This window comes from Salminus brasiliensis, chromosome 20 (genome assembly GCF_030463535.1).
Source record: "Salminus brasiliensis chromosome 20, fSalBra1.hap2, whole genome shotgun sequence".
NCBI lineage: Eukaryota > Metazoa > Chordata > Actinopteri > Characiformes > Bryconidae > Salminus > Salminus brasiliensis.
Genome location: NC_132897.1, coordinates 15,830,191 through 15,902,279, shown reverse-complemented (window position 1 = coordinate 15,902,279; position 72,089 = coordinate 15,830,191). Strand labels below are relative to the sequence as shown.

Below are 72,089 nucleotides of genomic sequence, written 5' to 3'. Positions count from 1 at the left end.
TGAAATATTATGAACAAAAGTTTTCTGACTTTACTTACTTGGTGCTCTGCTAATTCCTGTAACTGGCCACACTACTGCAGCAGATGTTTCTGACAATAACTGCCCAAACTGTTGCTACTTAAACTTTCTGAAAGCTTACTATGAATTGAGGTCATTCACAGCTCCTCCCCTGTAATATCACAATGTGACATCACAATAGTGGATTCTTCTAGATTCCATTTAGAGGGGCACTTCACACTTACAGGAAGGCACTCACAGACATATTTGCACTAATCCATAAAGAAACATAAGACAAATCTTTGGTTGCTTGAGTCACTTAAAACTACCCCAACAAATAGCACATACGAAATACTACTCAAAGGTCAGCACTATTGTTAAAGTATCAAGTGTGACATTGGTTTGATCAAACACTTTCTCTGATAGTGGAACCTTCAAGTTCCACCTGAAATATTAAGATTACATTTCCTCAGGATTTCACACACCTGGTACTATCAGGTTGAGTAAAACTTGAGTTCATTCTAGAACTGATTCTACAATGCTAATTCCAAAACACTGTATTAAATGTTTTAATTTGAAATATTCTGAGATATGTCTATACATAGAAGGTATTAACATATCCTCCCCATTTACAATCCCATTGTGCCACTGGAACTGAAGCATCTTCACCATTCTAGCAATAGGAAAGACTGCTTTGTACCTAGACATAATGTAACTGCTAGATTCTAATATGCTTGATTCTATAGACAGATATCTTTCTTCATAATGTCGTTTCACTGAATCAAATATCGCGAGGAGACAGTTTCAATGTAAACTAGCTAAATTATCCAGTCTTCGCTCAATATGAATTAATTTCTGTGAGCTTTAAGATAATGGGACAAGCATACCATTTAGACTACCCCAAAGAGAAGCACTTACTCTTTGTATGAAATAATTAATGTTCCACTTTGGGATGGTCTCCATGGATATTCAAAGAAGTAAGTACTGACAAATAAGTTCACCAAGCATTGTTACTCTGATCTAAAGCATACACCAACTTTCCACAAACATCTTAACCCTTTTATGTGAATTAAATGCTACAGTTGTAGCAGATTTTTTCAAGATGTGAAACTAAACATTTTCAAGGATTGGGCAACTTTCAGACATTCATCCTGCACTTTTTGACGTTAGACTTCAAGTGATGCCCCAACTTGTTAGCACTTACATTGCAATGTAGGTAAGATTGCTACAGTTAGAGTGGCACTCAGAAATAAAACTGTGCATAGATCTATTATCCAAATGTCTGTTGTTGCTAGAGTCACTTCAAACTACCCCAACAAATAGCACTTACTAGTTACTATGCAAAGGTCAGTGCAATTGTTAGAGTATCAATTGTGACAGTCATTTTACCAGACATTTTGTGTAATTGGAATTTCATTTGAAATATTATGAACAAAAGTTTTCTGACTTTACTTACTTGGTGCTCTGCTAATTCCTGTAACTGGCCACACTACTGCAGCAGATGTTTCTGAAAAAACTGCCCAAACTGTTGCTACTTAAACTTTCTGAAAGCTTACTATGAATTGAAGTCATTCACAGCTCCTCCCCTGTAATATCACAACGTGAAATCACAATAGTGGATTCTTCTGAATTCCAATTAGAGGGGCACTTCACACTTACAGGAAGGCACTCATACACATATTTGCACTAATCCATAAAGAAACATAAGATAAATCTTTGGTTGCTTGAGTCACTTAAAACTACCCCAACAAATAGCACTTACCAAATACTACTCAAAGGTCAGCACTATTGTTAAAGTATCAAGTGTGACATTGGTTTGATCAAACACTTTCTCTGATAGTGGAACCTTCAAGTTCCACCTGAAATATTAAGATTACATTTCCTCAGGGTTTCACACACCTGGTACTATCAGGTTGAGTAAAACTGGAGTTCATTCTAGAATCGATTCTTCAATGATAATTCCAAAACACAGTATTAAAGGATTTAATTTGAAATATTCTGAGATATGTGTATACATAGAAGGTATTAACATATTCTCCCCATTTACAATCCCATTGTGCCATTGGAACTGAAGCATCTTCACCATTCTAGCAATAGGAAAGACTGCTTAGTACCTAGACATAATGTAACTGCTAGATTCCAATATGCTTGATTCTATAGACAGATATCTTTCCTCATAATGTCGTTTCACTGAATCAAATATCGCGAGGAGACAGTTTCAATGTAAACTAGCTAAATTCTCCAGTCTTCGCTCAATATGAATTAATTTCTGTGAGCTTTAAGATAATAGGAAAAGCACACCATTTAGACTACCCCAAAGAGAAGCACTTACTCTTTGTATGAAATAATTAATGTTCCACTTTGGGATGGTCTCCATGGCTATTCAAAGAAGTAAGTACTGACAAATAAGTTCACCAAGCATTGTTACTCTGATCTAAATCATACACCAACTTTCCATAAACATCTTAACCCTTTTGTGTGGATTAAATGCTACAGTTGTAGCAGATGTTTTCAAGATGTGAAACTAAACATTTTCAAGGATTGGGCAACTTTCAGACATTCATCCTGCACTTTTTGACGTTAGACTTCAAGTGATGCCCCAACTTGTTAGCACTTACATTGCAATGTAGGTAAGATTACTACAGTTAGAGTGGCACTCAGAAATAAAACTGTGCATAGATCTATTATCCAAATGTCTGTTGTTGCTAGAGTCACTTCAAACTACCCCAACAAATAGCACTTACTAGTTACTATGCAAAGGTCAGTGCAATTGTTAGAGTATCAATTGTGACAGTCATTTTACCAGACATTTAGTGTAATTGGAATTTCATTTCAAATATTATGAACAAAAGTTTTCTGACTTTACTTACTTGGTGCTCTGCTAATTCCTGTAACTGGCCACACTACTGAAGCAGATGTTTCTGACAATAACTGCCCAAACTGTTGCTACTTAAACTTTCTGAAAGCTTACTATGAATTGAAGTCATTCACTGCTCCTCCCCTGTAATATCACAATGTGACATCACAATAGTGGATTCTTCTAGATTCCATTTAGAGGGGGACTTCACACTTACAGGAAGGCACTCACAGACATATTTGCACTAATCCATAAAGAAACATAAGACAAATCTTTGGTTGCTTGAGTCACTTAAAACTACCCCAACAAATAGCACTTACCAAATACTACTCAAAGGTCAGCACTATTGTTAAAGTATCAAGTGTGACATTGGTTTGATCAAACACTTTCTCTGATAGTGGAACCTTCAAGTTCCACCTGAAATATTAAGATTACATTTCCTCAGGGTTTCACACACCTGGTACTATCAGGTTGAGTAAAACTGAAGTTCATTCTAGAACCGATTCTACAATGCTAATTCCAGAACACTGTATTAAATGTTTTAATTTGAAATATTCTGAGATATGTCTATACATAGAAGGTATTAACATATCCTCCCCATTTACAATCCCATTGTGCCACTGGAACTGAAGCATCTTCACCATTCTAGCAATAGGAAAGACTGCTTTGTACCTAGACATAATGTAACTGCTAGATTCTAATATGCTTGATTCTATAGACAGATATCTTTCTTCATAATGTCGTTTCACTGAATCAAATATCGCGAGGAGACAGTTTCAATGTAAACTAGCTAAATTATCCAGTCTTCGCTCAATATGAATTAATTTCTGTGAGCTTTAAGATAATGGGACAAGCATACCATTTAGACTACCCCAAAGAGAAGCACTTACTCTTTGTATGAAATAATTAATGTTCCACTTTGGGATGGTCTCCATGGATATTCAAAGAAGTAAGTACTGACAAATAAGTTCACCAAGCATTGTTACTCTGATCTAAAGCATACACCAACTTTCCACAAACATCTTAACCCTTTTATGTGAATTAAATGCTACAGTTGTAGCAGATTTTTTCAAGATGTGAAACTAAACATTTTCAAGGATTGGGCAACTTTCAGACATTCATCCTGCACTTTTTGACGTTAGACTTCAAGTGATGCCCCAACTTGTTAGCACTTACATTGCAATGTAGGTAAGATTGCTACAGTTAGAGTGGCACTCAGAAATAAAACTGTGCATAGATCTATTATCCAAATGTCTGTTGTTGCTAGAGTCACTTCAAACTACCCCAACAAATAGCACTTACTAGTTACTATGCAAAGGTCAGTGCAATTGTTAGAGTATCAATTGTGACAGTCATTTTACCAGACATTTTGTGTAATTGGAATTTCATTTGAAATATTATGAACAAAAGTTTTCTGACTTTACTTACTTGGTGCTCTGCTAATTCCTGTAACTGGCCACACTACTGCAGCAGATGTTTCTGAAAAAACTGCCCAAACTGTTGCTACTTAAACTTTCTGAAAGCTTACTATGAATTGAAGTCATTCACAGCTCCTCCCCTGTAATATCACAACGTGAAATCACAATAGTGGATTCTTCTGAATTCCAATTAGAGGGGCACTTCACACTTACAGGAAGGCACTCATACACATATTTGCACTAATCCATAAAGAAACATAAGATAAATCTTTGGTTGCTTGAGTCACTTAAAACTACCCCAACAAATAGCACTTACCAAATACTACTCAAAGGTCAGCACTATTGTTAAAGTATCAAGTGTGACATTGGTTTGATCAAACACTTTCTCTGATAGTGGAACCTTCAAGTTCCACCTGAAATATTAAGATTACATTTCCTCAGGGTTTCACACACCTGGTACTATCAGGTTGAGTAAAACTGGAGTTCATTCTAGAATCGATTCTTCAATGATAATTCCAAAACACAGTATTAAAGGATTTAATTTGAAATATTCTGAGATATGTGTATACATAGAAGGTATTAACATATTCTCCCCATTTACAATCCCATTGTGCCATTGGAACTGAAGCATCTTCACCATTCTAGCAATAGGAAAGACTGCTTAGTACCTAGACATAATGTAACTGCTAGATTCCAATATGCTTGATTCTATAGACAGATATCTTTCCTCATAATGTCGTTTCACTGAATCAAATATCGCGAGGAGACAGTTTCAATGTAAACTAGCTAAATTCTCCAGTCTTCGCTCAATATGAATTAATTTCTGTGAGCTTTAAGATAATAGGAAAAGCACACCATTTAGACTACCCCAAAGAGAAGCACTTACTCTTTGTATGAAATAATTAATGTTCCACTTTGGGATGGTCTCCATGGCTATTCAAAGAAGTAAGTACTGACAAATAAGTTCACCAAGCATTGTTACTCTGATCTAAATCATACACCAACTTTCCATAAACATCTTAACCCTTTTGTGTGGATTAAATGCTACAGTTGTAGCAGATGTTTTCAAGATGTGAAACTAAACATTTTCAAGGATTGGGCAACTTTCAGACATTCATCCTGCACTTTTTGACGTTAGACTTCAAGTGATGCCCCAACTTGTTAGCACTTACATTGCAATGTAGGTAAGATTGCTACAGTTAGAGTGGCACTCAGAAATAAAACTGTGCATAGATCTATTATCCAAATGTCTGTTGTTGCTAGAGTCACTTCAAACTACCCCAACAAATAGCACTTACTAGTTACTATGCAAAGGTCAGTGCAATTGTTAGAGTATCAATTGTGACAGTCATTTTACCAGACATTTAGTGTAATTGGAATTTCATTTCAAATATTATGAACAAAAGTTTTCTGACTTTACTTACTTGGTGCTCTGCTAATTCCTGTAACTGGCCACACTACTGAAGCAGATGTTTCTGACAATAACTGCCCAAACTGTTGCTACTTAAACTTTCTGAAAGCTTACTATGAATTGAAGTCATTCACTGCTCCTCCCCTGTAATATCACAATGTGACATCACAATAGTGGATTCTTCTAGATTCCATTTAGAGGGGGACTTCACACTTACAGGAAGGCACTCACAGACATATTTGCACTAATCCATAAAGAAACATAAGACAAATCTTTGGTTGCTTGAGTCACTTAAAACTACCCCAACAAATAGCACTTACCAAATACTACTCAAAGGTCAGCACTATTGTTAAAGTATCAAGTGTGACATTGGTTTGATCAAACACTTTCTCTGATAGTGGAACCTTCAAGTTCCACCTGAAATATTAAGATTACATTTCCTCAGGGTTTCACACACCTGGTACTATCAGGTTGAGTAAAACTGAAGTTCATTCTAGAACCGATTCTACAATGCTAATTCCAGAACACTGTATTAAATGTTTTAATTTGAAATATTCTGAGATATGTCTATACATAGAAGGTATTAACATATCCTCCCCATTTACAATCCCATTGTGCCACTGGAACTGAAGCATCTTCACCATTCTAGCAATAGGAAAGACTGCTTTGTACCTAGACATAATGTAACTGCTAGATTCTAATATGCTTGATTCTATAGACAGATATCTTTCCTCATAATGTCGTTTCACTGAATCAAATATCGCGAGGAGACAGTTTCAATGTAAACTAGCTAAATTATCCAGTCTTCGCTCCATATGAATTAATTTCTGTGAGCTTTAAGATAATGGGACAAGCATACCATTTAGACTACCCCAAAGAGAAGCACTTACTCTTTGTATGAAATAATTAATGTTCCACTTTGGGATGGTCTCCATGGCTATTCAAAGAAGTAAGTACTGACAAATAAGTTCACCAAGCATTGTTACTCTGATCTAAATCATACACCAACTTTCCATAAACATCTTAACCCTTTTGTGTGGATTAAATGCTACAGTTGTAGCAGATGTTTTCAAGATGTGAAACTAAACATTTTCAAGGATTGGGCAACTTTCAGACATTCATCCTGCACTTTTTGACGTTAGACTTCAAGTGATGCCCCAACTTGTTAGCACTTACATTGCAATGTAGGTAAGATTGCTACAGTTAGAGTGGCACTCAGAGATAAAACTGTGCATAGATCTATTATCCAAATGTCTGTTGTTGCTAGAGTCACTTCAAACTACCCCAACAAATAGCACTTACTAGTTACTATGCAAAGGTCAGTGCAATTGTTAGAGTATCAATTGTGACAGTCATTTTACCAGACATTTTGTGTAATTGGAATTTCATTTGAAATATTATGAACAAAAGTTTTCTGACTTTACTTACTTGGTGCTCTGCTAATTCCTGTAACTGGCCACACTACTGCAGCAGATGTTTCTGACAATAACTGCCCAAACTGTTGCTACTTAAACTTTCTGAACGGTTACTATAACTTGAAGTCATTCATAGCTCCTCCCCTGTAATATCACAATGTTTCATCACAATAGTGGATTCTTCTGAATTCCAATTAGAGGGGCACTTCACACTTACAGGAAGGCACTCACACACATATTTGCACTAATCCATAAAGAAACATAAGATAAATCTTTGGTTGCTTGAGTCACTTAAAACTACCCCAACAAATAGCACTTACCAAATACTACTCAAAGGTCAGCACTATTGTTAAAGTATCAAGTGTGACATTGGTTTGATCAAACACTTTCTCTGATAGTGGAACCTTCAAGTTCCACCTGAAATATTAAGATTACATTTCCTCAGGGTTTCACACACCTGGTACTATCAGGTTGAGTAAAACTGGAGTTCATTCTAGAATCGATTCTTCATTGATAATTCCAAAACACAGTATTAAAGGATTTAATTTGAAATATTCTGAGATATGTGTATACATAGAAGGTATTAACATATTCTCCCCATTTACAATCCCATTGTGCCACTGGAACTGAAGCATCTTCACCATTCTAGCAATAGGAAAGACTGCTTTGTACCTAGACATAATGTAACTGCTAGATTCTAATATGCTTGTTTCTATAGACAGATATCTTTCCTCATAATGTCGTTTCACTGAATCAAATATCGCGAGGAGACAGTTTCAATGTAAACTAGCTAAATTCTCCAGTCTTCGCTCAATATGAATTAATTTCTGTGAGCTTTAAGATAATGGGACAAGCATACCATTTAGACTACCCCAAAGAGAAGCACTTACTCTTTGTATGAAATAATTAATGTTCCACTTTGGGATGGTCTCCATGGCTATTCAAAGAAGTAAGTACTGACAAATAAGTTCACCAAGCATTGTTACTCTGATCTAAATCATACACCAACTTTCCATAAACATCTTAACCCTTTTGTGTGGATTAAATGCTACAGTTGTAGCAGATGTTTTCAAGATGTGAAACTAAACATTTTCAAGGATTGGGCAACTTTCAGACATTCATCCTGCACTTTTTGACGTTAGACTTCAAGTGATGCCCCAACTTGTTAGCACTTACATTGCAATGTAGGTAAGATTGCTACAGTTAGAGTGGCACTCAGAAATAAAACTGTGCATAGATCTATTATCCAAATGTCTGTTGTTGCTAGAGTCACTTCAAACTACCCCAACAAATAGCACTTACTAGTTACTATGCAAAGGTCAGTGCAATTGTTAGAGTATCAATTGTGACAGTCATTTTACCAGACATTTTGTGTAATTGGAATTTCATTTGAAATATTATGAACAAAAGTTTTCTGACTTTACTTACTTGGTGCTCTGCTAATTCCTGTAACTGGCCACACTACTGCAGCAGATGTTTCTGAAAAAACTGCCCAAACTGTTGCTACTTAAACTTTCTGAAAGCTTACTATGAATTGAAGTCATTCACAGCTCCTCCCCTGTAATATCACAACGTGAAATCACAATAGTGGATTCTTCTGAATTCCAATTAGAGGGGCACTTCACACTTACAGGAAGGCACTCATACACATATTTGCACTAATCCATAAAGAAACATAAGATAAATCTTTGGTTGCTTGAGTCACTTAAAACTACCCCAACAAATAGCACTTACCAAATACTACTCAAAGGTCAGCACTATTGTTAAAGTATCAAGTGTGACATTGGTTTGATCAAACACTTTCTCTGATAGTGGAACCTTCAAGTTCCACCTGAAATATTAAGATTACATTTCCTCAGGGTTTCACACACCTGGTACTATCAGGTTGAGTAAAACTGGAGTTCATTCTAGAATCGATTCTTCAATGATAATTCCAAAACACAGTATTAAAGGATTTAATTTGAAATATTCTGAGATATGTGTATACATAGAAGGTATTAACATATTCTCCCCATTTACAATCCCATTGTGCCACTGGAACTGAAGCATCTTCACCATTCTAGCAATAGGAAAGACTGCTTTGTACCTAGACATAATGTAACTGCTAGATTCTAATATGCTTGTTTCTATAGACAGATATCTTTCCTCATAATGTCGTTTCACTGAATCAAATATCGCGAGGAGACAGTTTCAATGTAAACTAGCTAAATTCTCCAGTCTTCGCTCAATATGAGTTAATTTCTGTGAGCTTTAAGATAATGGGACAAGCATACCATTTAGACTACCCCAAAGAGAAGCACTTACTCTTTGTATGAAATAATTAATGTTCCACTTTGGGATGGTCTCCATGGCTATTCAAAGAAGTAAGTACTGACAAATAAGTTCACCAAGCATTGTTACTCTGATCTAAATCATACACCAACTTTCCATAAACATCTTAACCCTTTTGTGTGGATTAAATGCTACAGTTGTAGCAGATGTTTTCAAGATGTGAAACTAAACATTTTCAAGGATTGGGCAACTTTCAGACATTCATCCTGCACTTTTTGACGTTAGACTTCAAGTGATGCCCCAACTTGTTAGCACTTACATTGCAATGTAGGTAAGATTGCTACAGTTAGAGTGGCACTCAGAAATAAAACTGTGCATAGATCTATTATCCAAATGTCTGTTGTTGCTAGAGTCACTTCAAACTACCCCAACAAATAGCACTTACTAGTTACTATGCAAAGGTCAGTGCAATTGTTAGAGTATCAATTGTGACAGTCATTTTACCAGACATTTTGTGTAATTGGAATTTCATTTGAAATATTATGAACAAAAGTTTTCTGACTTTACTTACTTGGTGCTCTGCTAATTCCTGTAACTGGCCACACTACTGCAGCAGATGTTTCTGAAAAAACTGCCCAAACTGTTGCTACTTAAACTTTCTGAAAGCTTACTATGAATTGAAGTCATTCACAGCTCCTCCCCTGTAATATCACAACGTGAAATCACAATAGTGGATTCTTCTGAATTCCAATTAGAGGGGCACTTCACACTTACAGGAAGGCACTCATACACATATTTGCACTAATCCATAAAGAAACATAAGATAAATCTTTGGTTGCTTGAGTCACTTAAAACTACCCCAACAAATAGCACTTACCAAATACTACTCAAAGGTCAGCACTATTGTTAAAGTATCAAGTGTGACATTGGTTTGATCAAACACTTTCTCTGATAGTGGAACCTTCAAGTTCCACCTGAAATATTAAGATTACATTTCCTCAGGGTTTCACACACCTGGTACTATCAGGTTGAGTAAAACTGGAGTTCATTCTAGAATCGATTCTTCAATGATAATTCCAAAACACAGTATTAAAGGATTTAATTTGAAATATTCTGAGATATGTGTATACATAGAAGGTATTAACATATTCTCCCCATTTACAATCCCATTGTGCCACTGGAACTGAAGCATCTTCACCATTCTAGCAATAGGAAAGACTGCTTTGTACCTAGACATAATGTAACTGCTAGATTCTAATATGCTTGATTCTATAGACAGATATCTTTCCTCATAATGTCGTTTCACTGAATCAAATATCGCGAGGAGACAGTTTCAATGTAAACTAGCTAAATTCTCCAGTCTTCGCTCAATATGAATTAATTTCTGTGAGCTTTAAGATAATGGGACAAGCATACCATTTAGACTACCCCAAAGAGAAGCACTTACTCTTTGTATGAAATAATTAATGTTCCACTTTGGGATGGTCTCCATGGCTATTCAAAGAAGTAAGTACTGACAAATAAGTTCACCAAGCATTGTTACTCTGATCTAAATCATACACCAACTTTCCATAAACATCTTAACCCTTTTGTGTGGATTAAATGCTACAGTTGTAGCAGATGTTTTCAAGATGTGAAACTAAACATTTTCAAGGATTGGGCAACTTTCAGACATTCATCCTGCACTTTTTGACGTTAGACTTCAAGTGATGCCCCAACTTGTTAGCACTTACATTGCAATGTAGGTAAGATTGCTACAGTTAGAGTGGCACTCAGAGATAAAACTGTGCATAGATCTATTATCCAAATGTCTGTTGTTGCTAGAGTCACTTCAAACTACCCCAACAAATAGCACTTACTAGTTACTATGCAAAGGTCAGTGCAATTGTTAGAGTATCAATTGTGACAGTCATTTTACCAGACATTTTGTGTAATTGGAATTTCATTTGAAATATTATAAACAAAAGTTTTCTGACTTTACTTACTTGGTGCTCTGCTAATTCCTGTAACTGGCCACACTACTGCAGCAGATGTTTCTGACAATAACTGCCCAAACTGTTGCTACTTAAACTTTCTGAAAGCTTACTATGAATTGAGGTCATTCACAGCTCCTCCCCTGTAATATCACAATGTGACATCACAATAGTGGATTCTTCTAGATTCCATTTAGAGGGGCACTTCACACTTACAGGAAGGCACTCACAGACATATTTGCACTAATCCATAAAGAAACATAAGACAAATCTTTGGTTGCTTGAGTCACTTAAAACTACCCCAACAAATAGCACATACGAAATACTACTCAAAGGTCAGCACTTTTGTTAAAGTATCAAGTGTGACATTGGTTTGATCAAACACTTTCTCTGATAGTGGAACCTTCAAGTTCCACCTGAAATATTAAGATTACATTTCCTCAGGATTTCACACACCTGGTACTATCAGGTTGAGTAAAACTTGAGTTCATTCTAGAACTGATTTTACAATGCTAATTCCAAAACACTGTATTAAATGTTTTAATTTGAAATATTCTGAGATATGTCTATACATAGAAGGTATTAACATATCCTCCCCATTTACAATCCCATTGTGCCACTGGAACTGAAGCATCTTCACCATTCTAGCAATAGGAAAGACTGCTTTGTACCTAGACATAATGTAACTGCTAGATTCTAATATGCTTGATTCTATAGACAGATATCTTTCTTCATAATGTCGTTTCACTGAATCAAATATCGCGAGGAGACAGTTTCAATGTAAACTAACTAAATTATCCAGTCTTCGCTCAATATGAATTAATTTCTGTGAGCTTTAAGATAATGGGACAAGCATACCATTTAGACTACCCCAAAGAGAAGCACTTACTCTTTGTATGAAATAATTAATGTTCCACTTTGGGATGGTCTCCATGGATATTCAAAGAAGTAAGTACTGACAAATAAGTTCACCAAGCATTGTTACTCTGATCTAAAGCATACACCAACTTTCCACAAACATCTTAACCCTTTTATGTGAATTAAATGCTACAGTTGTAGCAGATTTTTTCAAGATGTGAAACTAAACATTTTCAAGGATTGGGCAACTTTCAGACATTCATCCTGCACTTTTTGACGTTAGACTTCAAGTGATGCCCCAACTTGTTAGCACTTACATTGCAATGTAGGTAAGATTGCTACAGTTAGAGTGGCACTCAGAAATAAAACTGTGCATAGATCTATTATCCAAATGTCTGTTGTTGCTAGAGTCACTTCAAACTACCCCAACAAATAGCACTTACTAGTTACTATGCAAAGGTCAGTGCAATTGTTAGAGTATCAATTGTGACAGTCATTTTACCAGACATTTTGTGTAATTGGAATTTCATTTGAAATATTATGAACAAAAGTTTTCTGACTTTACTTACTTGGTGCTCTGCTAATTCCTGTAACTGGCCACACTACTGCAGCAGATGTTTCTGAAAAAACTGCCCAAACTGTTGCTACTTAAACTTTCTGAAAGCTTACTATGAATTGAAGTCATTCACAGCTCCTCCCCTGTAATATCACAACGTGAAATCACAATAGTGGATTCTTCTGAATTCCAATTAGAGGGGCACTTCACACTTACAGGAAGGCACTCATACACATATTTGCACTAATCCATAAAGAAACATAAGATAAATCTTTGGTTGCTTGAGTCACTTAAAACTACCCCAACAAATAGCACTTACCAAATACTACTCAAAGGTCAGCACTATTGTTAAAGTATCAAGTGTGACATTGGTTTGATCAAACACTTTCTCTGATAGTGGAACCTTCAAGTTCCACCTGAAATATTAAGATTACATTTCCTCAGGGTTTCACACACCTGGTACTATCAGGTTGAGTAAAACTGGAGTTCATTCTAGAATCGATTCTTCAATGATAATTCCAAAACACAGTATTAAAGGATTTAATTTGAAATATTCTGAGATATGTGTATACATAGAAGGTATTAACATATTCTCCCCATTTACAATCCCATTGTGCCACTGGAACTGAAGCATCTTCACCATTCTAGCAATAGGAAAGACTGCTTTGTACCTAGACATAATGTAACTGCTAGATTCTAATATGCTTGATTCTATAGACAGATATCTTTCCTCATAATGTCGTTTCACTGAATCAAATATCGCGAGGAGACAGTTTCAATGTAAACTAGCTAAATTCTCCAGTCTTCGCTCAATATGAATTAATTTCTGTGAGCTTTAAGATAATGGGACAAGCATACCATTTAGACTACCCCAAAGAGAAGCACTTACTCTTTGTATGAAATAATTAATGTTCCACTTTGGGATGGTCTCCATGGCTATTCAAAGAAGTAAGTACTGACAAATAAGTTCACCAAGCATTGTTACTCTGATCTAAATCATACACCAACTTTCCATAAACATCTTAACCCTTTTGTGTGGATTAAATGCTACAGTTGTAGCAGATGTTTTCAAGATGTGAAACTAAACATTTTCAAGGATTGGGCAACTTTCAGACATTCATCCTGCACTTTTTGACGTTAGACTTCAAGTGATGCCCCAACTTGTTAGCACTTACATTGCAATGTAGGTAAGATTGCTACAGTTAGAGTGGCACTCAGAGATAAAACTGTGCATAGATCTATTATCCAAATGTCTGTTGTTGCTAGAGTCACTTCAAACTACCCCAACAAATAGCACTTACTAGTTACTATGCAAAGGTCAGTGCAATTGTTAGAGTATCAATTGTGACAGTCATTTTACCAGACATTTTGTGTAATTGGAATTTCATTTGAAATATTATGAACAAAAGTTTTCTGACTTTACTTACTTGGTGCTCTGCTAATTCCTGTAACTGGCCACACTACTGCAGCAGATGTTTCTGACAATAACTGCCCAAACTGTTGCTACTTAAACTTTCTGAAAGCTTACTATGAATTGAGGTCATTCACAGCTCCTCCCCTGTAATATCACAATGTGACATCACAATAGTGGATTCTTCTAGATTCCATTTAGAGGGGCACTTCACACTTACAGGAAGGCACTCACAGACATATTTGCACTAATCCATAAAGAAACATAAGACAAATCTTTGGTTGCTTGAGTCACTTAAAACTACCCCAACAAATAGCACATACGAAATACTACTCAAAGGTCAGCACTATTGTTAAAGTATCAAGTGTGACATTGGTTTGATCAAACACTTTCTCTGATAGTGGAACCTTCAAGTTCCACCTGAAATATTAAGATTACATTTCCTCAGGATTTCACACACCTGGTACTATCAGGTTGAGTAAAACTTGAGTTCATTCTAGAACTGATTCTACAATGCTAATTCCAAAACACTGTATTAAATGTTTTAATTTGAAATATTCTGAGATATGTCTATACATAGAAGGTATTAACATATCCTCCCCATTTACAATCCCATTGTGCCACTGGAACTGAAGCATCTTCACCATTCTAGCAATAGGAAAGACTGCTTTGTACCTAGACATAATGTAACTGCTAGATTCTAATATGCTTGATTCTATAGACAGATATCTTTCTTCATAATGTCGTTTCACTGAATCAAATATCGCGAGGAGACAGTTTCAATGTAAACTAGCTAAATTATCCAGTCTTCGCTCAATATGAATTAATTTCTGTGAGCTTTAAGATAATGGGACAAGCATACCATTTAGACTACCCCAAAGAGAAGCACTTACTCTTTGTATGAAATAATTAATGTTCCACTTTGGGATGGTCTCCATGGATATTCAAAGAAGTAAGTACTGACAAATAAGTTCACCAAGCATTGTTACTCTGATCTAAAGCATACACCAACTTTCCACAAACATCTTAACCCTTTTATGTGAATTAAATGCTACAGTTGTAGCAGATTTTTTCAAGATGTGAAACTAAACATTTTCAAGGATTAGGCAACTTTCAGACATTCATCCTGCACTTTTTGACGTTAGACTTCAAGTGATGCCCCAACTTGTTAGCACTTACATTGCAATGTAGGTAAGATTGCTACAGTTAGAGTGGCACTCAGAAATAAAACTGTGCATAGATCTATTATCCAAATGTCTGTTGTTGCTAGAGTCACTTCAAACTACCCCAACAAATAGCACTTACTAGTTACTATGCAAAGGTCAGTGCAATTGTTAGAGTATCAATTGTGACAGTCATTTTACCAGACATTTTGTGTAATTGGAATTTCATTTGAAATATTATGAACAAAAGTTTTCTGACTTTACTTACTTGGTGCTCTGCTAATTCCTGTAACTGGCCACACTACTGCAGCAGATGTTTCTGAAAAAACTGCCCAAACTGTTGCTACTTAAACTTTCTGAAAGCTTACTATGAATTGAAGTCATTCACAGCTCCTCCCCTGTAATATCACAACGTGAAATCACAATAGTGGATTCTTCTGAATTCCAATTAGAGGGGCACTTCACACTTACAGGAAGGCACTCATACACATATTTGCACTAATCCATAAAGAAACATAAGACAAATCTTTGGTTGCTTGAGTCACTTAAAACTACCCCAACAAATAGCACTTACCAAATACTACTCAAAGGTCAGCACTATTGTTAAAGTATCAAGTGTGACATTGGTTTGATCAAACACTTTCTCTGATAGTGGAACCTTCAAGTTCCACCTGAAATATTAAGATTACATTTCCTCAGGGTTTCACACACCTGGTACTATCAGGTTGAGTAAAACTGAAGTTCATTCTAGAACCGATTCTACAATGCTAATTCCAGAACACTGTATTAAATGTTTTAATTTGAAATATTCTGAGATATGTCTATACATAGAAGGTATTAACATATCCTCCCCATTTACAATCCCATTGTGCCACTGGAACTGAAGCATCTTCACCATTCTAGCAATAGGAAAGACTGCTTTGTACCTAGACATAATGTAACTGCTAGATTCTAATATGCTTGATTCTATAGACAGATATCTTTCTTCATAATGTCGTTTCACTGAATCAAATATCGCGAGGAGACAGTTTCAATGTAAACTAGCTAAATTATCCAGTCTTCGCTCAATATGAATTAATTTCTGTGAGCTTTAAGATAATGGGACAAGCATACCATTTAGACTACCCCAAAGAGAAGCACTTACTCTTTGTATGAAATAATTAATGTTCCACTTTGGGATGGTCTCCATGGATATTCAAAGAAGTAAGTACTGACAAATAAGTTCACCAAGCATTGTTACTCTGATCTAAAGCATACACCAACTTTCCACAAACATCTTAACCCTTTTATGTGAATTAAATGCTACAGTTGTAGCAGATTTTTTCAAGATGTGAAACTAAACATTTTCAAGGATTGGGCAACTTTCAGACATTCATCCTGCACTTTTTGACGTTAGACTTCAAGTGATGCCCCAACTTGTTAGCACTTACATTGCAATGTAGGTAAGATTGCTACAGTTAGAGTGGCACTCAGAAATAAAACTGTGCATAGATCTATTATCCAAATGTCTGTTGTTGCTAGAGTCACTTCAAACTACCCCAACAAATAGCACTTACTAGTTACTATGCAAAGGTCAGTGCAATTGTTAGAGTATCAATTGTGACAGTCATTTTACCAGACATTTTGTGTAATTGGAATTTCATTTGAAATATTATGAACAAAAGTTTTCTGACTTTACTTACTTGGTGCTCTGCTAATTCCTGTAACTGGCCACACTACTGCAGCAGATGTTTCTGAAAAAACTGCCCAAACTGTTGCTACTTAAACTTTCTGAAAGCTTACTATGAATTGAAGTCATTCACAGCTCCTCCCCTGTAATATCACAACGTGAAATCACAATAGTGGATTCTTCTGAATTCCAATTAGAGGGGCACTTCACACTTACAGGAAGGCACTCATACACATATTTGCACTAATCCATAAAGAAACATAAGATAAATCTTTGGTTGCTTGAGTCACTTAAAACTACCCCAACAAATAGCACTTACCAAATACTACTCAAAGGTCAGCACTATTGTTAAAGTATCAAGTGTGACATTGGTTTGATCAAACACTTTCTCTGATAGTGGAACCTTCAAGTTCCACCTGAAATATTAAGATTACATTTCCTCAGGGTTTCACACACCTGGTACTATCAGGTTGAGTAAAACTGGAGTTCATTCTAGAATCGATTCTTCAATGATAATTCCAAAACACAGTATTAAAGGATTTAATTTGAAATATTCTGAGATATGTGTATACATAGAAGGTATTAACATATTCTCCCCATTTACAATCCCATTGTGCCATTGGAACTGAAGCATCTTCACCATTCTAGCAATAGGAAAGACTGCTTAGTACCTAGACATAATGTAACTGCTAGATTCCAATATGCTTGATTCTATAGACAGATATCTTTCCTCATAATGTCGTTTCACTGAATCAAATATCGCGAGGAGACAGTTTCAATGTAAACTAGCTAAATTCTCCAGTCTTCGCTCAATATGAATTAATTTCTGTGAGCTTTAAGATAATAGGAAAAGCACACCATTTAGACTACCCCAAAGAGAAGCACTTACTCTTTGTATGAAATAATTAATGTTCCACTTTGGGATGGTCTCCATGGCTATTCAAAGAAGTAAGTACTGACAAATAAGTTCACCAAGCATTGTTACTCTGATCTAAATCATACACCAACTTTCCATAAACATCTTAACCCTTTTGTGTGGATTAAATGCTACAGTTGTAGCAGATGTTTTCAAGATGTGAAACTAAACATTTTCAAGGATTGGGCAACTTTCAGACATTCATCCTGCACTTTTTGACGTTAGACTTCAAGTGATGCCCCAACTTGTTAGCACTTACATTGCAATGTAGGTAAGATTACTACAGTTAGAGTGGCACTCAGAAATAAAACTGTGCATAGATCTATTATCCAAATGTCTGTTGTTGCTAGAGTCACTTCAAACTACCCCAACAAATAGCACTTACTAGTTACTATGCAAAGGTCAGTGCAATTGTTAGAGTATCAATTGTGACAGTCATTTTACCAGACATTTTGTGTAATTGGAATTTCATTTCAAATATTATGAACAAAAGTTTTCTGACTTTACTTACTTGGTGCTCTGCTAATTCCTGTAACTGGCCACACTACTGAAGCAGATGTTTCTGACAATAACTGCCCAAACTGTTGCTACTTAAACTTTCTGAAAGCTTACTATGAATTGAAGTCATTCACTGCTCCTCCCCTGTAATATCACAATGTGACATCACAATAGTGGATTCTTCTAGATTCCATTTAGAGGGGCACTTCACACTTACAGGAAGGCACTCACAGACATATTTGCACTAATCCATAAAGAAACATAAGACAAATCTTTGGTTGCTTGAGTCACTTAAAACTACCCCAACAAATAGCACTTACCAAATACTACTCAAAGGTCAGCACTATTGTTAAAGTATCAAGTGTGACATTGGTTTGATCAAACACTTTCTCTGATAGTGGAACCTTCAAGTTCCACCTGAAATATTAAGATTACATTTCCTCAGGGTTTCACACACCTGGTACTATCAGGTTGAGTAAAACTGAAGTTCATTCTAGAACCGATTCTACAATGCTAATTCCAGAACACTGTATTAAATGTTTTAATTTGAAATATTCTGAGATATGTCTATACATAGAAGGTATTAACATATCCTCCCCATTTACAATCCCATTGTGCCACTGGAACTGAAGCATCTTCACCATTCTAGCAATAGGAAAGACTGCTTTGTACCTAGACATAATGTAACTGCTAGATTCTAATATGCTTGATTCTATAGACAGATATCTTTCCTCATAATGTCGTTTCACTGAATCAAATATCGCGAGGAGACAGTTTCAATGTAAACTAGCTACATTATCCAGTCTTCGCTCCATATGAATTAATTTCTGTGAGCTTTAAGATAATGGGACAAGCATACCATTTAGACTACCCCAAAGAGAAGCACTTACTCTTTGTATGAAATAATTAATGTTCCACTTTGGGATGGTCTCCATGGCTATTCAAAGAAGTAAGTACTGACAAATAAGTTCACCAAGCATTGTTACTCTGATCTAAATCATACACCAACTTTCCATAAACATCTTAACCCTTTTGTGTGGATTAAATGCTACAGTTGTAGCAGATGTTTTCAAGATGTGAAACTAAACATTTTCAAGGATTGGGCAACTTTCAGACATTCATCCTGCACTTTTTGACGTTAGACTTCAAGTGATGCCCCAACTTGTTAGCACTTACATTGCAATGTAGGTAAGATTGCTACAGTTAGAGTGGCACTCAGAGATAAAACTGTGCATAGATCTATTATCCAAATGTCTGTTGTTGCTAGAGTCACTTCAAACTACCCCAACAAATAGCACTTACTAGTTACTATGCAAAGGTCAGTGCAATTGTTAGAGTATCAATTGTGACAGTCATTTTACCATACATTTTGTGTAATCGGAATTTCATTTGAAATATTATGAACAAAAGTTTTCTGACTTTACTTACTTGGTGCTCTGCTAATTCCTGTAACTGGCCACATTACTGCAGCAGATGTTTCTGACAAAAACTGCCCAAACTGTTGCTACTTAAACTTTCTGAAAGCTTACTATGAATTGAAGTCATTCACAGCTCCTCCCCTGTAATATCACAATGTGACATCACAATAGTGGATTCTTCTAGATTCCATTTAGAGGGGCACTTCACACTTACAGGAAGGCACTCACAGACATATTTGCACTAATCCATAAAGAAACATAAGACAAATCTTTGGTTGCTTGAGTCACTTAAAACTACCCCAACAAATAGCACATACGAAATACTACTCAAAGGTCAGCACTATTGTTAAAGTATCAAGTGTGACATTGGTTTGATCAAACACTTTCTCTGATAGTGGAACCTTCAAGTTCCACCTGAAATATTAAGATTACATTTCCTCAGGGTTTCACACACCTGGTACTATCAGGTTGAGTAAAACTGAAGTTCATTCTAGAACCGATTCTACAATGCTAATTCCAGAACACTGTATTAAATGTTTTAATTTGAAATATTCTGAGATATGTCTATACATAGAAGGTATTAACATATCCTCCCCATTTACAATCCCATTGTGCCACTGGAACTGAAGCATCTTCACCATTCTAGCAATAGGAAAGACTGCTTTGTACCTAGACATAATGTAACTGCTAGATTCTAATATGCTTGATTCTATAGACAGATATCTTTCCTCATAATGTCGTTTCACTGAATCAAATATCGTGAGGAGACAGTTTCAATGTAAACTAGCTAAATTCTCCAGTCTTCGCTCAATATGAATTAATTTCTGTGAGCTTTAAGATAATGGGACAAGCATACCATTTAGACTACCCCAAAGAGAAGCACTTACTCTTTGTATGAAATAATTAATGTTCCACTTTGGGATGGTCTCCATGGCTATTCAAAGAAGTAAGTACTGACAAATAAGTTCACCAAGCATTGTTACTCTGATCTAAATCATACACCAACTTTCCATAAACATCTTAACCCTTTTGTGTGGATTAAATGCTACAGTTGTAGCAGATGTTTTCAAGATGTGAAACTAAACATTTTCAAGGATTGGGCAACTTTCAGACATTCATCCTGCACTTTTTGACGTTAGACTTCAAGTGATGCCCCAACTTGTTAGCACTTACATTGCAATGTAGGTAAGATTGCTACAGTTAGAGTGGCACTCAGAGATAAAACTGTGCATAGATCTATTATCCAAATGTCTGTTGTTGCTAGAGTCACTTCAAACTACCCCAACAAATAGCACTTACTAGTTACTATGCAAAGGTCAGTGCAATTGTTAGAGTATCAATTGTGACAGTCATTTTACCAGACATTTTGTGTAATTGGAATTTCATTTGAAATATTATGAACAAAAGTTTTCTGACTTTACTTACTTGGTGCTCTGCTAATTCCTGTAACTGGCCACACTACTGCAGCAGATGTTTCTGACAATAACTGCCCAAACTGTTGCTACTTAAACTTTCTGAACGGTTACTATAACTTGAAGTCATTCATAGCTCCTCCCCTGTAATATCACAATGTTTCATCACAATAGTGGATTCTTCTGAATTCCAATTAGAGGGGCACTTCACACTTACAGGAAGGCACTCACACACATATTTGCACTAATCCATAAAGAAACATAAGATAAATCTTTGGTTGCTTGAGTCACTTAAAACTACCCCAACAAATAGCACTTACCAAATACTACTCAAAGGTCAGCACTATTGTTAAAGTATCAAGTGTGACATTGGTTTGATCAAACACTTTCTCTGATAGTGGAACCTTCAAGTTCCATGTGAAATATTAAGATTACATTTCCTCAGGGTTTCACACACCTGGTACTATCAGGTTGAGTAAAACTGGAGTTCATTCTAGAACCAATTCTTCAATGATAATTCCAAAACACAGTATTAACTGTTTTAATTTGAAATATTCTGAGATATGTGTATACATAGAAGGTATTAACATATCCTCCCCATTTACAATCCCATTGTGCCACTGGAACTGAAGCATCTTCACCATTCTAGCAATAGGAAAGACTGCTTTGTACCTAGACATAATGTAACTGCTAGATTCTAATATGCTTGATTCTATAGACAGATATCTTTCCTCATAATGTCGTTTCACTGAATCAAATATCGTGAGGAGACAGTTTCAATGTAAACTAGCTAAATTCTCCAGTCTTCGCTCAATATGAATTAATTTCTGTGAGCTTTAAGATAATGGGACAAGCATACCATTTAGACTACCCCAAAGAGAAGCACTTACTCTTTGTATGAAATAATTAATGTTCCACTTTGGGATGGTCTCCATGGCTATTCAAAGAAGTAAGTACTGACAAATAAGTTCACCAAGCATTGTTACTCTGATCTAAATCATACACCAACTTTCCATAAACATCTTAACCCTTTTGTGTGGATTAAATGCTACAGTTGTAGCAGATGTTTTCAAGATGTGAAACTAAACATTTTCAAGGATTGGGCAACTTTCAGACATTCATCCTGCACTTTTTGACGTTAGACTTCAAGTGATGCCCCAACTTGTTAGCACTTACATTGCAATGTAGGTAAGATTGCTACAGTTAGAGTGGCACTCAGAGATAAAACTGTGCATAGATCTATTATCCAAATGTCTGTTGTTGCTAGAGTCACTTCAAACTACCCCAACAAATAGCACTTACTAGTTACTATGCAAAGGTCAGTGCAATTGTTAGAGTATCAATTGTGACAGTCATTTTACCATACATTTTGTGTAATCGGAATTTCATTTGAAATATTATGAACAAAAGTTTTCTGACTTTACTTACTTGGTGCTCTGCTAATTCCTGTAACTGGCCACATTACTGCAGCAGATGTTTCTGACAAAAACTGCCCAAACTGTTGCTACTTAAACTTTCTGAAAGCTTACTATGAATTGAAGTCATTCACAGCTCCTCCCCTGTAATATCACAATGTGACATCACAATAGTGGATTCTTCTAGATTCCATTTAGAGGGGCACTTCACACTTACAGGAAGGCACTCACAGACATATTTGCACTAATCCATAAAGAAACATAAGACAAATCTTTGGTTGCTTGAGTCACTTAAAACTACCCCAACAAATAGCACATACGAAATACTACTCAAAGGTCAGCACTATTGTTAAAGTATCAAGTGTGACATTGGTTTGATCAAACACTTTCTCTGATAGTGGAACCTTCAAGTTCCACCTGAAATATTAAGATTACATTTCCTCAGGGTTTCACACACCTGGTACTATCAGGTTGAGTAAAACTGAAGTTCATTCTAGAACCGATTCTACAATGCTAATTCCAGAACACTGTATTAAATGTTTTAATTTGAAATATTCTGAGATATGTCTATACATAGAAGGTATTAACATATCCTCCCCATTTACAATCCCATTGTGCCACTGGAACTGAAGCATCTTCACCATTCTAGCAATAGGAAAGACTGCTTTGTACCTAGACATAATGTAACTGCTAGATTCTAATATGCTTGATTCTATAGACAGATATCTTTCCTCATAATGTCGTTTCACTGAATCAAATATCGTGAGGAGACAGTTTCAATGTAAACTAGCTAAATTCTCCAGTCTTCGCTCAATATGAATTAATTTCTGTGAGCTTTAAGATAATGGGACAAGCATACCATTTAGACTACCCCAAAGAGAAGCACTTACTCTTTGTATGAAATAATTAATGTTCCACTTTGGGATGGTCTCCATGGCTATTCAAAGAAGTAAGTACTGACAAATAAGTTCACCAAGCATTGTTACTCTGATCTAAATCATACACCAACTTTCCATAAACATCTTAACCCTTTTGTGTGGATTAAATGCTACAGTTGTAGCAGATGTTTTCAAGATGTGAAACTAAACATTTTCAAGGATTGGGCAACTTTCAGACATTCATCCTGCACTTTTTGACGTTAGACTTCAAGTGATGCCCCAACTTGTTAGCACTTACATTGCAATGTAGGTAAGATTGCTACAGTTAGAGTGGCACTCAGAGATAAAACTGTGCATAGATCTATTATCCAAATGTCTGTTGTTGCTAGAGTCACTTCAAACTACCCCAACAAATAGCACTTACTAGTTACTATGCAAAGGTCAGTGCAATTGTTAGAGTATCAATTGTGACAGTCATTTTACCAGACATTTAGTGTAATTGGAATTTCATTTCAAATATTATGAACAAAAGTTTTCTGACTTTACTTACTTGGTGCTCTGCTAATTCCTGTAACTGGCCACACTACTGCAGCAGATGTTTCTGACAATAACTGCACTGTTGCTACTTAAACTTAGCAACTGTTGCTACTTAAACTTTCTGAAAGCTTACTATGAATTGAAGTCATTCACAGCTCCTCCCCTGTAATATCACAATGTGACATCACAATAGTGGATTCTTCTAGATTCCACTTAGACGGGCACTTCAGACTTACAGGAAGGCACTCACAGACATATTTGCACTAATCCATAAAGAAACATAAGACAAATCTTTGGTTGCTTGAGTCACTTAAAACTACCCCAACAAATAGCACTTACCAAATACTACTCAAAGGTCAGCACTATTGTTAAAGTATCAAGTGTGACATTGGTTTGATCAAACACTTTCTCTGACAGTGGAACCTTCGAGTTCCACCTGAAATATTAAGATTACATTTCCTTAGGGTTTCACACACCTGGTACTATCAGGTCGAGTAAATCTGGAGTTCATTCTAGAATCGATTCTTCAATGATAATTCCAAAACACAGTATTAAAGGATTTAATTTGAAATATTCTGAGATATGTGTATACATAGAAGGTATTAACATATTCTCCCCATTTACAATCCCATTGTGCCATTGGAACTGAAGCATCTTCACCATTCTAGCAATAGGAAAGACTGCTTTGTACCTAGACATAATGTAACTGCTAGATTCCAATATGCTTGATTCTATAGACAGATATCTTTCCTCATAATGTCGTTTCACTGAATCAAATATCGTGAGGAGACAGTTTCAATGTAAACTAGCTAAATTCTCCAGTCTTCGCTCAATATGAATTAATTTCTGTGAGCTTTAAGATAATGGGACAAGCATACCATTTAGACTACCCCAAAGAGAAGCACTTACTCTTTGTATGAAATAATTAATGTTCCACTTTGGGATGGTCTCCATGGATATTCAAAGAAGTAAGTACTGACAAATAAGTTCACCAAGCATTGTTACTCTGATCTAAAGCATACACCAACTTTCCATAAACATCGTAACCCTTTTGTGTGGATTAAAAGCTACAGTTGTAAAAACTTAAGAAGTGAAACTAAACAATTTCAAGGATTGGGCAACTTTCAGACATTCTTCCTGCACTTTTTGACGTTTGACTTCAAGTGATGCCCCAACTTGTTAGCACTTACTGTAAGGGGTAGCTCTAGGGCAAGGCCTCCTCCTGCCACCAGGGGGAGGCCCCGAGTCACCCCAGCCAGTGATTGATCCCAATTCCCTACACCTGGGCAGTAGGCTATATAGGCACACAGATCCTGTTGCCCCACTGCTGGATCTTTTGATTCTGGTGGTGTGTGTATCTGTGTGCCTGTGTAGTCTCGAGGTGAAGGCTGAGTGTGTGTCGCTCCCCTTCGTGTGTGTTCCTCCCGAGTCTGTTTCCCGGTGTCTGTGCAGTGTGTGTGTGTGTGTGTGCGCGTAGCACTCATACACTCGTGTACCAGAGGAAGGCAGGAGTGTCTGTCTTCCCTGGTGTGTGTGTCTGTGTGTGTGTGTGCGTGTAGCACACATACACTAGTGTTACAGAGGAAGGCAGGTGTCTGTCTGCAGGTGTTTACCTGCTCTAAGATTGAAAGACTCTGCACTTGGGCCCGTTGGTTACGTGATCGTGGTAGCTCACTCAGTAGCGCGTCGGCCCTCCAACACGACGGCCTGGGTTCAAACCCCGCTGTAAGTGAGCACCACATTACAGAAAGATCCAGCAGAGATGTTCAATCTAGAGCAGGTAAAAGTCACTCTATCTAGTCAGGGGGTGACTGTGGGGAGGCATGAGCAGGCCCTGCAGCAGATTCTTTCTCAGCTGCAGGGTCTGACAAATCTAGTAGCCCAGCACACTCCTGAACCTCTCCAGGAGGAGGCTTCCTCTGCCCAAGCAGTCGTGATTCCTTATGCTGAGCCCCCTCTACCAGCCCCAGAGCGCTATGCTGGTGAACCAGGAGGATGTAGAGGGTTCCTCCTTCAGTGTTTACTGGCTTTCGAGCTGCAACCATCCCACTTTTCTTCTGAGCGTGCTAAGGTGGCATACATCATCTCTCTTCTCACCGGTAGGGCATTAGCCTGGGCCACCCTGGTGTGGGAGCACCGACCCCACGTATGTGCCTCCACGGCCCAGTTTGCGGCTGCAAACCGTGGAGAAGAGGCAGGGTCCCGCCTCCTGCACCTGCGTCAGGGAAAAAGGTCGGTGGCTGAGTATGCCAACGAATTCCGCACGCTATCGACAGAGAGTGGATGGAATGCCAGCGCTCTCACCTCGGCTTTCCACCATGGTCTCGGTGAAGAGCTCAAGGATGAGCTGGCCTACCACTGACCCTCCCACCTCCCTCGATCGACTCATTGAGCTGGCCCAACGGGTTGATAACCGTCTCAAGGAGAGGCGAAGGGCGCGGAGTGCCAAAGCCCCTCGAGCTTCTCATGGCCCACCGGCTGTCTCTGGCTCTTTTAGGGGGTTAGAGGAGCCTCCCGATGGTGGTGTCCAGCCCATGCAGTTGGGGCACACTCGCCTGCCATGGCAGGAGCGTGAAGCCCGCATGCGTGAGGGCAGGTGCCTCTACTGTGGGGTCTCGGGGCATCTCCGTTCTGCTTGCCCCGAGCTCTCTGGAAAAGCCAAATGTCCGGCAGGGCAGGGGAGACCACTGACTGACCTGACGCTTCTCCCTCGGGCCCAGGGGGTATTCCTCAATGCCACACTAGCGTCAGAGATGTTTGAGGTCCGCTTGCCTGCCTTCTTGGACTCTGGATGCTGGCCTCGCCAGGAAGCTGGCCCTGCCGCTGGTCCCCTTCAGGGAGCCTATGCCCATAGCAGCTATAGATGGCCGGTCACTGGAGCCCGGGGTGGTGTCCCACCAAACCCACCCTCTTACGCTGCGAGTCGGTCCTCGCACCGAGGGGATAGTGTTTTTCATCATCAGTGCTCCCGACTTGCAGTTGGTTCTGGGTTTCCCCTGGCTCCAGCGGCACAACCCCCATGTGGACTGGCTATCTCGGTCTGTCTTGGCATGGTGGCCAGCTTGTCAGTCCTCCTGCCTCAAGGCCCCAGGGGCTACTGTGGCTACCGACACCGTTCCTGAAGGTTTTGACCCCTTGCAAGTGCCGAAAGAGTACTGGGACCTTCGGGAGGTGTTCAGCAAACGACAGGCCCAATTGTTGCCCCCCACAGACCTTTTGACATTGCCATCAACCTCCTCCCTGGCACTACCCCCCCTAGGGGTAGGCTGTTCTCGTTGTCGGCGCCAGAACGCCAGGCAATGGAGAACTATGTCCAGGAGGCCCTGGCTTTGGGGTTCATTCGGCCATCCACTTCCCCAGCCGGAGCCGGCTTTTTCTTTGTGGGGAAGAAGGATGGGGTTTGAGACCCTGTATTGACTACAGGGGTCTCAACAAAATAACCACCAAGGACCGCTACCCATTGTCCCTCATGACCTCAGCCTTTGAGGCACTGCAGCAGGCCTCCATCTTCACCAAGCTGGACCTGCGCAGTGCCTACAACTTGGTTAGGGTGATGAGTGGAAGACGGCGTTTATCACTCCGTCTGGGCACTACGAGTACCTCGTCATGCCATTCGGATTGATGAACGCACCCGCCGTCTTCCAACGCTACATCAACGAGGTCCTCAGGGAGGCATTGGACAGGTACGTGTTCGTATACTTAGATGATATCCTCATCTATAGTAGGTCTGTAGACGAACACGTCACCCACGTCCGCCGGGTTCTCCAATTGCTCCTGGAGAACCACCTGTTTGTGAAAGTAGAGAAATCTCATTTCCATGCGCAGACAATCTCCTTTCTGGGCTTTGTTGTGTCCCACAACACCCTGCGCATGGACCTGGCCAAAATCAAGGCCGTGGACAACTGGCCGCGTCCAACCTCTTTGCGACTAGTCCAAAGCTTCCTGGGGTTCGCCAATTTCTTCCGGCGGCTTGACTTTATCACTGGGTTGCCCCGGTCACGTGGCAACACAGTGATTCTAGTCATTGTGGACTGGTTCTCCAAGGCTGGCTGCTTTGTGGCTCTCCCAAAGCCGCCAGCCGCTAAGGAGACGGCCGAGCTGGTGCTCCACCAGGTGGTCCGGGTTCACGGACTCCCCTCCGACATCGTGTCAGACCGTGGGCCTCAATTTACCAGCCGGTTCTGGGGGGCCTTTTGTCGACTATTGGGGGCAGAGGCCAGCCTCTCATCTGGCTTTCACCCCCAGTCTAATGGCCAGACAGAGAGGGTCAATCAAGACCTAGAGCGCACCCTCCGCTGTCTGGCCTCCTCGTCCCCGTCTACCTGGTCTGATCAACTCATTTGGGCGGAGTATGCACATAACACCCTCTGGCACTCATCCCTGGGAATGTCCCCCTTTGAGTGCCAGTATGGATATGCTCCGCCCATGTTCCCCGGACAGGAGACGGGGACGGGGGTTCGTTCGGCAGAACTGCTAGTCAGGCGCTGCCGTAAGACCTGGCAGAAGGCCCGCAAGTCTGCGAAAGCTGCTCAGAAACGCTATGCTGACAGGAGGCGGTTACCGGCTCCCACTATTCGTCCAGGAGACCAGCTCGGCCGTCTCCTGGACGAATAGTTCTATGGTCGCCTTATTGTATTGTGTTTAGTAATGTCTAAGTTTGGAGGTATCTTTTGTATTATTAGTCTATTCTAACTAGCTAAGGCTTTTTCTTGGGTAAATAGCAAAGCACTTTGTAAGTCGCTCTGGATAAGAGCGTCTGCTAAATGCCGTAAATATAAATGTAAATGTATCGCCCTGGGCAACGGGTTTGGCTTTCAGCCAAGGATCTGCCCTTACGTGGTGCCCCTCGCAAGCTAGCTCCTCGTTACATCGGGCCATTCAATATCATTCGGCGGGTTAATCCTGTTGCCTACCGCCTTGCCCTTCCCCCTTCGATGCGCATTAACCCCACCTTCCACGTGTCCCACCTCAAGCCGGTCTTGTGTTCCGTGGGTTCCACCGATCCGCCAGGCCCGTGTACAGTTGGCGGTGCGCCAGCATACACTGTCAAGCGCCTTCTGGACGTCCGGCGGGTCACATTCTGGATCCCGGGCTCGTCTGGGCATTTCGTCGGGACCGTGCTGCTGGGTTGGGGACGTCGGGTGCCGCCCCTCGGGGGGGGGTCCTGTAAGGGGTAGCTCTAGGGCAAGGCCTCCTCCTGCCACCAGGGGGAGGCCCCGAGTCACCCCAGCCAGTGATTGATCCCAATTCCCTACACCTGGGCAGTAGGCTATATAGGCACACAGATCCAGTTGCCCCACTGCTGGATCTTTTGATTCTGGTGGTGTGTGTATCTGTGTGCCTGTGTAGTTATCGAGTGGAAGGCTGAGTGTGTGTCACTCCCCTTCATGTGTCCCTCCCGAGTCTGTTTCCCGGTGTCTGTGCAGTGTGTGTGTGTGTGTGTGTGTGTGTGTGTGTGTGTGTGTGTGTGTGTGTGTGTGTGTGCGCGTAGCACTCATACACTCGTGTACCAGAGGAAGGCAGGAGTGTCTGTCTTCCCTGGTGTGTGTGTCTGTGTGTGTGTGTGCGCGTAGCACTCATACACTCGTGTACCAGAGGAAGGCAGGAGTGTCTGTCTTCCCTGTAACTTCTCAGTTTTTTGGTTTCTTTTGGGAGATCCTTTTTGCCCTCAGTTGTATTTCCCTCTAGAGTTAAAGAGGTAGCCAGTTCTCCCCTGGCATCCTTCGTTTGTTTATTAAACCCATCTCTTTTTAAGTTTCATTTGTTGGCCGTTTTCATAACTGCCGCTTTGGTAGAGCGGCAGAGCGGCAGTCTTGCAACGCGGCGGCCTGGGTTCGAGTCCCAAGAAACTTTACTTTTCATTTCTGGTTTACCTGCTCTAAGACTAAAAGACTCTGCACTTGGGCCCATTGGTCACGTGATTGTGGTAGCTCACTCAGTAGCGCGTTGGCCCTCCAACACGGTGGCCTAGGTTCAAACCCCGCTGTAAGTGAGCACCACATTACACTTACATTGCAATGTAGGTAAGATTGCTACAGAGTGGCACTCAGAGATAAAACTGTGCATAGACCTATTATCCAAATGTCTGTTGTCACTTCAAACTACCCCAACAAATAGCACTTACTAGTTACTATGCAAAGGTCAGTGCAATTGTTGGAGTATCAATTGTGACAGTCATTTTACCAGACATTTTGTGTAATTGGAATTTCATTTGAAATATTATGAACAAAAGTTTTCTGACTTTACTTACTTGGTGCTCTGCTAATTCCTGTAACTGGCCACACTACTGCAGCAGATGTTTCTGACAAAAACTGCCCAAACTGTTGCTACTTAAACTTTCTGAAAGCTTACTATGAATTGAAGTCATTCATAGCTCCTCCCTTGTAATATCACAATGTGACATCACAATAGTGGATTCTTCTAGATTCCATTTAGAGGGGCACTTCACGCTTACAGGAAGGCACTCACAGACATATTTGCACTAATCCATAAAGAAACATAAGACAAATCTTTGGTTGCTTGAGTCACTTAAAACTACCCCAACAAATAGCACTTACCAAATACTACTCAAAGGTCAGCACTATTGTTAAAGTATCAAGTGTGACATTGGTTTGATCAAACACTTTCTCTGATAGTGGAACCTTCGAGTTCCACCTGAAATATTAAGATTACATTTCCTCAGGGTTTCACACACCTGGTACTATCAGGTCGAGTAAAACTGGAGTTCATTCTACAACCGATTCTACAATGCTAATTCCAAAACACAGTATTAACTGTTTTAATTTGAAATATTCTGAGATATGTCTATACATAGAAGATATTAACATATCCTCCCCATTTACAATCCCATTGTGCCACTGGAACTGAAGCATCTTCACCATTCTAGCAATAGGAAAGACTGCTTTGTACCTAGACATAATGTAACTGCTAGATTCTAATATGCTTGATTCTATAGACAGATATCTTTCCTCATAATGTCGTTTCACTGAATCAAATATCGTGAGGAGACAGTTTCAATGTAAACTAGCTAAATTCTCCAGTCTTCGCTCAATATGAATTAATTTCTGTGAGCTTTAAGATAATGGGACAAGCATACCATTTAGACTACCCCAAAGAGAAGCACTTACTCTTTGTATGAAATAATTAATGTTCCACTTTGGGATGGTCTCCATGGCTATTCAAAGAAGTAAGTACTGACAAATAAGTTCACCAAGCATTGTTACTCTGATCTAAATCATACACCAACTTTCCATAAACATCTTAACCCTTTTGTGTGGATTAAATGCTACAGTTGTAGCAGATGTTTTCAAGATGTGAAACTAAACATTTTCAAGGATTGGGCAACTTTCAGACATTCATCCTGCACTTTTTGACGTTAGACTTCAAGTGATGCCCCAACTTGTTAGCACTTACTGTAAGGGGTAACAAGGGGCAAGGCCTCCTCCTGCCACCAGGGGGAGGCCCCGAGTCACCCCAGCCAGTGATTGATCCCAATTCCCTACACCTGGGCAGTAAGCTATATAGGCACACAGATCCTGTTGCCCCACTGCTGGATCTTTTGATTCTGGTGGTGTGTGTATCTGTGTGCCTGTGTAGTCTCGAGGTGAAGGCTGAGTGTGTGTCACTCCCCTTCGTGTGTGTCCCTCCCGAGTCTGTTTCCCGGTGTCTGTGCAGTGTGTGTGTGTGTGTGTGTGTGTGTGTGTGTGTGTGTGTGTGTGTGTGCGCGCGCGTAGCACTCATACACTCGTGTACCAGAGGAAGGCAGGAGTGTCTGTCTTCCCTGGTGTGTGTGTCTGTGTGTGTGTGTGCGTGTAGCACACATACACTAGTGTTACAGAGGAAGGCAGGTGTCTGTCTTCCCTGTAACTTCTCAGTTTCCTGGTTTCTTTTGGGAGATCCTTTTTTCCCTCAGTTGTATTTCCCTCTAGAGTTAAAGAAGTAGCCAGTTCTCCCCTGGCGTCCTTCATTTGTTTATTAAACCCATCTCTTTTTAAGTTTCATTTGTTGGCAGTTTTCATAACTGCAGCTTCACCAAAGCGGCAGAGCGTCAGTCTGGCAACGCGGCGGCCTGGGTTCGAGTCCCAAGAAACTTTACTTTTCATTTCTGGTTTACCTGCTCTAAGATTGAAAGACTCTGCACTTGGGCCCGTTGGTCACGTGATCGTGGTAGCTCACTCAGTAGCGCGTCGGCCCTCCAACACGACGGCCTGGGTTCAAACCCCGCTGTAAGTGAGCACCACATTACAGAAAGATCCAGCAGAGATGTTAAAAGGTAAAAGCCACTCTAGCTAGTCAGGGGGTGACTGTGGGGAGGCATGAGCAGGCCCTGCAGCAGATTCTTTCTCAGCTGCAGGGTCTGACAAATCTAGTAGCCCAGCGCACTCCTGAACCTCCCCAGGAGGAGGCTTCCCCTGCCCAAGCAGCCGTGATTCCTTATGCTGAGCCCCCTCTACCAGCCCCAGAGCGCTATGCTGGTGAATCAGGAGGATGTAGAGGGTTCCTCCTTCAGTGTTCACTGGCTTTCGAGCTGCAACCATCCCACTTTTCTTCTGAGCGTGCTAAGGTGGCATACATCATCTCTCTTCTCACCGGTAGGGCATTAGCCTGGGCCACCCTGGTGTGGGAGCACCAACCCCACGTATGTGCCTCCACGGCCCAGTTTGCGGCTGCAAACCGTGGAGAAGAGGCAGGGTCCCGCCTCCTGCACCTGCGTCAGGAAAAAAGGTCGGTGGCTGAGTATGCCAACGAATTCCGCACGCTATCGACAGAGAGTGGATGGAATGCCAGCGCTCTCATCTCGGCTTTCCACCATGGTCTCTGTGAAGAGCTCAAGGATGAGCTGGCCTACCGTGACCCTCCCACCTCCCTCGATCGACTCATTGAGCTGGCCCAACGGGTTGATAACCGTCTCAAGGAGAGGCGAAGGGCGCGGAGTGCCAAAGCCCCTCGAGCTTCTCATGGCCCACCGGCTGTCTCTGGCTCTTTTAGGGGGTTAGAGGAGCCTCCCGATGGTGGTGTCCAGCCCATGCAGTTGGGGCACACTCGCCTGCCATGGCAGGAGCGTGAAGCCCGCATGCGTGAGGGCAGGTGCCTCTACTGTGGGGTCTCGGGGCATCTCCGTTCTGCTTGCCCCGAGCTCTCTGGAAAAGCCAAATGTCCGGCAGGGCAGGGGAGACCACTGACTGACCTGACGCTTCTCCCTCGGGCCCAGGGGGTATTCCTCAATGCCACACTAGCGTCAGGGATGTTTGAGGTCCGCTTGCCTGCCTTCTTGGACTCTGGATGCTGGCCTCGCCAGGAAGCTGGCCCTGCCGCTGGTCCCCTTCAGGGAGCCTATGCCCATAGCAGCTATAGATGGCCGGTCACTGGAGCCCGGGGTGGTGTCCCACCAAACCCACCCTCTTACGCTGCAAGTCGGTCCTCGCACCGAGGGGATAGTGTTTTTCATCATCAGTGCTCCCGACTTGCAGTTGGTTCTGGGTTTCCCCTGGCTCCAGCGGCACAACCCCCATGTGGACTGGCTATCTCGGTCTGTCTTGGCATGGTGGCCAGCTTGTCAGTCCACCTGCCTCAAGGCCCCAGGGGCTACTGTGGCTACCGACACCGTTCCTGAAGGTTTTGACCCCTTGCAAGTGCCGAAAGAGTACTGGGACCTTCGGGAGGTGTTCAGCAAACGATAGGCCCAATTGCTGCCCCCCCACAGACCTTTTGACATTGCCATCAACCTCCTCCCTGGCACTACCCCCCCTAGGGGTAGGCTGTTCTCGTTGTCGGCGCCAGAACGCCAGGCAATGGAGAACTATGTCCAGGAGGCCCTGGCCTTGGGGTTCATTCGGCCATCCACTTCCCCAGCCGGAGCCGGCTTCTTCTTTGTGGGGAAGAAGGATGGGGGTTTGAGACCCTGTATTGACTACAGGGGTCTCAACAAAATAACCACCAAGGACCGCTACCCATTGTCCCTCATGACCTCAGCCTTTGAGGCACTGCAGCAAGCCACCATCTTCACCAAGCTGGACCTGCGCAGTGCCTACAACTTGGTTAGGGTCAAAGAGGGTGATGAGTGGAAGACTGCGTTTATCACTCCGTCTGGGCACTACGAGTACCTCGTCATGCCATTCGGATTGATGAACGCACCCGCCGTCTTCCAACGCTACATCAACGAGGTCCTCAGGGAGGCATTGGACAGGTACGTGTTCGTATACTTAGATGATATCCTCATCTATAGTAGGTCTGTAGACGAACACGTCACCCACGTCCGCCGGGTTCTCCAATTGCTCCTGGAGAACCACCTGTTTGTGAAAGTAGAGAAATCTCATTTCCATGCGCAGACAATCTCCTTTCTGGGCTTTGTTGTGTCCCACAACACCCTGCGCATGGACCTGGCCAAAATCAAGGCCGTGGACAACTGGCCGCGTCCAACCTCTTTGCGACTAGTCCAAAGCTTCCTGGGGTTCGCCAATTTCTTCCGGCGGCTTGACTTTATCACTGGGTTGCCCCGGTCACGTGGCAACACGGTGATTCTAGTCATTGTGGACTGGTTCTCCAAGGCTGGCTGCTTTGTGGCTCTCCCAAAGCTGCCAACCGCTAAGGAGACGGCCGAGCTGGTGCTCCACCAGGTGGTCCGGGTTCACGAACTCCCCTCCGACATCGTGTCAGACCGTGGGCCTCAATTTACCAGCCGGTTCTGGGGGGCCTTTTGTCGACTATCGGGGGCAGAGGCCAGCCTCTCATCTGGCTTTCACCCCCAGTCTAATGGCCAGACAGAGAGGGTCAATCAAGACCTAGAGCGCACCCTCCGCTGTCTGGCCTCCTCGTCCCCGTCTAACTGGTCTGATCAACTCATTTGGGCGGAGTATGCACATAACACCCTCTGGCACTCATCCCTGGGAATGTTCCCCTTTGAGTGCCAGTATGGATATGCTCCGCCCATGTTCCCCGGACAGGAGACGGGGACGGGGGTTCGTTCGGCAGAACTGCTAGTCAGGCGCTGCCGTAAGACCTGGCAGAAGGCCCGCAAGTCTGCGAAAGCTGCTCAGAAACACTATGCTGACAGGAGGCGGTTGCCGGCTCCCACTTATCGCCCTGGGCAACGGGTTTGGCTTTCAGCCAAGGATCTGCCCTTACGTGGTGCCCCTCGCAAGCTAGCTCCTCGTTACATCGGGCCATTCAATATCCTTCGGCGGGTTAATCCTGTTGCCTACCGCCTTGCCCTTCCCCCTTCGATGCGCATTAACCCCACCTTCCACGTGTCCCGCCTCAAGCCGGTCTTGTGTTCCGTGGGTTCCACCGATCCGCCAGGCCCGTGTACAGTTGGCGGTGCGCCAGCATACACTGTCAAGCGCCTTCTGGACGTCCGGCGGGTCACATTCTGGATCCCGGGCTCGTCTGGGCATTTCGTCGGGACCGTGCTGCTGGGTTGGGGACGTCGGGTGCCGCCCCTCGGGGGGGGGTCCTGTAAGGGGTAGCTCTAGGGCAAAGCCTCCTCCTGCCACCAGGGGGAGGCCCCGAGTCACCCCAGCCAGTGATTGATCCCAATTCCCTACACCTGGGCAGTAGGCTATATAGGCACACAGATCCAGTTGCCCCACTGCTGGATCTTTTGATTCTGGTGGTGTGTGTATCTGTGTGCCTGTGTAGTCTCGAGTGGAAGGCTGAGTGTGTGTCACTCCCCTTCATGTGTCCCTCCCGAGTCTGTTTCCCGGTGTCTGTGCAGTGTGTGTGTGTGTGTGTGTGTGCGCGTAGCACTCATACACTCGTGTACCAGAGGAAGGCAGGAGTGTCTGTCTTCCCTGTAACTTCTCAGTTTTTTGGTTTCTTTTGGGAGATCCTTTTTGCCCTCAGTTGTATTTCCCTCTAGAGTTAAAGAGGTAGCCAGTTCTCCCCTGGCGTCCTTCGTTTGTTTATTAAACCCATCTCTTTTTAAGTTTCATTTGTTGGCCGTTTTCATAACTGCCGCTTTGGTAGAGCGGCAGTCTTGCAACGCGGCGGCCTGGGTTCGAGTCCCAAGAAACTTTACTTTTCATTTCTGGTTTACCTGCTCTAAGATTGAAAGACTCTGCACTTGGGCCCATTGGTCACGTGATTGTGGTAGCTCACTCAGTAGCGCGTTGGCCCTCCAACACGGCGGCCTAGGTTCAAACCCCGCTGTAAGTGAGCACCACATTACACTAACATTGCAATGTAGGTAAGATTGCTACAGAGTGGCACTCAGAGATAAAACTGTGCATAGACCTATTATCCAAATGTCTGTTGTCACTTCAAACTACCCCAACAAATAGCACTTACTAGTTACTATGCAAAGGTCAGTGCAATTGTTAGAGTATCAATTGTGACAGTCATTTTACCAGACATTTTGTGTAATTGGAATTTCATTTGAAATATTATGAACAAAAGTTTTCTGACTTTACTTACTTGGTGCTCTGCTAATTCCTGTAACTGGCCACACTACTGCAGCAGATGTTTCTGACAATAACTGCCCAAACTGTTGCTACTTAAACTTTCTGAAAGCTTACTATGAATTGAAGTCATTCACAGCTCCTCCCCTGTAATATCACAATGTGACATCACAATAGTGGATTCTTCTAGATTCCATTTAGAGGGGCACTTCACACTTACAGGAAGGCACTCACGGACATATTTGCACTAATCCATAAAGAAACATAAGACAAATCTTTGGTTGCTTGAGTCACTTAAAACTACCCCAACAAATAGCACTTACCAAATACTACTCAAAGGTCAGCACTATTGTTAAAGTATCAAGTGTGACATTGGTTTGATCAAACACTTTCTCTGATAGTGGGAACCTTCATGTTCCACCTGAAATATTAAGATTACATTTCCTCAGGGTTTCACACACCTGGTACTATCAGGTCGAGTAAAACTGGAGTTCATTCTACAACCGATTCTACAATGCTAATTCCAAAACTCAGTATTAACTGTTTTAATTTGAAATATTCTGAGATATGTGTATACATAGAAGATATTAACATATCCTCCCCATTTACAATCCCATTGTGCCATTGGAACTGAAGCATCTTCACCATTCTAGCAATAGGAAAGACTGCTTAGTACCTAGACATAATGTAACTGCTAGATTCCAATATGCTTGATTCTATAGACAGATATCTTTCCTCATAATGTCGTTTCACTGAATCAAATATCGCGAGCAGACAGTTTCAATGTAAACTAGCTAAATTATCCAGTCTTCGCTCAGTATGAATTAATTTCTGTGAGCTTTAAGATAATGGGACAAGCATACCATTTACACTACCCCAAAGAGAAGTAATTACTCTTTATATGAAATAATTAATGTTCCACTTTGGGATGGTCTCCATGGATATTCAAAGAAGTAAGTACTGACAAATAAGTTCACCAAGCATTGTTACTCTGATCTAAATCATACACCAACTTTCCATAAACATCTAAACCCTTTTGTGTGGATTAAATGCTACAGTTGTACAGTTGGCTCGTGTATCCCACATGAAATATGGAACTCATAAAACCTCATATATCATTTAGAAGTGCAATAGCATGTAGCATCCAAACGAGTGCGCTGTAGTGGTAAAAGAACTGGTTTCTATCGTCTCTCCTGTTTTTTTCGATAGTAGAACCGTGTGTGCATCGTGCTGCGGTAGATGGAAGCTTCCTGGCATGTAAATATTTCATAATACCCCTAAAATGTTTAATATTGTCACATACTAAGACTAATAAGCTGCTCTTATGTCAGTATTTCGGCTATAAAAGCCTGAAAGTTAGCAAAAGGAAGCAGTTCAGTCGAGTATTTAAAGTGTTTTGAGAGCTCCGGTGAGTCAGAGCAGAAATTCCTTTGCTCAGCTATCTAAGCTAGCCTCTGAACCTCACTGTATTAAAGTTAGATATTTTGCAAGAGAAATATAAATAGAAAAATAAATAACCAGTCAGAGTTATGAAAATGGTTTAGTAGTTGTGTAAATGCACTAAAAGCGATAGTTACGATGCTAATCGCTAATTAAGGCTAGTCGTTTAGTAGCGGCACTGGCCTAGTGAAACCTAGTGAAGCCTTAAAGAGACAGTACATGTATTTTGTTGACCTTTATAACATTTGTTGGTTGATTTGATGTACTTTAATGGTTTATAGTGTAAGTAATGTTATTGAATATATTCTGGATATCAGAACGTGCACTTTAAATAAGTGTAGCTATGGTTTTATTCAAACAAAAGTTAAAAAGGATAAAAATATTAGTTGCATATTAAAATAGCTAAAAACAGTAAAACAGCAGTTCATTGTCATTGATAAAATACTAATGTACTGTTGTGATGGTATGGTAATTACTTACATGATTAAATATTAATGTTGCTGTGATGTTTAAAAAGCCAGTTCATGTTTTGTAAACCACGTATAAAATTAGTTGGTTGTAACATGTTATTCTGAACTGAAAGAGAAAGGTTAAGGTTAAGGAGATCTTATGTTAGAAACAGAATAATTTACTGTTCTACACTATTGTGTAGATTTTTTTGATTTTTTTTTCGAGAGTCAGAAAATGAGTTGGGAAAATGATCTGATGGCGAATCCAGCCCAGTGAGACTGCTGATGGTGGTAGAAGCGGTGTGGCCGTACGACAGCAGATAAGACCTTAAGCATACCATGACCTACCCGGGTAGACAGGTCTTGGACGCAGTCATAACCACGTTAAGCATCATTCCTTCGTTACATCCATTGAAGATACGAACTGAACTCTATCTTGGAGCCAGAACTCCATGTAATTAAGGGACAGTGTGTTTTCATACAAGGGACTCCTCCCCCTTTCCCTATTCGAAACCATTTTTCTCATTTGTTTGAAAGAGCTCTATTTTATTTCATTATTCTTCTTTATTTTATAAAATCAGCGCTGAATGTTTTATTGCATAATTTGTGGAGCAATAAATGTGTTAATCTTTCAACTTCCCGTCAAATCGTCTATGATTTAAAGACATACCGCTGACCGAACCTAGTTAGATGTTAGTGCCTTAGTTAGATGTTAGTTATTACTCCTTTTAGTAAGCACAGGTGCTACACTCGCAACCTTCCCTGCCTTCTCATTTTTCTCTCCGTGTTTATTTTTATTATTATTTTTTTAAAGCATGTGCGTTTTCTTTCTCCTACTTCTAAGACAGCGGTCGACTCTTTTGCGTTTCATGATCTTGGTCTTTGTGACCCTGGTCTCTCCCGCAAGAGAGGAGATTGTACAGATCCCTAGGTTTTGGTGCTGAGTCTTTAACGGTAGACTCTCTCTGTCTGGCTCTAGGGCTCATTTATCAACGCGTTTAAGGTAAGTACAATCTTTTTTTCTCTGCTGGTTTTAGTGTTTTTGTCTATTTATTTGTATTTATTGTTTTAAAGGTTTTATCGGCCACCAGGTGCCTCCAATCATGTCGGCTGTTTGTGCCGGCATGCAGAGGCACCATAGCGTGCGCCTTCTTTTTAGAGAGGTAGATGGAAAGCTCCTGGGGATGTCTAGGCAGGACTTTAACAGGAGGCTAATCCAGAACACTCTTGCTTTTAAACCAACTGACTTGAACTGTCTCTTGACATTTGATGTTAGCTTCTGCTCGGCTTCCCTGTTGAAAGATTTCTGGACAAGGCTTTAAGCTGTAAAGGACCAGTTCTCCATTTTCAAGGTGGAGAAACTCTTTGATAATTAATAATAATAAATAAGGTGGTAATAATAATAATAAGTTGGTAATAATAAATAAGGTGGTAATTGTCAGAATGTTTAATGAAACTGTGACTGGAGAGGACATTGTTACATGGCTGGCCAGATTTTGCATCGTTCAAAGCCCACCTGTCAAGGTATTGGACGATTTTGATTTATTGGAGATTGCCCTTAATCTTTTGCCAACAAACTAAAAGCTAGCAAAATGGCCGCCAGGCAGCATGGCCAGGAGGGGATGGAGAAGGAGAAGGAAAGGGAGGAGGAGAGGGCGGTCCCTGGGGTTTTGGCGGGAGATCTTTTAATTTTTACCATTGCACTCTGGCTCACCCTTAACGGCGTGAAGGCCGCCCTATGGACCTCCCGCAACCTGCTGGTGGGGAAGCGAGTGACGGTGCCCCTGCACGCCCTATCTGCGCTGGTTACATCGTCGCTGCAGGGGACACCGCACGCCGACATTCGGAGGAGGGGGCCGGGGTCAGACCCAGGGGGTCCAGACCCAGGGGGTCCAGACCACCACGGTCGCTGGCTCCCGTAGATGCACCCGGCAAGACCGCCACCAAGAAAGGAGCAGCGGGCACAGGGGAGGATCTCTGCTGAGCCCCGACACTGAAGTACCGAAGTACACTGAAGTAGCTTGATAGTGGCTCACCCCAGTCCTGCACAAAGAGACTGTTTTAGCAAAGACTTTTAAACTGAACTGATTTTATTTGATGATTTTTTTATTTGTTTATTTATCTATTTATGTTTTTATTTATTGTCTTATTTATTCCATTTATTTATTTGAACGATGTATAAGCTTTTTTTGTCGTATTTCACTTTTGAAGAAAACCATATTGGACTTTTACACACACACACACATGAAAGCTTTTATTGAATGCTTTTACTGTTCTTCTCTTTTAACTGACTTTTTTTTTGGCGAGAAGACCGACCTAAAAAACTGGAGACCGATTACCCTTTTAAATTTTGATTGTAAACTTTTTAGTAAACTTTTATCTAGACGAATGTCGACTGTTTTAGAGGACGTGATCCACCCGGATCAAGCCTGCGCCGTGCCAGGAAGGAAGATCACCGACAGCCTAGTGTTGGTCAGAGACGCCATCTGTTTTGCGAGAGACAGAAACATTCGGCTCATAGTCCTAAATTTAGACTTTGAAAAAGCCTTCGATCGGGTCTCGCACCAGTACCTGCTTCAGGTACTGCAAAAAATGGGTTTCCCCGGGAGGTTTTTAAAGTGGGTGGGTCTGCTTTACACAGACATAAGCAGTCAAATTCTGGTAAACGGGCACCTCACAAAGGCGATCAGAGTCCGCTCTGGCGTCCGCCAAGGGTGTTCGTTATCTCCGCTCCTGTACGTTGCGTGCATTGAGCCACTGGCGCAGATCTTGAGAAAGGACAAATGGATCAAAGGACTGGACTTGCCAGGCGGACTGACGGCGACCTGTACTTTGTATATGGACGACGTTATGCTTTTATGTTCCGACGTTTTATCGGTCCAAAGTGCACTGGACTTGACTGACTGGTATAGAAGGGCCTCGGGCGCTAAGCTCAATAGGAGCAAGTCCGAGGCCCAGCTCTTTGGACCTTGGGTAAACATAGGCTCCGACTTGGATGTGGATTTTAAAAACAAAGATATTAAAATTTTAGGAATTAAATTTGACGAAGAGGGTGGCGGACAGGGAAACTGGACTGACGCGTTAGGGAAAGTCAGGCAACGGTTGGGTTTTTGGGGACTAAGACAGTTGACGATAGAGGGCAAAGTTTTAATTATCAAAGCTGTGATTTTACCTTTGCTTTTACTGTTGTGTTCTGTTTTTTTCTTTTAGGATTGGAGAGAGCGGTGTTTTATTTCCTGTGGGGGTCCAAGTGGGAGAGGCTGAGGAGGGCGGTGGTAAAGAAAAGGAAAGAGAACGGAGGGAAAGGGCTCCCAGACCCCCACCTGTTTTTAGGAAGCAAGTTCGCTGCTTTACACATAAAGTATGCGACGAATCCCTCCAGAGACAACAAGACCGCCGCTATGGCAAAGTTCTGGATGGGGTCGTACTTGCGGAGTTTAAAGATTTTACAACTTGATTTAAGAACACCCGTCTCTTTTAATCTTTCTAAAGAATATGATTTTATTAGAAAGTTTTTAAGAAAATATGATTTGGAAAAAGAAGATTTTACTGTTTTAACTAACGCAAAATCTCTTGTCTCTCTTGTGCAGGACCGGGAAGAGGTGAGCCCAGTTCCAGGCCTCACACTAAGTGAGGCCAAGAAAGTTTGGAGGAACGCAGCCCACCCCGCTCTCCAGAACAAGCACAAAGACCTGTCGTGGATGGCGGCTCATGAGATCCTCCCGGTCAGGGCCGTGATGCACTCCCGGGGAATGGCGTCCAACCCCACGTGCCCACGGCCTGGGTGTTGGGAACCAGAGACCGTGCGGCACGTGCTCTGGGAGTGCAGCGTGGCGAGGGACCTGTGGGCCATAACCGGCCCCCTGCAATGCCCGAGCCTGCCAGCAGGGGAGGTCCAGCCGTCAGTTTACCGGCTAGCGGTAAACGGGGTGGGCCAGGGCATAGACAGACTACCAGCGGCAGAGTTCACAGCGCTCTGGCTCACCCTTAACGGCGTAAAGGCCGCCCTGTGGACCTCCCGCAACCTGCTGGTGGGGAAGCGAGTGACTGTGCCCCTGCACGCTCTGTCTGTGATGGTTACATCATCGCTGCAGGGGACACTGCACGCCGACATTCGGAGGAGGGGGCCGGGGTCACACGCCACCACGTCCAGACCACCACGGTCGCTGGCTCCCGTAGATGCACCCGGCAAGACCGTAACCACAAAAGGAGCAGCGGGCACAGGGGAGGATCTCCGCTGAGCCCCGACACTGAAGCATCGCGACTTCTGGGGAGCGAGGTGGTGCCAGCTTGATAGTGGCTCACCCCGGTCCTGCACAAAGAGACTGTTTTAGCAACGACTTTTAAACTGAACTGATTTTACTGAATGAATATTTATTAGTTTATTTATTTATTTATTTATTTATTGATTATTTATTGTCTTATTTATTCCATTTATTTATTTGAACCATGTACAGTGAGTCCAAGAAGTATTTGATCCCTTGCTGATTTTCTTCGTTGGCCCACTAATAAAGACATGATCATTCTATACTTTTAATGGTAGATGTATTCTTACATGGAGAGACAGAATATTAAAAAGAAAATCCAGAAAATAAATCTAAGGAATATATATTAATTGATTTGTATTTCATGGAGTGAAATAAGTATTTGATCCCTTAGTATTCATTAGCAGTTCTGGCTTTTACAGACCAGTTAGACACTCCCAATCAACTTGTTACCTGACCTGAAGCCACCTGTTCTCACTAATCACTTGTGTGAAAAACACCTGTCCACAGAATCAGACAGATCACACAGATTTCAAGTCTCCAACATGGGTAAAACCAAAGAGCTGTCACAGGACCTCAGAGTCAGAATTGTTGACCTTCACAAAGCTGGAATGGGCTACAAAAAGATTAGTAAGGTGTTGGATGTGAAAGTAACAACTATTGGTGCAATTATCAGAAAGTTTAAAGAGTATAACATGACAATCAACAGACCTCGGCCCGGTGCTCCAAAGAAGATTTCGCCTCGTGGGGTGGCAATGATGCTGAGAACAGTCAGAAATCGTCCTGCAACCACTCGGCAGGAGTTAGCAAATGACCTGAAGGCAGCTGGGACCACAGTTTGCAAGGAAACAATTGGCAACACTTTGCGCAACAATGGATTCACATCCTGCAGTGCCCGAAAGGTACCCCTGCTGAAGAGAGCACATGTGGAGGCGCGCCTCAAGTATGCCAATGATCATTTGAAAGATGAACCAAGTTATTGGGAGAAGGTTTTGTGGTCAGACGAGACCAAAATTGAACTTTTTGGCCTCAACTCCACCCGCCATGTGTGGAGGAAGAAAAATGCTGCCTATGACCCCAAGAACACTGTGCCCACCGTCAAGCATGGAGGTGGAAGCATAATGTTTTGGGGGTGTTTCTCTGCCAAGGGTACAGGGCTACTTCACCGCATCACTGGGAAGATGGATGGAGCCATGTACCGCACAATCCTGAGGGACAACCTCCTCCCCTCTGCCAGGGATCTGAAAATGGGCCGTGGTTGGGTCTTCCAACATGATAACGACCCTAAACATACAGCAAAGGCAACAAAGGATTGGCTCAAGAAAAATCACATTAAGGTCATGGAGTGGCCCAGCCAGTCGCCAGACCTCAATCCGATCGAAAATCTATGGAGGGAGCTGAAGGTCAGAGTTGCCAAGCGACAGCCCACCAACCTTCATGATTTAGAGAGGATCTGCAAAGAAGAGTGGGCCAAAATTCCCCCTGGTGTGTGTGCTAAACTTGTGGTTAACTACAACAAACGTCTCACCGCTGTGCTTGCAAACAAAGGCTTTGCCACTAAGTATTGAGTGTGTTTGGCAAGAGGGATCAAATACTTATTTTCCTCATTGAAATACAAATTAATTAAAATATATTCTTTAAAATTATATTCTGGATTTTTGTCTTGATATTCTGTCTCTCCATGTTAGAATATATCTACCATTAAAAGTGCAGAAGGATAGTGTCTTTATTAGTGGGCAAACAAAGAAAATCAGCAAGGGATCAAATACTTCTTGGACTCACTGTATAAGCTTTTATTGTATTTGTATTTCACTTTTTAAAGACAACCAAACTGGACTTTTACACACACACACACATGAAAGCTTTTATTGAATGTTTTTACTGATCTTCGCTCTTAACTGACTTTTATGTGTAAAAAATGATTTTATGTGTGTATTATTTATTAAGATGAAATACGATTGTAAAAAGAAAAGCTTCAAAAATGTTGTAAAATGAATGAAATGGAAATTACTTGAAATTGTGACAAAACTTTTTTCGAAAGAAAAAATCTGTTCTTATCAGTTTAATATCTGATACGTCCTCTATATGAGGACTATATATTAAATTGATTTTTGAACCCGGGAGTCGGAAGAGGAGCTTGCTCCTTCCGCTCCACGCATCGACCTGGTATTGCAGTACCTCCAGGAACGGTGCACCTCTTTCAGGTAGATAAAGGAAAGAAAGCTGAAGAAACGTGTTTGCATGGGTGGGCGTGGTCTTTTTGGTGTGTTTTTGGTTTTCCCTCCATTTTTTTTTTTTTTTTTTTTTTTTTTTTAAAGCATTTGTGTTTCCTTTCTGCTCCTTTCAGGTAAAGCAGCACCTGGGCAGCTTTATTGAAGGAGGAGTCTACCGCACCGAACGGGAGAGGAGAGGAGAGGAGAAACAAGGAGGAGGAGTTTTACCCTGGCTCGCAACCTTCCCTGCCCTTCTCCAGCAGCCTTGGCCTTCGGTAGGGGTTCATGGGCTCGGGTGCAGGTTGATATGGCTCGGGTTTCTTTTCATTCACGTACAAATCTTTCGCCTTTTACTAAAGATTTCCGTGGAGGGGAAAGTTGGCGAGTTTTGCCTATTTTTGGAAGGCTCTGCTTTTAGCAGAGCTGCTCTTTCTCTTGATGTTTGAAAGTCAGATCTGTGTCTGTTGTTGTTGTTGTTGTTGTTGTAGTAGAAGGCTCCTCCTATTCGCCAAGCTGTGGGGTGGTGGAAGGCTTCTGGTGGCTTGCTAGTGTTTGTACGGGTGGGCGTGGTTAGCGCCGGTTCTTTTGGCGTCACCGTGTAGTAGCTAGCTACTAACGGCAGGGTGGCTTCGCACGGGGCGGCCTGTTCGGGTTATCGCTTCTCTGCCTTTTGGCTAAGACAGCGGTCGACTCTCTTGCGTCCTGAGATCTTGGTCTTTGTGACCCTGGTTCTTAACGCTAGAGAGTAAGTTTAAAATTTCCTCACCTGTAAAAAAAAAACATCCTGTCACTTTATTTGTTTTTCTAAAAAGTTTAAGATTTCCTCCATAGTTTTAGCTTGCACACTTTTCTCGTTATAGAGATCTAAATAAAAACTTTCCACTTTTTTTAAAATCCCCTCTGTCTTTATTTGTTCCTTCCCTTCTTTTATTATTTTTGTAATCCCTCCCCCCTGGATAAAATTTTCTTTAAAAAGTACTGTGTGCATTTTTCTCCTTCTTCAACCTCTTTTTCTTTACTTCTTAAAATCGTACCTTTACTTTTTATCTCGTTTAAAACTGACATTTCCCTTTTAATTTCTTTTATTTCTTCACTAAAATCAATGCCTTTATTTAAAAGGTTAAAATATCTCTAGTCTTTTTTGCAGCCCCATCATGCGTCGTCTCTCTCTATTCTTTTTTTATTAATATTCGAATGTGTTTTCCAACACATCTGAAACTGTAACTATTCCAGTAGCTTGGTTTAAGGTTGCGTTTTGTTAACCTTTCTCCTCCATGTCGCTTTTAACTATTTACACTTCATTTCCTTCTCGCTGAGTTCCCGACTCATTCTGCTTGATTTATTATATTTTATCATTTTTATACCACAGTAACACTTCACATCTGGTCAAACCGTGTTCCATCTACTATCCCAAGTATCCCCACTTGTAAATTCAATCTCTTTGACAGATAGAATGTGATTTAAACTTCCTAAATACCGACTTATCCATTATTAAGAAGCCTTTAAAAGTACAATGACCAAACGAAGCGAAAAAGCATGTAAAATACGTACTTTTTGTCCCAATTATTATAATTATGATTATTTTTTCCTTTTCGCTCAGTTCCCGCCTCATTCTGCTTGATTTATTATATTTCATCATTTTTATACCACAGTTACACTTCACATCTGGTCAAGTTGAGTTCCTACCTGACAGATCGAATGTAATTTAAACTTCCTAAATGCGGACTTATCCATTATTAAGAAGCCTATCAAAGTACGATGATCAAACGGAGCGAAAAGCATGTAAAATACGCACTTTTTGTACCAATTATTATAATTATGATTATTTTTTCATATTACTATGTGTTTTCCACCACATATGAAACTGTTCCTGTGCCAGTAGCTTGGTATTAGGTGGTGTTTTGTTAATTATTCCTTGTTTTTCTCCTCCATTTCCCTTTTAACTATTTTCACTTCACTACCTTCTCGCTTAGTTCTCGCCTCATTCTGCTTGAGTTCTTATATTTTATCATTTTTATACCACAGTTACACTTCACATCTGGTCAAGTTGTGTTCCATCTACTATCCCAAGTATCCCCACTTGTAAATTCGACCTCCCTGACAGATCGAATATAATTTAAACTTCCTAAATACCGACTTATCCATTATTAGGAAGCCTATCAAAGTACGATGACCAAACGGAGCGACAAAAGCGTATAAAAGACGCCATTTTTGTCCCAATTATTATTATTATTATGATTATTTTTGAATATAACAATGTGTTTTACACCAAATATAAAACTGTAATTATTCCAGTAACTTGGTATTAGGTGGTGTTTTGTAAATTACTCCTTGTCTTTCTGTTCCAGGTCCCTTTTAACTATTTACACTACACTACCTTCTCCTGAGTTCTCGCCTCATTCTGCCTGATTTATTATATTTTCTCATTTTTATTCCAGAGTTACACTTCACATCTGGTCAAGTCTTGTTCCATCTACATTCCCAAGTATCCCCACTTGTAAATTCGACCTCCCTGACAGATCGAATGTAATTTAAACTTACTAAATATCGACAAATCCATTATTAAAAAGCCTTTCAAAGTACAATGACCGAACGGAGCGACAAAAGCGTATAAAAGACGTCATTTTTGTCCCAATTATTATTCTAATTATTTTTTTTATTAATATTCGAATGTGCTTTCCACCACATCTGAAACTGTAACTATGCCAGTAGCTTGGTATTTGTTGGTGTTTTGTAAATTCCTCCTTGCCTTTCTACTCCAGGTCACTTTGAAATATTTACACTTTATTTCCTTCTCGCTAAGATCCCGCCTCATTCTGCTTGATTTATTATATTTTATCATTTTTATACCACAGTTACACTACACATCTGGTCAAGTTGTGTTCCATCTACTGTCCCAAGTATCCCCACTTGTAAATTCGACCTGCCTGACAGATCAAATGTAATTTAAACTTTCTAAATACCGACTTATCCATTATTACGTAGCCTATCAAAGTACTGTGACAAAACGGAGCGAAAAAGCATGTAAAAGATGCACTTTTTGTGCCAATTATTATTATTCTGATTATTTTTTCAAATTACAATGTGTTTTACAACACATCTGAAACTGTAACTATTCCAGTAGCTTGGTATTAGGTGGTGTTTTGTTAATTACTCCTTGTCTTTCTCCTCCAGGTCCCTTTCAACTATTTACACTTCACTTCCTTCTTGCTGAAATCCTGCCTCATTCTGCTTGATGTATGTATATTTTTTTTATATTTTTATACCACAGTTACACTTCACATCTGGTCAAGTCGTGTTCCATCTACAATCGCAAGTATCCTCACTTGTAAATTCGACCTCACTGACAAATCGAATGTAACTTAAACTTCCTAAATACCAAAATATCCATTATTACGATGCCTATCAATTGTACGATGACCAAACGGAGCGACAAAAGCATGTTAAAGATGTAATTTGTGTGCCAATATTGTTACTATGGTTACGTTTTTCCTATTACATTCTGTTTTACACCACATCTAATACTGTAACTTTTCCAGTAGCTTGCTTTTAGGTTGTGTTTTGTTAAGTACTCCTTGTCTTTCTCCTCCAGCTCCCTTTTAACTATTTACATTTCACAAGCATTTCACGGAGTTTCCGCCTCATTGTCCTTCATTTATGTACATTTTTTTATTTTTATACCACAGTTACACTTCACATCTTGTCAAGTCGCGTTGCATCTACAATCCCAAGTACTTGTAAATACGACCTCACTGACAGATCGAATGTAATTTAAACTTCCTAAAAACGCAATATCTATTATTAAGAAGCCTAGCAAAATGCGATGACCAACCGGAGCGAAAATGGCTTGTAAAACGTGTCATTACCCTACCTTCTTCTTATTCTGCTTGATTTATGTAACTTTTTCTCTGTTTTCTACCACAGCAACTTCACATCTGGTCAAGTCGTGTTCCATCTACAATCCCAAGTATCCCCACTTGTAAGTACCATCTCACTGACAGATCGAATGTAATTTATTCTTTTTAAAAACGACATATCCATTCATAAGAAGCCTAGCAAAGTACGATGGCAAAATGGAGCGAAAAAGGCATGTAAAAGATGCCATTGTTGTGCCAATTATTATTTTTTTAATATTTTTAATATTTAGAATTTGTTTTCCACCACATCTAAAACTAGTCCAATAGCTTGATTTCACGTGTTTGTTTTTTTTTATCCTTGTCCTTCTCGTCCTCTAGCTTTACAAACAAATCTGAGCCACAGTCTATAGCCTGATATTAGCTGTGATTTAAACACATGACACAACTAGACAACTGCAATGTTCATCAAAGCAGAAGACGATGACTATCTGTCCCCATAGTAATAACCAACCATCAGAGTTAAACCTTGCTCTAAAATAGTCAGAGATCTGAAGCTCATATGATATCAGTCTGGGTTGGATCAATTTGATTTATTCTTTAGGCAGGGGAGATTCAGAAGAGAGACTTTCTGTATGGCATGACGACTTCTTTTTCATCTGACAGAAAAAGAGTCTTGGGGCTTTCCCAAATTAACCAAACCTTGTTATCTGCCCAGCATGGGTAGGGCTGAGGGTCATATGTGGTTTACTGAGGGCACCAGGCCAAACGGAAAATGAATTGCTCAGAAAACCCACACCATCAGATCTTCTAGAATAAGGAATGGAAGAGCATGGATGATGAAGTGGAGGCTTTGCGTTAAGGGAAGAAGCTCAGCTAAATGAGTCCTCACGCTGACCTTCCAGAATGGTCTCGCAGATGAAGATCCAGAAACCCAGATCCAGCTGAAAACCAGGTTCCTGAAACAGAACTGCAGTTTTCGAATCATCAAAACTGCTGGAAAGAGTGAAGATCTCAAACACCAAGCCATTGTTCATGATCTTTGTGCTGTGATATATTGATGTAGAACATTTCAGCAGTTCTAGACACAATTCCCACTTTAATCCAAATGTGGTTATTTATATAGCACTTTATTACTGTGAACCGAGACTTTGCTGGCTTTATAGAGCCCCCCCCCCCAGTGTATTTTAATGTTGACATGTCCTTTTAGGAATTAACGTGGCTCTCAGAATCTTCACAGTTGACAGTGGAACAACATAAAAAACAGAAAAGTGTGCTGTAGCTTTGCCTATATCAAACTAATAAATTATATCAGCTAAGGGTAGCCTGTCTTAGTCTGAGGTAACAATATTAGTCGTCTGAGAATCATATGAGCAGTTTGATTGGTTGTTTGCTCATATGAGCAGTTTTATGTCACACACACACACATTTATAATAAAAGTAATAAAGTATAGCATAAGAATAATGGACATGAATAAACTTCTGGTGCAGTAGATCCATATTCCCGCATGGTTACATACTTTCAATAATGCTAATGAGCTATACTATATGGACAAAACTTATTTGGACACCTGCACATTCATTGTTTATTCTACAATCAAGGATAATGAAAAAGAGCATATCCTGCCTTTGTTGGAGTAACTGTTTCTACTGTCCAAGGAAGATGGCTTTTTGCTAGATTCTGGTGCAGGATGTTGGATTACCACCTCATCATCCTCAAATCCCCAACTCATCTGAAAAGTATTAGATGGAGAACCTTCATTCCAGAGAACACAGTTCCACTGTTCCACAGCTCAATGCTGGGGGGCTTTATACCCTTCGATGCCATTCCACAATGCTAGCATTAGATGTATAGAGTCTCCTGTTAGACAACTTATCCCAAAGCTACTTAATTGGATTAGCTATTGAGAAGTGGTGTCCACAAACTTCAAAACATATAGTGCAAATTTATCTTTAGTGTGGGTCCGGCAGTGTACAATTCCAAAAATTCAGTTTTTTTTTCTGATATTCCATATCTCAGACTCAGTGTATCTCAGTTACCGTCATTGTGAAAACTAGTCTCACAATGCACAGTCTTAACGTAATCAAGTCTAGACTAGTTAAATGTATGTTCTTGTTTTTCTATCAAATAAGGATTGCTATTCTTAACACTGATGATAATTTTCTAGGAATTAGAAGCATCTACCATGAACTGAAAGATGAGCACTGAGCTACTTATAACTTCAGAAAGCAGCAAACCTGTGAATGTGTTTTTGGGTGTGTGGTGTGGGTTGGGCTTTACACACAGAACTGACCCACATTTGAGTTATGTTAGCTAGCTGTGATTAAAACACATGAAACAATGAGATAATTATAAGAGTAGAACAGGATGCCTACCTGTCCCTTTAGTGACAAACAGAGCTGACCGCCTTCCCCTCAATCTTAGCCTGATGCTCTAGACTTTACGTTGATGGTAAGACAGATAATTAGCATATTTCCACCACACCCAATCTTTCAGGCTTTCTTTCTTCTCCCACACATAGGGGAGGTGCAGTTGGGCTGATCCAGAAAAAAAAAAGAACTCCAAGCTCATTCTCTGTCCATTTTGGGCAGGGTTTTCCTGGTCCTATGTGGGTCAGAGAGCAAGAATGAGATGCTCCTAGAGTCAGGGGCACTACATGGTCTCTGGCTGAAAGGGCGACAAACACAAACCCCGCTCCATCAGATCTTTAGATAAAAGAAAAAAAAATCTCCTAACTTTTTCCAAAAGCTTTAAGCAGGTTTTATTTTCTGATGCTAAGACTTGGTTTGCTGCTCCAGTCTTCTCTATTGCGAACACCATTTACATCACGCACCTTTCGAAGACTCATCATAATTGCTATGTCCGATTGGCTGCTTGCTCATTAAACAGGAAAATATATTCCAAAAAGGTGGGAGAATGTGGATAAAGTAGTAAATGCTTTGCATTGTGGGAAGTAATCACAAGAGCACTGTGGGCTGACAGAAGCGCAGATAAATGATCCTTCGGGCTGATCTTCTAGACTGGACTGTTTGGAGCAGATGAAGATCTCAGAGCCCAGGTCCAGCTGACAACCAGGTTACCAGAATAAAAAAAACTGCAGTAATAGAATCATCAAAGCTGCTTGAAAGAATGAAGATGTCGATCATCAGACACTCTCCTCATGGATTTTGTGCTGGGATATTTTTATCTAGGACATTTCATCAGTTCTAGACACAAAACCAACTTGATTACTGAGATGCTGCTGTTCACTTACTGTCAGTCAGCAGATGAATGAGCTGAAGTCATTCTCTGAGTTATGTTGATGTTCCAGCATCAGCGAATAGGAAGGAACACAATCTGCAGAAAAGAATTAACAGGTTCAATGGAGAACCGGTCAATGTGTAGTGTCACATACTGTTTAGACTGGCAAAGGCAACTGTTCTTCTGAAGTAAACTTGTTACCTAGTGTTAGTTTGTCTTAACCTGAGTTAAAACCTAGAGTTAAGTTTGTCAGCTAAGAGCACCCTGTCTTAGTCTGAGGAAACACTCAGCATATAGGTAAGTAATATATAAGCAGAAATAAGTCCAGCATAAAAATAATGGGCATGAATAACTGGTGCAGTAGATCCATATGTGTGTGAGTGACTTTTTCTACTGCTAACAAGTCACCTGCCTATTTATTATTTCTTCTAAAAGCAAGAATATTAAACACAGAATGTATCCTGCTTTTGTTGGAATAACTGTCTCTACTGTCCAGGGCATTGCTGTGAGGATCTGATTGCATTCAGTAACAAGAGCAAAGTGAAGTGAGGATGTTGTATGAGCATCACCCCGCCTCATCCCAAAATCATTGGATGCGAACCCATTCCAGTGAACCGGTTCCACTGCTCCACACCTCAATACTAAGGGGCTTTGTACCCCTCTAGCTCACCCCTGGCATTAGGCAAGGTGCCTGTAGATTCATGGTTATCTGCTCCAGAGAGTTCTATTCTATTGGCAATACTTCTATACAGGGACTACACTAGCTTTGTGTGTGTGCATTTGTACATCTGTGTCAGAAATATGTGCAACTTAAAATAGCTGAGCGGCATTCATTAGCTAGGGAAGTCTCTACTAACAGTGGGAGATTGTCGCTACCTTTGGGATAAACACTTCCAGCTAGCTTCCTAGCCAATGCTAACGCTGCATGTATCTAACATGACGCAGTTGACCAGGGCGTGTGGCTCACTATTAATAGGCGTGTCATGTTGGAAAAGTTCATCACTAATTAAACACCTTTTGCTGCAAGACACAACGCTGAGTTAAAAGTCTAAAGACTAAAGCAGGGCTTCCATGATTGCTGATTAGCATGATGTTTGGAAGGTGTTAGTGTTGAATGAGTTTGGAATCCAGAGTGGAGAAACACTGCAGGTAGAAGAGCTTTAGTTTTCATGGTTTGGTTAAAACTTTTAATTAATGAATCATAAATAAGGACATTGCTTGCAGTCAGGAAACATTAAAGCATACACTGCTGAAATCATGCTGAAGATAAATTTGCACTATATGTTGAAAAGTTTTTACACACCCCTTTCTCAACCCCTTCCTAATGCTTTCCCTCATGGGCCACTTTTTTTTTTAAAACAGAGCCTTGTGCTTCCCCCTACTGGCCACTTTAGTAAACTTTTTTCCACATACAGGACTAAATGAAATGGGGAGGAAGCAGTCAGGATTGCCACACTTCACACTCCAATCTCCATTGGAGATCATTGTTATGTTTTATGTTTTATAGAATCATGAAAGCTGTGGAAAAGAATGAAGCTCTCAAAATTTCCTCACAATCTTTGTGCTGGGTTATATTTTATTAGAATCTATCTAGAACATTTCAGCAGTTCTAGACACAATTCCCACTTTATTACTGACAACTGAGACATTGCTGTTCACTTACTGTCACTTATTGTCAAACTTACTGGGGTCTGCTCAGCTAACCTTCTTTTCAATTAAAAAGTGGGGTGGCCATCTTTGTTTACACTTTGTCTTAGAACATCCAGTGGAACAGCAGATGTACTGTATTGTAATATGCTCAGTTAGAGGGTCTTGCAGTAACTGGAGGAAGAGGAGAATTTTGCTTGAAAAGCAGCATTATGAACAGAACACATAAAGATTGGCGTGCCGTAGGATGCCAAATAACTATCCAACACCTTCAACACCTTCAATGACGAGAAGTAGAGAAGTCAGTATGTTGGATGAGCACCACTCCACCTCATCCCAAAAGTTCTAGAGAAGACAGTTACACTGCTCCACAGCTCAATGGTGGGGGGCTTTATATCCAGGTGACTCATGCCGGACATTAGGCATGGTGCCAGTAAGTTCATGTTTTTCTGCTCCAGAGAGTCCAATTTTATCCTAGTCCTCTTCTAGCAGGGGGCGCTGCTCACAATCAATGGCGTGTGGTGTTTGAGACGTCAGAAGCAGCAGGTGAGGTAGGACAGATGCTGCTGAGCTTCCACGGGTGCCTCAGGTGGAACACAGACAGTTCTCTGTATCTACAACACCAACACCAGCACTACAGACTTTAAAAAGGATCTGTCTTGAGCTACGAACCCACAGGAGTCAGAGCTGGACGTCCTGATGGACCTGAACCTTTTACTGAGAATCTATAAAAGCTTCAATTTACGGAGTTGATCTGTTCTAGGTAGTTAGCTGGGAAACTAATGCAAACACTGTTAGCATGTATGCTAGGAGCTCCAGTGCTGTTCTGCTTCTGTTCTACACACTAACTGATTGCAGCAAACTATGATACACTGGTTTCTATTACCTTTGGGACAAGTTGCAGAGCCTGTTTAACTAACATGACGAAAATGTCAGCTTTCAGAAGCTCCAGACTTCAAACTGACTCAGGAAATGACAGTTTCACCCTAACAACCTGACCAACGCTCACCGTCAGTAAACACAGGACCAGTTGAACTGATCGGAGAATATTCTGAACAGCTTTCTGTAATCAGCTTAGAGTCAACGGCACTTACCCTGAACCTGAAGACCAGCACTAAACTACCTAGAACCTCATAGCGAGAGAAGAACAGCTGTAGCTGTGGGTCAGCCTGTAGTAACACATGGGTGCAGTGTGAGAGGAGCTTATCACACCTCCTGCATTTTTTTTAATACAGTGGGGTTAAACTGAGCTGCACAGCAGAGAGTAACAGTTGTAAATGTCTTATCTGTAGTGTAACATACAGAGAGTTATAAGTCTGGGTGGGGCCAATTTTCCTTCCTCTCCACTCAGGGTGGGTTTGAAATGAACCCAATACTGGTGTGCTGCAAGCCCTGCCTACTGTGGGTGGGGCTAGAGGTGTAAAATCTTTGAAAGATGTGGGGCACTTTGGCTAACCCAGACTTACCCCTCCTCGTTCTCTGCCCTGGGTGGGGCTAGAGGGCATCACTGATCCCTTCTGGGTCAGGAAATGCCCCAAGCCTGAGAGAATGAGCATGTTACCCAGGGCGGGGGGACTGCACTCCCCCTAGTGGGGAGGAGCGTGTTGCCCAGGGCTGGGGGACTGCTCTCCCCCTAGTGGGGAGGAGCGTGTTGCCCAGGGCTGGGGGACTGTTCTCCCCCTAGTGGGGAGGAGCGTGTTGCCCAGGGCTGGGGGCACTACACTGCCCCTGGTGAAAGAAAGTGAGACAGGAACTCATGAACAGAACAAAAAGAAGGAAATGAAAACCCCCATTTTTTTTTAACCAGTTCAGGTGGAGGGTGTGGTTCCGTTGCTGGGATTTAGTCTGTGGCTCTAGTCTTCTTGATCGTGGTGGAAATATCTCAGATATTACACTTTTTCTCGTCCTCACCGCGATCGAGAACACCGCTCACATCACCTGCCTTTTAAAGACTCATGTTAATTGCTGCTTCTGATTGGCTGCATGCTCATTAAATATGCAAATATATTCAAAAAAAGGTGTCTCATTTGGGATAACAAGGATGTGGTGGTGGACGCTTTGCATTGTGGGAAGTAATCACAAAGGCAATGTGGGCTGAAGAAAGCTCAGATAAATGAGCCTTCAGCCTGATCCTCTAGACTGGACTCTTGGGTGCGGATGAAGATCCAGAAGCCCAGATCCAGCTGACAACCAAGTTCCTGAAACAGAACTGCAGTGTTAGAATCATCAAAGCTGCTGGAAAGAATGAAGATCTCAAACACCCCACACTCTCCTCACAATCTTTGTGCTGGGATATATTTTCTTAGAATCTATGTGGAACATTTCAGCAGTTCTAGACGCAATTCCCACATGACAATAAGACAATGCTGTTCAAGTAGGGATAATGGTAAATAATATAGAAGCAGAAGTAAGCCCAGCATAAGAATAATGGCCATGAATAACCGGTGCAGTAGATTCATATTCCACCAGCGTTTCATATCTGCAGACTGGCTGAACACACTCAGCAGTTATGTGGACAAGTCTCATCCAGACAGGAAGACTTTCTCTAAGGCTAACAACCTACACTTTATGGACAAAAGTCACATACTCATTCATTGATTCTTCTAAAAGCAAGAATATTAAACACAGAATGTATCCTGCTTTTATTGGAGTAACTGTATCTACTGTCCAGGGCATTGCTGTGAGGATCTGATTGCATTCAGTGACAAGAGAAAAGTGGAGTATGGATGTTGTATGAGCACCACCCCACCTCATCCCAAAATCATTGGATGGAGCACCATCATTCCAGTGACCCGGTTCCACTGCTCCACAGTTCAGTGCTGGGGGGGTTTATACTCCTTATATAGCTGACTCCTGACATTAGGCTTGGTGCCTGTAATTTCATGCTTATCTGCTCCAGAGAGTCCCATTCTATTGGCAATACTTCTCTACAGGGTCCTCAAATCAAGCTTTGTGTATGTGCATTTGCACACATGTGTCAGCAATATGCACAACTTAAAATAGCCGAACTGCATTCATTAGACAGAGAAACCTCCACTAACATTTGGAGATCTAGTGTAGCGTCCTGTGAGATAAACACTTCCAGCTAGCATCCTTGCTAACGCTAATGCTGTGTGTATCTAACATGGCACAGTTGACCAGGGCGTGTGGCTCACTATTAATGGGCGTGTCATGTTGGAAAGGTCATAAGCAGCAGGTGAAGTCATCACTAATTAAACGCCTTTAACTGCAAGACACACTGCTGCGTTTAAACTGCGGGACTGAAGCAGGACTCCCAAAGGTCTGAGATGGATCACACAGTAATTGATGGTTCTAATCTGGAGAAAAGAATTCATTTCCTCTTTGTCTGGAACTTTAATACAAGAACTACAGCATAGAAAGAGAGGCTAGTCTTTAACTCCAGACCCCCAGGAGGCAGCAATATGTGGTTTGGAGGGATCTGAACTTTTCATCTACAAAGCAGGAGTTTGTTGTTCATCTCACAGACAGCTAAGAAGCTAATGCTAACACTGCTAACATGTCTGCTATCAGTTACAGTGTTGTTTTCCCTCATTATTTTCACAGTTACATTTAAAACATTAACAATTGCACCTCCAGAGGTTTAGAAACTAAGATGTGAACAACTAGAGCTAAAGTTCTTGTATCTTTATATTTTCCATGGTTTGATAATGTAGCAGCAGCCTACCTGAATGTGCGGCCATTCTTCTTCCTTATCTTTAGACTCACTCTCCTTCCAACACGTCTCCTGATTGGCTGATTAACTAATTAGCTATAACATGATTGGCCATTTGGCCAATTACTTGTGTAGCACAGCTGATTTGGATGATGTTTTAGTGGTGTTTGTGTTGAATGGGTTTGGAATCCAGAGTGGAGAAGCACCGCAGGAAGAGGAGCTACAGATCTCATGGTTTGGTGAATAATTTGATTAATGAATCAAATCACCATCATTGTGAACCCCAGTTGTAAATGTCTTATAAAGTTCTGTATTTTACACTAGCGATAAGTCTGGGCGGGGCAATTTCTCCTCCTTCTCCACTCAGTGTGGGTGGGTTTGAGGTGAACTCAATACTGGCATGCTGCAAGCCCTGCCTACTGTGGGTGGGGCTAGAGGTGTAAAACCTCTGCAGCATGTCATGTTCTCCACCCATGGAAAGAGGTGGGGCATGTTGGCTAGCCCAGACTTACTCCTCTTAATTCTCTGCCCTGGGTGGGGCTAGAGGGTGTCACTGACGCTCTCTGGGTCAGGAAATGCCCCATGCCTGAAAGAGAATGAGATGTTACCCAGGGCTGGGGACACTGCACTCCCCCTGGTGAGGGAGAGCAAGACAGTAACTCATGAAAAGAACAAAATGAAGGAAATGAAAACCCCCATTTTTTTTGGAACCAGTTCAGGTGGAGGGTCTGGTTCCGATGCTGCTACTTATTCTGCAGTACTAGTCTTCTCAATCACGGTGGAAAGATCTCAGATTTTACTCTTTTTTTTTAATCCTCACCGTCATCGTGAACACCGCTCACATCACACGCCTTTTAAACACTCATTTTCGTCAGCACCTCTCATTGGCTACTCACTCATTATATATGCAAATATATTCAGAAAGAGTGTGTCATGTGGAGAAACAGTGGATGAAGCTTTGGAATCTTTGCATTGTGGGAAGCAATCACAGAGGCAGGAGCTCAAACAAACAAGGGCTCAGGTTGATCTTCTAGACAGGAATCTTCAGCACAGATGAGGAACCAGGCAGTTTTCAGGACGGGGTACAGATCCAGAAACCAGGTTCCTGAAACAGAACAGCAACTTTAGGATCATCAGAACATCTGCAAAGAGTGAGGAACTCAAACACCACACCCTCTCTGGAATGCATTTCTCTAGAACCTATGTAGATCAGTTTGTACACCCCCACCTGTCTTACTGTCACTCAGCAGGTTACTGAGCTAAAGACGTTCTCAGAGCAATGTTCTCATTCCAGCTTCATCAACTTAGAACACGGGCAGAACATTAAACTCAGATTATATGGAGAACACTTCAGTGTGTAGCGTTAGCACTGCAAAGCAGAACGCTACTGATAGCGCTGTAGTTTAACACAACTATGAACTCATCTACTTAAATCATCTACATCTATTTAGCCTGAGCTAAATCTGAAGTTAGCCTGTTTTAGCCTGAGTCAAACCTGTTGGCTAAGGTTAGCCCGTTTTAGCCTGAGTTAAACCTGTTGGCTAAGGCTAGCCTGCCTTAGCTTATCTTAATAAACGTGTTAGCTGGACTTATCCTGACTGAATTAGAGTTAAACTTTTTAGCCAAGGTTAGCCTGTTTTATCCTGAGTCAAACCTGTTGGCTAAGGTTAGCCTGTTTTAGCCCAGAGTTAAACCTGATGGCAAGGTTAGCTCTTTTAGCCTGAGGTAAACCTGATGGCTAAGCTTAGCCCATCTTACCCTGAGTGAAACACATTAGCTAAGGTTAGCCCATTTTAGCCTGAGCTAAACCCATTGGCTAGGATTAGACTGTTTAGCCTGAGCTAAATCCGTTGGCTAAACCTGTTAGCCTGTTTTAGCCTGAGTTAAACCTGTTGGCTAAGGTTAGCCTGTTTTAGCACTGGAGCTGCTAGCATACATGCTAACAGTGTTTGCATTAGCTTCACGGCTAGCTAGCTTGGACAGATCAACTCCTGATTCTCAGTGAAAGGTAAAGGTCCATCAGGACGTCTGACTCCTGTGGGTTCGTAGCTCAAGACAGATCCATTTTAAAGTCTGTGGTGCTGGTGTTCTAGATACAGAGAACCGTGTGTGTTCCACCTGAGGCACCCGTGGAAGCTCAACAGCGTCTCTCCCAACTAAAGACTTTTGTAATTTGTAATAAACCTCACCTGCTGCTTCTGACATCTCTAACACTACACGCCATTAATAGCGAGCAGCGCCCCCTGGTGGTCAAAGCCCACTGCAGAGTTAGCCTTTGCACATAAGCTAACTGCAAGTGTTGATCTCCAAAGCTATCTATCTAGTTAGGGCTGAATCCAGAGCAGAAGAGCAGGACCGGAGGGCGAAGATCTGGAAGTGATTAATCCTTAAACTTTTAGAATTAGATTGAGTTCATTAGTGAGAGTTTAGTGACCCTAAATAAAACTTATCAGATCTAGACTGAGATCAGACTGCTCTGCTGGTGTCTCGGTTTATGTGGATATGTAAAACAGAAAGACCAGGATGTTCAAACTGACCCTTCTCAGCCTTTCTGGACTTGGATTAGCATCTTCTCAACACCAGCACCAGTTTCCTCTAATGTACTTTATTACATGCTGATGTGAACATTAGCATTATCCTAAACCTGATCCAGCATCTGATCAAACTCCAGTACAATACCAGTTGCTTTCAGTTGACACCAGTGGAATTGATCTGGAAACTGGAACACTTCTACTGTACTGGTGTGGAAATTCCGGTAGAAACGAGTTGCAAAATGCAGCTGTTTCCAGTAGAATCCCATAGTAAGCATTAGCATTCTAAACCGGTAGCTCTACTGGGAATTCATTTTCATACACATCTTAAAACCAGTTAAACCCACTAATTAAACACCGCAGGAGTTTCAACTGCTGGACTGAAGGAGAGCTTCCGCATGCCTCACGTGGAACACGGTGCTGATGGTTCCAATCTGGAGAACCAAATTTCTCTCCTCTCCTTTTTGTCTGGAACTTCAACACAGAAACTACAGCATAGAAAGAGAGGCTAGTCTCTTACTCCAGACCCCCAGGAGGCAGCAATAGATGATACAAATCGGGAGTTTGTTGTTCAGCTCACAGAGCTATGAAGCTAATGAGAACACTGCTAGCATGTATGCCATCAGCTGCAGTGTTGATTTTTTTCCACAGTAACATTTAAAACATTACCAGTTGCACCTCCAGAGGTTTAGAAATTAAGATAGATTTGAACAACTAAAGCTGAAGTTCTTGTATATTTATGTTTTCCTCTGGTTTGATTATGTAGGAACAGCCTACCTGAACGTGCAGCCATTTTTCTTCCGCTCCTTTAGACTCACTCTCCGTTCAACACCTCTCCTGATTGGATGATTTGCTAATTAGCCAATATGATTGGCTGTTTGACTAATTACTTGTGTAGCACAGTTGGTTTAGACGAAGTTTGGGTGGTGTTTCTGTTGAATGGGTTTGGAATCCAGAGAGGAAAAACAATGCAGGTAGAAGAACTTTGGGTTTCATAATTTGGTGAATAATTTGATGAATGAATCAAAGATGAGGACATGGAGGTGTCTGCTTACAGTCAGGAATGATTAAAACCTACGTTGAAGATAAATTTGCACTACATGTTGGAAAATGTCTGGATATGTCTGTCTTGCGTTTCCACTCTCAGACCACTTCATTACAAAACCATGTCTTGTGCGTTCTCTCTGTATTTCACTGTGTATTTTTCATATACTGGCATGGTGCAGCAGTTCCAGTTGTAATCAAAAGTTAGCTGGAGATTTGAGATTACGGATGCCTTTCGGGTGTAGAGCCGGCCCAACGCCACCACGGGGCACCCAAAAGCATAACATTGAATGATAAAACGACATGGTACTACACAGATAAAGTCATAAAAACAAAATATTAAAAAATATATTGTGATCAGTGAATATTAAATTATTAGCCATTGTTATACTTGTATCCTTGACTATCTTTAGCAACAATTTTCACTATTTTCTTTTATCTGTAAATAAAAATGTTTTTTTTTTGCCACAAACGAAATCCTGAAAAACTGTTAAAAAGCTTTGCAAACTAAAAAAATGTTTTACGTTCCTCACTGCTGCACACGCCAAACACACTAGATGGCAGCAAAGATTGCAGCAAAGAGTATGCACTTCATGGAACCGCTGTAAAAAATAAAATGCTGAACGTTATCCTGCGTGACTGTATGACAGATGACAGTAACTCCTGTCACAATATTCTCCTACTTAAGCAGTAAGCTAAACACGACTCTTTAAGGCCAGCAATATTGTTGTTTTCAGCCACAGAAAATATCACTACCGTCTTCTGATTGGGTGGGCAGTCTTACAGCCCGCGTCCAAGATGCCTCACGACCCGAAAGGTTTTACTTTTATTGGACAGTGCATTCTAGGAAAGCATTATTTTTACATTAAACATTATTTCTATTTTCAAATCAAGTTAATTACAAACAAAACATCTAGTAAAAATTTTATATAATATCAACAGGACGCAGAAAAGTCCCCGGATGACTGACTGCTTCCGGAGACATTTTGGAGTATGTGACCAAAACACAACTGAGGTGGTGGAACCGCTGGAGGCTGAGGGTCGTCAGTGAACGGTGGCAAGGGGGGGAAAAGTGGAGTTCTTTACGAGGTGAGAGGCTGCAAACATTTGAATTTAGTTTTTTGCTTGTAAATGAGCGATTTATGAAGGTCAGGTTTGGTGAATTTTGGGAGTTTTAGGACTGAATGTTCAGCATTAAGAGTTGGGTTAACTTTGATAGCTAACTAGCTAACGTTCCCCTCAGTAAGTAGCACACAGCTAACGCTGCTCAGTGTAGACCGGCGCTTCATCCATCAAAAGAAAAACAACGGTTTCCGCGTTTAGTCGTTAACTACTACCCTCTCTGTCTTTCGGCAGTCCTGACGAGCTGAGGAAGGTTTAATTGGAGACCGATCAGTCTGTATTAACCAATCTCAGCTTGTGAAAACGCTAGAGATATATAGAGAGACTAGTCTGTCTTCACCAGAACCAGACCGGCTGCAATGGAGCACATTTAGAACCAAAGCCTGGTTTAAATTCAGAAGCTGTAGAAATATTAACCAGCATGCTTGGTGGAGAAGCTCTTCTGTAGCACTGAGTTTTAATACTGTATGTTAAAATCAAAGCTTAACTTGCATTTAAACTGTGTGTGTGTGTGTGTGTGTGTGTTTCAGATTCAGCTTTCCTGGCAATAGAAAGTGAGGAGAGATGATGGAGGGAGGCTGAGGAGGAGGAAAGAGGACTAGAAAGGATAATGCAGAAAATAAAGAGTTCAATGAAACCACTGCAAAGACTTGTCGTTATTGTGTTTTGTGAAACTGGAGTGTGTAACTGTGTGTAAATATACAAGTTAGACTGGTCATTTCAGTTTAAAGAAGCTGGTGAAAAAGACTTTTCAGATGTTTTAATTTTTGGGGCAAAAAGTGATCATTGTGGTCTGGTCCTGTTAACCTAAAATTTGATAAGTAGGTAATTTCATACGTTCATCTGATAACACATAAGCAAACATAGCTTTAAGAATGTCAGTAAAAGGCAGATGTAGGAAGGAAAATGTAAACAGAGGAACATGTTAAATGATCTTTACCCTGAAAAATGGGAAGCACTTTCTGCTGAAAACACGGACGTGACGGGTTTTGCTGAGCTGAAAGGGTAAAGCAGGCGGTGTCCCATGGACTCACTGCATATTGTCCAGCATTGGCAAAATCAAGAATTATGCCATGTGTTCAGCTAAGCCCCCTGTGTTGGGGTCTGTACTTTTACTGTGATGCTGTGATCAATGCTCTGCTACCTTCACCAGGAGGAAGATTTGAATACTAATCAAACTGTTCCACCTTGACCTTTCCTTTTCTGTATTTGTACCTTCCTTAGACTTTTTCCATTGTTAGCCTGGACCTGTCTGTTATGATTGTCAGGTGCTCCTACTCTGTTTTCTTGTCTCTTTTTGTTTTGATTCTCCTTTCTTTGTTGTGTGTTTACCACCTGTCTGTCTTGTGTTCCTCACCAGTTTGGTTCTTTTTATTAAAACCATTATCCTGATTTTACATCCACCTCAACCTTCCTTCCATCCAAAAGTGACCGAGCAACAGACCATCGGCTCCGTGTAGACTCTCCACTGTTGTTGCACCAGGCTCTGTGCTTGGTCCTCTGTTCTAACTCTACACTTGCTGTCCTGATGTGAGGAATATAATTTCATGGGTTCTCTTACCACTTCTATGCTGATGACACTTAACTCATTCTTTCTTTTTTTTGTTTCTAGTCCAGTCTAGAACAAAGACCAGCTGATCTTATTAACAAAAAGTGGCAACCGGCGTGTTTAAATCTTTGAAACCTGCCCATTCTCTTTTTGTTCATCACCGCCTCTTATTTCACACAGAAACTCCCTGTCGCACCCATGCGCATACTCTCCCTGTTGTTTACTCTTTCTGTGTATTTACACAGGTTGTCTATCTTGATATCCTTCAACACTGCACTGTTAAAAAAAAAATGTGTTGATTCAACTAATAAAAAAGTAAGTAACCTGGTTGCGTTTAAATTAATTTAACTAAAACTAAACATTTAATTTCATGCAACATAGTATTTAGGATAAATCAATGAAAAAGTATGTTGATCTGATAATGTTGATCTAATATTTTTGAATGAGACAAAATGTTTTGTAAACGCAGCATTATCTTTTACTGATATGACTTATAATAATAATATTTAATTATAAAAGAATAATAAAAGAATAATATTTCATCTCAACTCAATCAAGCTTGGGAAAACATTGAGACAACTCACAAATTCAAGCAAACTCTGCTATATGTAGTATGTAATTACTGGTTTTAATGTGTGTTAACTTTGAATTTCAGTCAGGTTACCTACAAATAACTTAACATCTATAGAAATGGACTTGGTAGCCCTAAAATTATTTGTGTTGACTTATAACTAAAGTGCACATTCCATGTATATTTGTCTAGTATAACAACTTGTATTAAACATAATGTACCAAAACACATTGACTAATTTATTTGAATATTTTAGGTTTGGTAGAGAGAAAGGACTGTCGGCTGTATTGTGTGAGTAAATGTTTTGATTTTAAGGTTACCACTGACCTGTAGCAGTGGCTTCAAGTGTCTATTATTATAATTTATACATTATTTTTATTATTTTATACCAGTGCAGCAGCAGCAAACGAACATTGGATTAGCGTCGCAGTGACACAACAGCTCGGCAACAGCGGAGCAGTAGCGTGGGATCATTGTTAAAGGTATGATTATTGTTTATTTTCATTGATCTTGTTATAAACCAAATCCACGTCAACCACATCGAAAACAGTTTTTAAATTTTTCACCTGTTTCTGACTAAACTCCCACTGCGTTTTGTTGGTTTACTAACATTTTCTCATTATTATACCACAATTATTTACAGGGTCCTGAACACTCTTTGTTTCTGAACAGGTTAAATGTTAAATGAGTTACTTAAAACATGTAATTAAGTACATGCCCTGTGCTTGCGAACTCATCTGAAAATTCTATATATCATATGGTTAACTGGGAAATAGGAAGAGAAAATCACAAAACTTCTCTAGCCTTTGTCTCTAACCCCCTGTTAATTATTTATGATTCACTACCTTGTTGCGTAGTTCCCACCTCATTCTGCTTGATTTATATATATTTTCTAATTTTTATACCAAAGTTACACTTCAGATCTTGTCAGGTCGTGTTTCATGTACAATCTCCAGTATCCCCTCTTGTAAATACGACCTCACTGAAGGATGAAATTTAAACTTTCTAAAAACATAATATTCATTATTAAGCAGCCTAGCAAAGGACGATAACTAAACTGAGCAACAAATCTTGTAAAAGGATGCTAATTTAGTCCCAATTATTATTATTATTATTATTATTATTTTAAAATTAATATTAGAATGTGTTTTCCACCACATCTTAAACTGTAACTATTTCATTAGCTTGTTTTTTTGTGGAGTTTTGTTAATTACTCCCTGTCATCCTCCAGCTCCCTTTTACCTATTTACACTTCACTACCTTCCCGCCTCATTCTGCTTGATTTTATTGTTATATTTTATCATTTTTATACCACAGTTACACTTCACATCTGGTCAAGTCGTGTTCCATCTACATTCCCAAGTATCCCCACTTGTACATATAACCCTCCTGACAGATCGAATGTAAATTAAACTTCGTAAATACCGAAATATCCATTACTAAGAAGCCTATCAACGTACGATGACCAAACGGAGCGAAAAAAGCGTATAAAAGACGCCATTTTTGTCTCATTTATTATTATAATTATTTTTTATTAATTTTCGAATGTGTTTTCCATCACATCTGAAACTGTAACTATTCCAGTAGCTTGGTTTTAAATTGTTTTTTGTTAAGTACTCCTTGTCGCTCTCTTCCGGGTCCCTTTTAACTATTTACACTTCACTACCTTCTCGCTGAGTTCCAGTCTCATTCTGCTTGATTTATTTATATTTCATCATTTTTATACCACAGTTACACTTCACATCTGGTCAAGTCGTGTTCCATCTACATTCCCAAGTTTCTCCACTTGTACATATGACCCTCCTGACAGATCGAATGTAAATTAAACTTCGAAAATACCGAAATATCCATTATTAAGAAGCCTATCAACGTACGATGACCAAACGGAGCGACAAAAGCATATAAACGACGCAATTCTTGCCCCAATTTTTATTGTAATTATTTTTATATTAATATTCGAATGTGTTTTCCACCACATCTGAAACTGTAACTATTCCAGTAGCTTGGTTTTAGGTTGTATTTTGTAAATTCCTCCTTGTCTTTCTGCTCCAGGTCCCTTTCAACTATTTACACTTCATTACCTTCTTGCTGAAATCCCGCCTCATTCTGCTTGATTTATTATTTTTTATCATTTTTATACCAAAGTTACACTTCACATCTGGTCAAGTCGTGTTCCATCTACATTCCCAAGTATTCCCACTTGTACATATAACCCTCCTGACAGATCGAATGTAAATTAAACTTCCTAAATACCGAAATATCTATTATTAAGAAGCCTATCAAAGTACGATGACCAAACGGAGCGACAAAAGCGTATAAAAGACGCCATTTTTGTCCGAATTATTATTATAATTATATTTTATTAATATTCGAATGAGTTTTCCGTCACATCTGAAACTGTAACTTTTCCAGTAGCTTGGTTTTAAGTTGTATTTTGTTTATTTCTCCTTCTCTTTCTCTTCCAGGTCCCTTTCAACTATTTACACTTCAATACCTTCTCGCTGAGTTCCAGTCTCATTCTGCTTGATTTATTTATATTTTATCATTTTTATACCACAGTTACACTTCACATCTGGTCAAGTCGTGTTCCATCTACATTCCCAAGTATCCCCACTTGTACATATAACCCTCCTGACAGATCGAATGTAAATTAAACTTCCTAAATACCGAAATATCTATTATTAAGAAGCCTATCAAAGTACGATGACCAAACGGAGCGACAAAAGCGTATAAAAGACGCCATTTTTGTCCCAATTATTAATCTAATTATTTTATATTATTATTCGAATGTGTTTTCCACCACGTCTGAAACTGTAACTATTCCAGTAGCTTGGTTTTAAATTGTGTTTTGTTAAGTACTCCTTGTCGCTCTTTTCCGGGTCCCTTTTAACTATTTACACTTCACTACCTTCTCGCTGAGTTCCCGCCTCATTCTGCTTGATTTCTTACATTTTATCATTTTTATACCACAGTTACACTTCACATCTGGTCAAGTCGTGTTCCATCTACATTCCCGAGTGTCCCCACTTGTAAATATGACCTTCCTGACAGATCGAATGTAAATTAAACTTCCTAAATACCGAAATATCCATTATTAAGAAGCCTATCAAAGTACGATGACCAAACGGAGCGACAAAAGTGTATAAAAGACGCCATTTTTGTCCTAATTATTATTATAATTATTTTGTACTAATTTTCGAATGTGTTTTCCATCACATCTGAAACTGTTTTTTTATTTTTTATTAATATCCGAATGTGTTGTCCATCACATCTGAAACTGTAACTATTCCAGTAGCTTGGTTTTAAGTTGTGTTTTGTTTATTACTCCTTCTCTTTCTCTTCCAGGTCCCTTTTAACTATTTACACTTCACTACCTTCTCGCTGAGTTCCCGCCTCATTCTGCTTGATTTCTTACATTTTATCATTTTTATACCACAGTTACACTTCACATCTGGTCAAGTCGTGTTCCATCTACATTCCCGAGTGTCCCCACTTGTAAATATGACCTTCCTGACAGATCGAATGTAAATTAAACTTCCTAAATACCGAAATATCCATTATTAAGAAGCCTATCAAAGTACGATGACCAAACGGAGCGACAAAAGTGTATAAAAGACGCCATTTTTGTCCTAATTATTATTATAATTATTTTGTACTAATTTTCGAATGTGTTTTCCATCACATCTGAAACTGTAACTATTCCAGTAGCTTGGTTTTAAATTGTTTTGTTAAGTACTCCTTGTCGCTCTCTTCCGGGTCCCTTTTAACTATTTACACTTCAATACCTTCTCGCTGAGTTCCAGTCTCATTCTGCTTGATGTATTTATATTTCATCATTTTTATACCACAGTTACACTTCACATCTGGTCAAGTCGTGTTCCATCTACATTCCCAAGTATCCCCACTTGTACATATGACCCTCCTGACAGATCGAATGTAAATTAAACTTCGTAAATACCGATATATCCAATATTAAGAAGCCTATCAACGTACGATGACCAAACGGAGCGAAAAAAGCGTATAAAAGACGCCATTTTTGTCCTAAGTATTATTTTAATTATTTTTTATTAATATCCGAATGTGTTGTCCATCACATCTGAAACTGTAACTATTCCAGTAGCTTGGTTTTAAGTTGTGTTTTGTTTATTACTCCTTCTCTTTCTCTTCCAGGTCCCTTTCAACTATTTACACTTCAATACCTTCTTGCTGAAATCCCGCCTCATTCTGCTTGATTTCTTACATTTTTTCATATTTATACCACAGTTACACTTCACATCTGGTCAAGTCGTGTTCCATCTACATTCCCGAGTATCCCCACTTGTACATATGACCCTCCTGACAGATCGAATGTAAATTAAACTTCGTAAATACCGAAATATCCATTACTAAGAAGCCTATCAAAATACGATGACCAAACGGAGCGAAAATAGCGTATAAAAGACGCCATTTTTGTCACAGTTATTATTATAATTATTTATTATTAATTTTCGAATGTGTTTTCCATCACATCTGAAACTGTAACTATTCCAGTAGCTTGGTTTTAAATTGTGTTTTGTTAAGTACTCCTTGTCGCTCTCTTCCGGGTCCCTTTTCACTATTTACACTTCACTACCTTCTCGCTGAGTTCCCGCCTCATTCTGCTTGATTTATTATATTTTATCATTTTTATACCACAGTTACACTTCACATCTGGTCAAGTCGTGTTCCATCTACATTCCCCAGTGTCCCCACTTGTAAATATGACCTTCCTGACAGATCGAATGTAAATTAAACTTCCTAAATACCGAAATATCTATTATTAAGAAGCCTATCAAAGTACGATGACCAAACGGAGCGACAAAAGCGTATAAAAGACGCAATTCTTGCCCCAATTTTTATTGTAATTATTTTTATATTAATATTCGAATGTGTTTTCCACCACATCTGAAACTGGAACTATACCAGTAGCTTGGTTTTAGGTTGTATTTTGTTAAATTCCTCCTTGTCTTTCTGCTCCAGGTCCCTTTCAACTATTTACACTTCATTACCTTCTCGCTGAGTTCCCGGCTCATTCTGCTTGATTTATTATATTTTATCATTTTTATTCCAAAGTTACACTTCACATCTGGTCAAGTCGTGTTCCATCTACATTCCCAAGTATCTACACTTGTACATATGACCCTCCTGACAGATCGAATGTAAATTAAACTTCGAAAATACCGAAATATCCATTATTAAGAAGCCTATCAACGTACGATGACCAAACGGAGCGACAAAAGCGTATAAAAGACGCCATTTTTGTCCTAAGTATTATTTTAATTATTTTTTATTAATATCCGAATGTGTTGTCCATCACATCTGAAACTGTAACTATTCCAGTAGCTTGGTTTTAAGTTGTGTTTTGTTTATTACTCCTTCTCTTTCTCTTCCAGGTCCCTTTCAACTATTTACACTTCAATACCTTCTTGCTGAAATCCCGCCTCATTCTGCTTGATTTCTTACATTTTTTCATATTTATACCACAGTTACACTTCACATCTGGTCAAGTCGTGTTCCATCTACATTCCCGAGTATCCCCACTTGTACATATGACCCTCCTGACAGATCGAATGTAAATTAAACTTCGTAAATACCGAAATATCCATTACTAAGAAGCCTATCAAAATACGATGACCAAACGGAGCGAAAATAGCGTATAAAAGACGCCATTTTTGTCACAGTTATTATTATAATTATTTATTATTAATTTTCGAATGTGTTTTCCATCACATCTGAAACTGTAACTATTCCAGTAGCTTGGTTTTAAATTGTGTTTTGTTAAGTACTCCTTGTCGCTCTCTTCCGGGTCCCTTTTCACTATTTACACTTCACTACCTTCTCGCTGAGTTCCCGCCTCATTCTGCTTGATTTATTATATTTTATCATTTTTATACCACAGTTACACTTCACATCTGGTCAAGTCGTGTTCCATCTACATTCCCCAGTGTCCCCACTTGTAAATATGACCTTCCTGACAGATCGAATGTAAATTAAACTTCCTAAATACCGAAATATCTATTATTAAGAAGCCTATCAAAGTACGATGACCAAACGGAGCGACAAAAGCGTATAAAAGACGCAATTCTTGCCCCAATTTTTATTGTAATTATTTTTATATTAATATTCGAATGTGTTTTCCACCACATCTGAAACTGGAACTATACCAGTAGCTTGGTTTTAGGTTGTATTTTGTTAAATTCCTCCTTGTCTTTCTGCTCCAGGTCCCTTTCAACTATTTACACTTCATTACCTTCTCGCTGAGTTCCCGGCTCATTCTGCTTGATTTATTATATTTTATCATTTTTATTCCAACGTTACACTTCACATCTGGTCAAGTCGTGTTCCATCTACATTCCCAAGTATCTACACTTGTACATATGACCCTCCTGACAGATCGAATGTAAATTAAACTTCGAAAATACCGAAATATCCATTATTAAGAAGCCTATCAACGTACGATGACCAAACGGAGCGACAAAAGCGTATAAAAGACGCAATTCTTGCCCCAATTTTTATTGTAATTATTTTTATATTAATATTCGAATGTGTTTTCCACCACATCTGAAACTGTAACTATTCCAGTAGCTTGGTTTTAAGTTGTGTTTTGTTTATTACTCCTTCTCTTTCTCCTCCAGGTCCCTTTCAACTATTTACACTTCAATACCTTCTTGCTGAAATCCCGCCTCATTCTGCTTGATGTATGTATATTTTTTTCATTTTTATACCACAGTTACACTTCACATCTGGTCAAGTCGTGTTACATCTACAATCCCAAGTATTCCTACTTGTAAATACGACCTCCCTGACAGATCGAATGTCATTTAAACTTACTAAATAACGACAAATCCATTATTAAGAAGCCTATCAACATTCGATGACCAAACAGAGCGAAAAAAGCATATAATAGACGCCATTTTTGTCTCAGTTATTATTATCATTATTTTTTATTAATTTTCGAATGTGTTTTCCATCACATCTGAAACTGTAACTATTCCAGTAGCTTGGTTTTAAGTTGTGTTTTGTTTATTACTCCTTCTCTTTCTCTTCCAGGTCCCTTTCAACTATTTACACTTCAATACCTTCTCGCTGAGTTCCAGTCTCATTCTGCTTGATTTATTTATATTTCATCATTTTTATACCACAGTTACACTTCACATCTGGTCAAGTCGTGTTCCATCTACATTCCCGAGTATCCCCACTTGTACATATGACCCTCCTGACAGATCGAATGTAAATTAAACTTCGTAAATACCGAAATATCCATTACTAAGAAGCCTATCAAAATACGATGACCAAACGGAGCGAAAATAGCGTATAAAAGACGCCATTTTTGTCACAGTTATTATTATAATTATTTATTATTAATTTTCGAATGAGTTTTCCATCACATCTGAAACTGTAACTATTCCAGTAGCTTGGTTTTAAATTGTGTTTTGTTAAGTACTCCTTGTCGCTCTCTTCCGGGTCCCTTTTCACTATTTACACTTCACTACCTTCTCGCTGAGTTCCCGCCTCATTCTGCTTGATTTATTATATTTTATCATTTTTATACCACAGTTACACTTCACATCTGGTCAAGTCGTGTTCCATCTACATTCCCCAGTGTCCCCACTTGTAAATATGACCTTCCTGACAGATCGAATGTAAATTAAACTTCCTAAATACCGAAATATCTATTATTAAGAAGCCTATCAAAGTACGATGACCAAACGGAGCGACAAAAGCGTATAAAAGACGCAATTCTTGCCCCAATTTTTATTGTAATTATTTTTATATTAATATTCGAATGTGTTTTCCACCACATCTGAAACTGGAACTATACCAGTAGCTTGGTTTTAGGTTGTATTTTGTTAAATTCCTCCTTGTCTTTCTGCTCCAGGTCCCTTTCAACTATTTACACTTCATTACCTTCTCGCTGAGTTCCCGGCTCATTCTGCTTGATTTATTATATTTTATCATTTTTATTCCAAAGTTACACTTCACATCTGGTCAAGTCGTGTTCCA

At 40.5% G+C, this 72,089-nt stretch overlaps 2 non-coding genes across 2 annotated transcripts; both read left to right on the top strand.

Annotated features, from left to right (window-relative positions):
- The first annotated feature begins 44,629 nt into the window (after positions 1–44,629).
- LOC140542423 (U2 spliceosomal RNA) lies at positions 44,630–44,822 on the top strand. Its single transcript, XR_011978017.1, has one exon. It is a non-coding gene; the product is annotated as a U2 spliceosomal RNA (small nuclear RNA).
- Positions 44,823–45,144: 322 nt separating this feature from the next.
- LOC140542545 (U5 spliceosomal RNA) lies at positions 45,145–45,260 on the top strand. Its single transcript, XR_011978108.1, has one exon. It is a non-coding gene; the product is annotated as a U5 spliceosomal RNA (small nuclear RNA).
- Positions 45,261–72,089: the final 26,829 nt, after the last annotated feature.